Here is a 59,743-nt window from a genome sequence, read left to right on the forward strand (position 1 = left end):
TCCCTTTCATGAATGTAACCTACCGAATTAGACTAATTACCGGATTTGTAATCACATAAGCAACACGACGGGTGCCACATGTGGAGCAGATCTGCTTACCCTTCCGGAGCACGTGAGATCACCCCTAGTTTTTGGTGGGGTTCGTGTTGTTTATTCTTTAGTTTTCTATGTTGTGTCATGTTTACTATTGTTTTTCTGTTTGTCTTTTTCATTTTTAGCCATGGCGTTGTCAGTTTGTTTTAGATTTATGAGTTTGACTATCCCTTTGGTATCTTTCGTCCCTCTTTTAGCAAAGGCATTGTCAGTTTATTTTCGATCTTTGAAATTAAATGTCTCTCTGATATTTTTCGCCTATCTTGAATAAAATTCATTATATTGACAAAAATGTATGAACCTTCAAACAGAAATAATAGGCAAAAAATCACGAAAAAGGGATACAGCAGTGAAATTGTGTTATAATCTTAATCTCAATAAAAACAAAAATATATCAACGAACAAAAACAATTAAGTGACATAAAGGCAAACCTCATACGCAAAAATTTAAACAAGAATACTAGAAATGTTAAAAAGACACCATGAAAATGAACATTTAGCAACACAAAATGCAGGCTATAATCATGTTCAATAGTAATCAAAGTTACCAGGATTATAATTTAGTACGCCAGACGCGCGTTTCGTCTACATAAGACTAATCAGCAAAAATTTGTATAAGACGTCGTCTGACAGTTTTGATGAAAATAGTCATCGATTAGATCTCCTCATTCTAAAAAAGAAAATGTACCGTCATATTGTCTCTTTCTGTAGTGGTTTTCATTGAATTTAACCCATATGTTCTATTTTAGCTATGTCGCCCATGTTCCGAAAAATAAAACATTTTATCTAAAATATTTAGAAGGCAAATTATGTATTGTGGTTTTCTAGTATGTCCAGTCTGGGTGCAAACAAATATTATGCCTAGAAATGTGCAGTGCTCGAGATTTTTTTCACTTATTCATAATTTCCAAGGGATAAAGATGGTAGAAAATCCTTTTATTGTGGCATTCCAGCATGTCCAGAATGGCGTTAAAAATCTTACACTTAGAATGCAATACTAATGATTTATTTGATTAACTATGAATACTATAAATAAAGGCAACAGTAGTATACCGCTGTTCAAAACCATTTTCATTTGTCATCTGTTTGACATGATTATATATAAATATGTGTTGTTATAACCCAAAAGACCCGCATAGAGGATGATAGTTATACAAGTACATACCTGCCAACTTTTGAAAGTGCCCATGGGTTTTTTAGTGCGCGACAACAATTTCAAAGGTTATAACTATTTTCGACCTATTTTACGGGTGCTGTTTTGTGGTCTAGAAAAAGTTTTATATTTCCATGATGAGCTTTCAAGCCTTTTTATTAAGTTAATGTGCATGATTCCAGTAATTATATCAGTAGAAAAGATGAACATGTAGCTATAAGCCCAGGATTTATTTTCATTTGTAAGTATATTACATGATTGTTGACTTTTCCTATTTAAAATTATGCACAAAGAAGGACTTTTATCAGGTTGGGAACAACACCGAGGGTAACACCTCCATGTAGGACATTTAAACCCACTTTTTAAGTACAAATGAGCCCATATTCATACTACATGTATTTGAAGAAATCTTTTCCCAAAGAATTATAGATCTTATAATGATCTATCTGGTATTATATGCTCAACACATGTACAAGAATTTTGAAGTGTTCTTGGACTTGAAATTCTTTATTTTTTTGTAAAATAATTGGACCTCTCATTTAGGGAGGGATAAATCCTACTTTGTAAAGGATCACTCTGATTCAAAAAAAATTCTCTGAAACTGATATTATCAAGATGCTTGATTTCTTGATTGACAACATATTTGTTACGTTCGGAGGACGTGTTTTTCAACAGACTGTCGGCATTCCAGTGGGAACAAATCGTGCCCCTCTACTTGCCGACTTGTTTCTTTATTATTATGAGGCTGACTTTATGACTGTCTGCTATTGAGGGTTATTGTTTTTGCATAATTTTAAATGATTTGCATCATTTAAATTAAAATAAATGTAGTCCACAACGTAAAGGTGTGTCCACAACGTAAAGGTGTAAGTAGAACACCCCTTTAGCCAAAATGGAGTCTTCTATATTATCGCTTCGAGTTGTCTCCCTTTCGGAAGCAACTTTCGTCAAACGACGATACGCCGAGAAAAATTGACTCGTTCTTTTGATAGACGTCGTATTATATTAAAACCGATCGCAATTTAAACAGAGGAATGTGTACGGAAAGGAGTCGAGCCCACTGACCCAAAAGAAATAAAATATTTAAAGAGTTAGGAATGGGGTTCCACTTAGAATTTACGTAGGAAACTTAGAATTTACGTAGGAAAATAGGTGATAAGGTACGAAGTGAAATACCTTCTCTCACTCTCAGTGACTGCTATGGAAAGTAAACTTGGAATTGATAGTACAAAAATAAAACACAATAAGTACATTGTTCCTACACTTGTATCGAGGATTGGCTATTTTTAAAGTTGAATAACTATTCAGATTACGTAAATTACATTTTACGAGCATTTTACACGTGCAGTTGAATTATTTTTGAAAATAATACTAATACATGTATCAATAGGTCATTTCTGGAATCATGTCTTTTACCGGAAAAGATCGTCAATTTCGCACGCCTTTATGAGGTCATTTACCAGATAGAATGCGCGCCTGTATCTCTGCTCTATTAAAAGTTTCCAGCACTTTCATAAAAGTCATTCTGTAGGTATGTAGAGAAATAATTAATGTTCCGTAAGTACATAATCGTTATTGCCGTATGACTGAGGGAGGTTGACCATCCTTTTAGATGTTAATTTCCCAAATATTTTGTGCAGTATAAAATTTAAAAAATTCCCTGTTTGCTGAACATGTTTTGGAAATTTCTATGCATACATTTTTGTCACGTGACAAATTCGTCTGAAAACCGTATCCCGGAACTGGCCTATGAAAACCAATATTTCAATCCCCCAAATATTTGTATAACACCTATTTGTTTTTGTTTGCTATTTAATTAAAATTATTTTTGCCCGCACCCAAAAGTGACAGAATATATATAGTCAAAATGATGACGGTGGTCACTAACCGGTAGAAGTAGAATGGCAATCGTATCCCTCAGAGCAATTTGCTCTTTGATTAAAATGGCTGGATCCGCCCCTGCGATCCTGTTATGAGCCCCCATAGTCCCTCCCCCTTATTATCATATATCTCATATTATTTAATATTTATCATATACTTAGCATTAATATGATAGCTTTTGCATATGTGTAATGGGCGGAATTGCACAAGCCATTTCTTCCCACCCGGGCTGATAACCCATATCAAGTGCCTCTCGTGCAAAAAACCCATATCAGTGCCTCTCGTGCAAGTTACTTCCGGTGTTTCCGGTATCGGTTGTTTACTTTTCCATTGTGACGTCAGATGTTTTTTATGACGACGTCAAAATTTACGGGAACTTTTGTGGGGATAGTTTAATACTTACTAACAAATGCCATTGACAATTATGAATCATTTTATAGTACAACAAACATGGAGTAGTAATGATCGTAAAACTCTTCCAAATTTTCAATGTTTCAAAATGCCTCTATAGGAAATGTTACCATAAATATATAAAGAGTATATATGCTGTTGTTGGACAACTATAGTATATTTGATTCATAATTTTAATTTTCTTTATAAAATGTTTGACTGTTTTAGTTATTGCATTAGTTTATTTGCCTTACATAAAACTATTGTCGGAAGTATATGATAAAGCGATTAATACATGGCCTTTTCCATATCAGCCTATGTATCATCCCTCGACCCATATCAGCACCTCGACTCCGTCTCGGGCTGATATGGGGGTCTCGGGATGATACCCAGGCTGATATGGAAAAGGCCATCTATTAATCTCTATATATCACTTATTTGTACCATATATATACTAATATACCATATTTTTACTATGAATATGCATGTTTACTAGCAACGTGAATCTCGAATATAGAGCATAGGTGCTTGAGGACAGGATTCTGTTATGAGCCCCATAGTCCCTCCCCCTTATTATCATAAATCTCAGATTTTTTAATATATATCACTTATTTGTACCATATATATACTAATATACCATATTTTTACTCTAAATATGCATGTTTACTATTAACGTGAATCTCGACGAAAGAAGACAAAGGATTTTTCAAATCCTTGAGAGGACAGTCAAACTCATAAATCAAAAATAAACTGACAACGCCATGGCTAAAAATTAAAAAAAAAACCAGACAAACAATACTAGTAGTACACATGCCACATAAAGAATAAGTAACACGAACCCAACCAAAAATTTGGGGTGATCTCAGGTGCCCAAGAGGGGTAAGCAGATCCTGCTCCACATGTGCCACCCGTCGTGTTGCTCATGTTATAACACCTCGGTGTGCCTTTCGTCTGGTTAAAACAGTCAGAATTTCAAAACTACGTTACGTGTTTGACAGTGAGTATGACGAGCGTTGGACGATGGAGTATTTTATAGTTGCTAACAGAGGAAAAAGACAAGGACTCTCCTATTTCGTTCTGAAGGATACGATGGGTTTTGTTATTCAGGGGACATTTCAAAGTGGAGAACTCAGTAAAGTGCCCATAACCGATGATACCATTTATCGTATAGAAAAAGTATTGCGTAAGAGAAGAGGAAACGTGTATGTGAAATGGATGGGCTGGCCAGGCAAGTTTAATTCAGGGATACATCAAACTATGCTGAAAAACTAAAAGAGCCCTTGAAAACAAAAAAAAGTGTGTAAGACGAATACTATGGATAATTTCTACGTTCATCTGTACTGCTGGGATTCAATTACAACGCATGTGGATAATCATGCAGGACAGTTTGTGATTGATTTACTAAAAACCTTTTTGTTTGATGGTCATTGGGAATGTGCTATAACGGAAATCAACTTCAAGTCAGATTTTAAACGCCCAACGGGACGTATTTGTATTTGCTGCGATCTCATAGAACAGTCCTACGTGCGAAATGCGACACTAGGTGTTTTACGTTCTGTACCTATTCAAGACGATGAGCAAACGGATTTAGTCTTTTACCCTTTATTCCATATGAAAATCCTTCAACAGAACATGAATCGTATTCAGATTTTCATAAGCGACGGAGAGCTCAATCCCTGTCGGTTTAAATCGAGAAGTTTATGCTACACACTTCATTTCCTAAAGAGATGGGTTCGATAGAAGTCTATGACTATAACAAACGACGATGGATCCCATACGTGCCTGATTATAAAATGGGAACAACATTTTGCAGATGTGACCGAGGGAAGAGATCACCCGAATTCGTGGGTAGAGGCTCTAGGTTGCGTTCATTATCAGATAATATAGACGTTAATCTGGTGAGTCATGTAGCACAGTCCTTGGAGATGGCAAAATCTGAATTGAAAAGAGAGAGACAAAAAGTTATAAGAGAGAGGGTGAAAAAACCTAGAACGGGGTATAATCAACTTAAAACCTAGTGCGATATAGAACTCTCTGGAAAAAATTATGAATCAACTTGAAGAGAACCATGGAGTGAGCTTTCTATTTTTACATCACCACCCAGAAACATCGCTATACAGAGGAGGGAGTCTATTGAATTTGAGTATAGAGCAATCAGCCAACTGTCAAATTGTGCAGATTTGGAATTTTTCATTCCACCACAGTTTGCCGGATATTTGGATTTAAAAAGAAGTACTCTGAATGTTAAAGTGCGACTCCATGATGCCTATGATATCCCAATCCTTAAAGACGAGAACGTCGGGTTGGTGAATCTATGCTTACACTCTTTATTTTCTCAGGTGGATTGCTATCTGCAGCAGACAGCTGTTGGTCAGACGGGAACCAACTATCCATATAAGGCGTACTTAGTATATAGATACGTTACTGTCTACCAGTGCCAATGATAAAGTAGAGTTGGAATCACAACTGTTTATAAAAGATGCCGCTGGTCCCGATGATCCTAACGTTCGTGGGGGTAGGAATACCGGGCTCTATATCAGAGGTCAATACACAAAAGAAGGTTGAATCTTGGAACTAGAGGGACCTATACATTCAGACATTTTTCAACAAAACCGATTAATTATAAATGGCGTAAGCTTGTCTTTGAGGTTGCATCAAAGCAAGAACGCATTCCGTTTGATGTCAGATAAAAGTGATGAAAGTACACATTATGAATGCTAGTTTCAAGTTGTGCGTACAAAAACCTAACGCAGGAGTGTTGATGGCGCATAGTAAACTGTTAAAAGACTCTTCCGCTATTTATCCATACGTAAGCAGTAGTTTCAAGATCGCATCGGTATCCAAGGGAGAATACAGTCATAGTCAAAACAATCTGTTTCTGGGAGAAGTTCCGTCGCAATTAATTGTGGTCCTCGTCAGCAGCACAGCCTATAAAGGAGATTATAAGAGGTCACCGTATCATTTTCCAGCGTTTGATTGCAATTTTATAGCTCTGTACGTAGACGGACAATCGTATCCGGCAAAGCCTCTTCAACCTAATTTCCTCGGACATAACGTGGTGGAAGCATATAGGACATTGAAGGCGATACGAAAGGATGTAAATATTTCTCTAAGTGATTATACAGGTGGATATGCTATTTGTGTATTAAACGTCGACGAAAACGTTGATTTTAATACTAAGCGAAGGAGAGATTGTAGGCTCGAGGTCAGATTTTACACTTATCAAAAAGTGTAACTATACTGATGTATGGAAAGTTTCCGAGGATTTTACAGATCGACGAATCCAGGCGTGTGTTATTACAATGAATAACTTAGAATTTGAAGACATCTTGGGGGAATATCCGGTGAAAGTATTGTGAACTGGTGAATTACCAGCATGTATCGAAAGGAGACCACAGTCCTTTGTGGTTAACTCCGATCCGTGTTCAGACGTGGGTTCTCATTGGCTTGTGATTCATTTTCCCGAGATTGGACCGAGTGAATTTTTTGATTCCCTTGGAGAAAAACCGTAGAAGTATCAACGACAGTTTAAAAACGTATTGATTGCTAATGGACCGCAGTACCTGTATACCCCAGATCAATTACAGCCATCAGACAGCACTGCCTGTGGATACTATTGCATTCATTTTATCCGTTCGCGTTATAGATATGAGTCCTTTGAGGATGTTATGAAAAAAATCAGTTCCGTGAATTTAATGGCAAATGATAGAAAAGTGATGAAATTGATAAGAGAGGGACATTAATTTGAATACAGACAATTTAGAATGGAAAGTGTTGATATCCAACAAAGTGAAAAATGGCATTTTCTTGGAAGTCGATGTCCGAAATCAGAGATTGTATATTTCTGCCAGATGTGTGTCGTATTCGTCGCTAACCTTACGATGCATAACAATAAGAGTGAACTGTGGATCACGTTACTGAGTAGTTTGATTGGATATTCCTTACCCAGTCCAACTTTAAAAGGGTCGAAAATATAAGAGAGGAGTAAAAACAAATCATCATGTTTGCGTTCCTTCTCTGCTCCAGCATGGTGATTAGTGGACAGACCGGAAGTAGGAAAACACGCTTCGTATTTAAATTGCTGCAACACTTAAATGTGATGTATTGAAAAGATCCTCCTGATAAAATACTTTACTGTTACGGTATACATCAAGACGTTTTTGATGACATGGAGAAGACTATTCCAGGGATAACCTTTTTAAAGGGGATTCCTACGCCTGATACAGTTGATGATTTTATGCGGGAAAAGCGTCATCGTCTCATGATTATTGACGATTTAGGCCATGAAGTTGTGAAGAATCAGGAGCTGGAACTCACTTTCACGCAAGGATGCCATCAGAGAAAGTTGTCCTGCATTTTTCTTAATCAAAATCTCTACCTGGGGGCAGTAAAGCTAGAACCGTTGCATTGAATACGACGTACTTGATATTAATGAAAAATCTAAGGGATGTATCTCAAATATCTATGTTGGGCAGACAAATTTGTTCGGGAAGAAGACATCTGTTGATGGAAGCTTATCGAGATGCAAACTCGAAGCTATTTGGTTATTTAGTTCTTGATCTGGCGGCGCACGTGAGTGATACTTACAGATTGAGGACTCGTGTGTTTCCAAATGAAGATCCTATCATTTACGTGCCCAAACATTCATAAGAGACTATAAGAGATGAGCAAGAGAAAGATGAGTCAACTTTTAATAAATCAAAACCACTTTCTGGAATTGATACAAACTAGCTCCAAACTACAGAGAAAGCTTTATTCAAAACTATTGACAAATTACAGTTGAGAGCATTAAGTGAAATAGCCCACAACGTGATCAAAGGAACTTTTATCTTATCTCCGGGGGATAAAAAGAAATTGAAGAAATATAAAAGGATTATAACGATCCTAGGGAGGAAAACTGCGACTAGGAGGGACAAGGTTTAAGCCCAACTACAGCGTCAGCGTACGCGCCTAAATACGGCGTTCGTGTTAGTCATATCCTTAGGTATGCACCCCAATGTCAAGACCAACTATGGCGTCCGCGTTTATGCCCAAGTATAGCGTCAGCGTATGCGCGCAGATCTAAATATAGCGCTCGCGTCCGACGTCCACCTCTATGGGGGTCAGACTGGTTGACATACACTACTAATATTGGTATTTCTGTCTTAAGTGTTTAACCTAAAATTGCGATTTTAACAAAACAGATGGAATAATTGTGGAAATATGTGCTTATTACTATACTCATAAATATTTGAAATATCGTAGGTGCAATAGTTTAAATTTTCATTATGTCCCTTCCAAATTGATTTGAAAATTAGCTTTTTTCAGGAAATCTGGTATTATTTTTCAAGATGGCAACCACATTGACAGCGTGGGCCGACCTGGTAAACATATATTTTGTAAAGTTGTTACAATGAAAATAAAATAACTTTTGGATGCTCGCGTTTTTAGTCATTGTCGTACCTTAAAGTAGCATAGAATCAAACATGGTTCCTTATGATAAAGCTGATACAGGTTGTTGCTTTTTTAGAAAATTTTGATAATAAGGACATAGTTAGATTAAGGAGATATTTAAGTCATAACATCGACGTGATCAAAGAAAAAAAATATGGCACCTGAACACCATGTAAGTTTTGACAATACCTATGTAAGTTTTGACAATACCTATGTAAGTTTTGACAATACCTATGTAAGTTTTGACAATACCTATGTAGATTAATGTTGTCCGATTCTCAATGAAATTCATTACGATATAATTTTATATTTTTAAAAGAAGACCTCGAATGGATATAATTAACCGAGGTGAAATAACTGTATTCGTCAATTTTCTTTAAATCATTCATCGGGTAACCAGTAAATTTTAAATAATCCTAATTAAACCAGTAATATGCAGAGTTATCGAACGTAATGACTGGAATAGTTGCATATATGTCACCAAAATTTTATTTATTTAGTGAAAGAACATCATCTATATGGCGGAAAGTAAAGTTAAAGGATAGCTTTCTTCCTAAGAAGTTCCTGTATGAAGTCTCATAATAATAAAGAAACAAGTCGGCAAGAAGAGGGGCACCATTGGTTCCCATTGGAATGCCAACAGTCTGTTGAAAAACACGTCCACGAACGTAACGAATGACAAAATTAAAGGCTGAAGCAAACGAAAACAACGGTCATATTCATGACTTGGTATAGGCATTTCTGTGACTTTAAAATTAAAATGTGAGCCGATGATCACTATCATTTTAACATGTTGAAACGTTTTCAAACAACTTCCAGCTGTTAGAGGAACTTGATGATATTGAACACCAGTGGCGAAAGATAAAAGAGATAATGAACAGCACATGTGAAGAAAATATTTGTAGAATAAACCACACACCCAAACAGAGTAGATTTCACCAGCCACTCTTATAAAAGTGCTGGGGTGAAAACAGATCAAAGACATATTGAATAGGACCCAAAACAGAAAATCAAAAGCTGATGCTCAACCCCAATACAACAAAACTCACAAGGAAGTTAGACAATGTGTACGAAAAGACAGAAGAGCATATATTGAAAATATTGCCTCATAGGCGGAAGAAGTTTCAAAAATGGAAGATCTGTACGATACCACCAAACAACTTGTTGACAAATTTAGACGAACAGATCAAGAAGTTAAAAACAGAAATTGGAAGGTCCTTACCACTATATAAGAGCAGATAGCTAGATAGGCCTAATATTTTAAAGAACTTCTAATTAGACCACATCTGGCTGATACACCAACTATTAAAAGAACAGATGAAGAGCTCCAAATAAACATTAACCCACCAACGAAAATAGAAACAAAACAAGCAGTAAATCTGGGTTGAAATCAGGCAATGCAGTAGGCACAGACAACTTTCCACCAGAAGCCCTTAATGCTAGCCCAGACCTAACAGCTAACCTTTTACCTTGAATTATTCTGTGATGTACTAGTATAGCAGCAAGAAAATATACGTCAAGAATGAAACGAGGGCCATCTAATCAAACTACCAGAGAAAGGCAGCCTTAAAGAAAGCAAAAGTTAAAGAGTATTCACAACATGCAGCATTACAAGGCAGGCACTTAAGCGGAACCCTCGGGGAAAAAGAAACAGAGGACGACCACGAAACACATGGCGAAGAGAGACACATAATTTGAAGAAAAAAAATGATACAACTGGAATACTTAAGAAAAGCTTGTGATAAATCTAGTTAGATGGAGGGAGTTCGTAAATGGCCTATGGTCCCCGAAGGAGCCAAGGCCGGGCCTTAGTGAGGGCAGTAATCGGGGTACCTTCATGACGTATAACGGTAAAAAATCCTGCCAAATGACGTTAACGGTAATTTTTTAGTGCATGACGATAAAATGTACTCTTTCATTGAGACTATAAAAAAATCAGATGAATTTGATGAATCACGCTATTTTATCCAAATATGACGGTAACGTTTATTATTTGAGACATCTGACGAATCACGATAAGGATATTTTGACGAATAACGGTAAAATTTTGACCAATTTGACGCTAACAGTAGCCGAAAATGACCGTTTGACGCCTGACGGTAAAAGACATTACCACCCTCCTTAATATAAGTAAGTACCTATTATGTCTGTTTGCTTTGTTCTCACATTGTTGCCAATATAATGGAATGTTATGTGAATGTCATAAAAGTGAGAGGTTTATGTCAGCTAGCTATAAAATTAGGTTTAATCCACCATTTTCTATTTATTCGATCAGCGGTGTCAAATAAATCTTTTATAAATGTATTGGAAAATTTTCAATCACTTAAATTGTAGTAAATTCAAAACCGATTTGATTTTCCTACACTTCTATTACATATATGACCCGGCAATGAGAGGATCGATTTCATCATTTCATTAAATAGACCATTTTCTACAAATAGAAATGCTTTTCTTGTTTAGTTTGGTTAATTGCTATTTCAAGAGACAGTATGCCAATATGTACTAATACCCGAACCGAACGACTCATTTGAAGTAGAGTTAGTACAAAACCTACTCAAATTAAGACATGTCTGTGTCTCAACTGACCATCGTCTTAGTCCAGCGGATATCAGAATAATTGATCACTTTATGGTAAAAGCATGAAACTTGGCAAAATGAAAGATTAAAGGGTATAGACAAAATTCAGATATGGAGCCACGAAAAAAAAATCCAATATGGCCGCCAAATTCAAGATGGCCGACATAAGTATAACATCATTCACTTGATGAAGTCTTCCAATTCTAATGAGTTCCAAAGATGTCAGAAACTTAAGGAAATACAATTCAGATATGTTATTTATTATGTTGTTAAACCTTATGGTACAGAAATCATCAAAATGGCGTCCAAATTCAAAATGGCGCGTCAAAATGTCTAAGTTTTACCGTATTCGAATGTATACACCATCATTGTGTGATAGCAGAAAGTTACCAAAGCAGTGAAACTGATCATTTGATATCGACAAAGGCTTACAATGTATCACTTTTACCTGGGTACAAAGATAATATTTTCAAAATGGCGGCAATATTCAAAATGGCGCCGTTTAACATGTAAAAATTTGACGTTTGTTTTTGAACATGGTATAACATGATTAAAAAATAATGGATCCAAATGCAGGGAAATCAAAATAAAGCTCAGTCTCAATCGGTTTCTCTTTCACAGTCCGGTGAGCATTTGCATAATGCTGTGCATTTTAGTGCTGCTTTCAAGCATTTACATGCTCCTCGACATCCTTTCTTACAGCCACAGTGGATGAGCTCTTGGCATGACATTGAAGCTTCAGCAAGCACAGACCAGAATGGTACCCAAGTACCATCAAGTTTTTGCCAACCAAATAAATCTGGTGATGGCATACCTGGATTTGCAACTAAACAATTTCCCCAAATAACACTACCTTGGTAAACTGCATGTTTCGTATGTTGAAGAAGTGCATCTCTTGTTGGAGGAATATTGTCAATTGTTCTTGTCTTTTGTGTGAATAACTGTTTTCTTAACTCATTCACCGTTTGAGCTGTACTAGACCGATCATACAAAAGAACAACATACCGTTCTATTACTTTCAACACTTTTAAAATTTCCACTTCATTTGGATTCTCAATAATCTGCAGAAATGCATCTGACAACTCCTCATATACGGACCATGTGTCCCAAGCTGATTTCTTACCTTTCCCAGAAAAAGCTGAGACTGTGTCACAACCGGTAAAAGCATGGAACAGTGGAAAGACTTTCGATTTCAATGGTCCTAGAGCAAGGCACAATCCATGAACTGAAATATATCGGAAGTTCTTTCCAGTGCCAAAACCTATCCACAGCTGTTCAATTTGCAGTCTGTTGAAACAAGAGACAGACAAGACAACAACATCTGTGTCAACTGTTCTGATCAGTATTCTGTTGTGGCCTTTCAGGGAAGCATCTAAGGCATGCAACAACATTCTAGTATCAGCTTCCTCGTGTGAACATGGGCTTAACAATTCATAGCTGTGTTCTGCAGTATTTCCAAGGGCGTTGATCTTGTCAGTTACTACGATCTCATTGTCGATACCACCACTGGTTATTTTATCAGCGAGAAAATGAAACAACTCAATTTTATTTTCATCTAGGCGCAAGAATTCCTGCCAATTTCCTGGTACATTTGTTTCATCTTGAACTCGTCTTCGAATACCTTTCCCACGTTTTCCTCGAGTAGATGCCTTTAAGCTATTGTCAATGTATGTGTCAAATACTCAAAAGCTATCTGACTGCAAGAAAACAGTGTGTAAAAATAGGCCAGAGTATCAGTCAAATGCAAGATATATATAAAGGTGTTCCTCAGGGATCTATACTAGGCCCTGTATTATTTAATGTTTTTATAAATGATATTTTTCTTTTTGTCAAACACTGTGATTTATACAACTATGCTGATGATAACACCCTCTCAAAAACAGGTACTACTTTGGAATCAGTTATTAAACCCTTAGAGGAAGACAGTAATTCCCTTATCTCATGGTTCTCTTTCAACAAAATGCAGGCAAACCCAGAGAAAAATTCCAGGCAATTTCCATAGGTAAAAAAACACACACTCAAAATATTACTTTCAACCTAAATGGATTCAACATAAAATGTGACGACGAAGTGAAACTTCTCGGTGTAACAATAGACTTTAAACTGGATTTTAACACTCACATCTCAAATATTTGCAAAAAAAGCTGCACGACAACTAAACGTTCTAAAAAGAATTGCCACTCATCTCACCAGACTTTCAAAACTTACAATATACCACTCATTTATCATGTCAAACCTCAGCTACTGTCCTCTTACATGGCACTTCTGCAGTGAACAAAACACAAAGAAAATAGAAAAAATACAAGAAAGAGCACTCAGATTTATTTATGACGACTACACAAATTCTTACAATACACTTCTTGAACAATCTAGGCTACCAGCACTAAAAATCAGAAGATTGAGAACCATGGCATTAGAGACATATAAAATAATAAATAAATCAAGTCCAGAATTCCTACATAATTTAGTAAATATTAAAGAAAATTCATATAACTTCAGGTACAAAGGCATAGCAGATATACCACGACCAAAAACAACAAGGTATGGTAAGAAAAGCTTTAGTTATGAGGCAGCAAAACTCTGGAACTCCTTGCCAAATGAGGCAAGGAGCTTATCAACTTTTGGCCAGTTCAAAAATTTTATCTCCACCTGGTGTTTTTCAGAAAAATGTACATGCAGTTCTTGTAAATAATGTTCTTACTTGCTGCCCCATAACTTGATCTCGAAGCCTGCTGTTTGTTTGGGTTTTTTTTATGTTTTTTTTTTGCAGTTATTTTTATTTTTTATTTAGCCATTTATTTCTTTTGCTTATGCATTACCTTTGCTATAGCTGCATGCAGTCTTTTGTTTGTGCTTAAAGTGTTTAAGTTTGCATGTGCTACTGTTATATAAATACTATGTGCTACTGTATATGTGCTGATATTAGACATTTGTTTTAATCTATCTTGCTTAGCTTTTATTCTGCATGTGCTATCTATGTATTAATATATATATGTGATGTCTGTATGTTTGTGTTGTATGTGTATCTGATGTTATTACATGTATGTTTTGTTTATTAATATCAGTCGGTTAAAGAGCTCTTAAGAGCTCATGTTCATTGTTATTATGTATATATATGCAACCCGACTTTAAATAAAGATTACTTTACTTTACTTTACTTTACTTTATACAATGTCAATTCTTTGTACATCTTTTCCAATATTCTGAATATACGGTATAAACACTTTTAAAGCGTATTCATTAAATGATTTGATATTGACAGGCTTAAGCATATTAACAACTGCAGATCCATCAAGAATAACAGACGACACTACAGGTTTAACATCTGTTGGAGGGGTTAACCTCTCCAGACATTTTGAAAGAAGGTCAGCTTTTGTTCCTAGACGTATAGTACCATTTTGACTAAGCGATGGAGGGAAAGCATGATTCTCATGTCTGAAGAAATCGTCAAGGTTTCCATCTCTTGATTGACAAGCAATATACAATCTTGAAAATAAAGAACAATTACTTTTCAAAGCCATTAGCTTGTGATCTGTCGTAGACGTTTTCTTTGCAGGAGGTGGTGTTTGAAAAAGTGGTAACTTATTCCTCTTGATGGTATCAAAGACAGACGTTGTTCGATCAACAAGGCGTTCTTTCGTATACTTTTCAAACTGTTCTTGTCCCAATGATTCTATTGTGTTAACAGTTTTAACAACTGATATATCAACAATGTTCTTCGAATCTAATACAAGCAAATCCTTACTTGTCTCTAAAAACGGATTTCCAAGATCATCAATTACATCATACAAAGACACAATGTCATTTCGGAAAGATTCTTGAAAGGATAATGTTTGTTCATGATGAAGTTTATTAGATGCGTTAGTGTTCACAAAGCATTCAGTGACATTTTCAAATTCATTTACCAACCTAGCCATTTCAGGCCCTGCAACCATCCATCTACGAAGCGCCCCTGGATTTTCCGTCAACCCAACAGCACCACCATCTGCTTTAACACAAGCATTATTTTGTTCGTGGGCTTGATCAATAGCCATACAGGAAAATTTCTTCTCGGTCTTGTTGACAACAAAATTGCCCTCATGGAATGCTCTGTGGGTTTCTGTGTTCGTTTTTGGTAACTGAACCATATCACGCAGATGAATTGGTAGCCATCGTGAATAGTTGGTGTGATCCAAGGCAAAAAACCAAGGAATGATCTTTGAGAGAGCTTCAATATATAATGAAAAGTTAGCCTCACGTATAGACCTTATAAATATTAATACTGTCAATTCAAATCGGAGAGTTGTATACCAAAATTTAAAATGAGGAGATTCTTTAGATCGTTCCAAACACCAGTCTTCAAATTCTAAGGTAACCTCATCATCCCTCAAAACATCTTTGTATTGACAGTAAGCATTTGACAATAGACGGTAAAGTGTGCATGCTGTAACTTGGTGTGCTCTACGTGTTTTTGTAACATGAGATGACTTTAGGAATAAATCAGCTGTACCTGGTGATGTAACCTGTGCATTTACTAACACACTAGTCCATCCACTATCTTCAAGCCAACTTCCAAGTGCTTTGAACGCAGCCATTTCTATGTGTAGGCCACCGAACATCATAACAAAGTGATCCTCACCATATATCTGAGGCCAGTTCCACTGTATTAGTTTTGCTACAGTGAAAAGGGGTTGGTCAAAAGCAACAACTGGAGTTTGGCCTGGATTTAGCTTTCTAACAGCGCTACGAATAATGTTCAATGAGTGTCGTATCATTGCAACAGATTTTGCTTGCTCATGAAACAGAGGTAAAAGGGCAGACACTGCTGGTAATTTATTCCCATCTGGCAGGACTGCAGCATGATAGGCGGACCATGAAATATTTGTACCCACTGTAGCCCTAACACTTGAATTTTCTGCAACATGTTTCAGCCATTTGAATTCCCCTTTTAATGCAGCTGGGAATGAGAACATATCAATTGAAAGTTCTCCTTCAACTAATGGAATATCTGGTTCGTTGAATCTTAGTACAGCTGGTGGAAGATTTGAATAACTCTCTGGTAAAAGAGAAACTCTCTTTGACTGACATTTCAACATAGTTTCAGATTGGTCCAATGCTTGAACAACGCCTTGAGCATCCTCTGAAATATGTTGGAATAAAGATATACCTGTACCATGGAATGAATCTTTTGACGATATACTGCTTGGATTGTGATCAATGTTGTCTACAGCAGATGAAGTGAATACATTTTGCAATAGATTGGTAGGGCAAACAATACCTTCTTGAACATAACGACGACAAGCATCATTGGCCATTGAAATAGAAATTTCTAACACTCGATCGTAGGAGACAGACAGTCCAAGTTTGAAGAAAGTATCTACTAGATCACGTTTTCTAGTCTTACAGTGGATCATGACTCCCAAATAAGCACAAACTGGAGGTTCATGATCTTTCATGTGACGGTTGCATTGTATCTTTGTACAACTATACATCAGAAGCTGTGCTATTGTTGACTGAGAATAGGAACGGTCCTGAATGTTGGGTCCAAACTGAATCATACTGATTAAAGAAAGCAATGACTGGGGTACAGAAGCTTCCTGACATCCCTTTGGGAAGGTTCCTTTGAATTCTGAATTTGATGCGAAAATATCTTTACGAACAAACGTAGCTGCTTTTGATATGTTGACAAACTCATTATCAAAGTCTTCTAAGCAGACTCTCTTCAATGCAGGACCAATGTCATCTTTGAAAGCAAGAATGTTTTCACGGCCTTGTTTGTAAGCATCTAAGTCTGGGAAATTAGATACAATTCTGTCTTTTAGTCGTGAACTATTAACTCTAGATGAAACATCTGCACCTAGACATGTTATTTTTTCCGTATACAGTTTACATAGATCTGACAATTTGTAAACACTTATGGTCTCATCGCATGACCTTGTTTCATTTATATAAGAGACTAGTTCTGAAAATGCAATGCCATGGATTTGCCTTTCTTTCTTAGATTCGACATTATCATTTTTCATTTCAATTCGAGATGCACGATTATATAGGGAAACTAAACATTTAGAGTGGTACTTTGCCTCCTGTGCAATTAGATCACCAGCACTTAACTTTGCAAGCAACAATGTGTCATTTAATTTTACTGCACATTCTCTCACACGTGTATCTTGTCCAAATGTTGAGGACTCGTGAAGGGCTTCTTGGCCATTTTCATTACAGAAAAAGCACACAGACGGGTTACTGGTGGACTGAACGGAAAAGCTATGTCTAGGTTTTTTTTGAGATGTGGTGGCTTCATCTATACTCTCACGTGATGTTCGTTTGTCTGCTCTATTTAACTTTGTCCTGTTCAGTTTTAAGTTGCAAGATTTATGCCAACATGCCTTGTGGTCAATGAAAGACTGTGCTATTCCAGATCCCTCATCTAAGTTTTCAATGCACACATTAATGCCTTCAGGCATTAATCGCAATGCATGAAACTTCTTAATATTGTCAGCTAAAGATTGATAACCAGCCCCAACATTGAGACGTTTAGAACCAAATGGGCATATCAGTTTTTCATCTATAATTTCTTGGCATAGGATGCAATTTGCCCAATCAATATTATTTGATTTAGTTGGTTTGTCATATTCTACACTTGATACCCTGAATGTCTTTTCAGTAGCCACGTTGTAAGAACTATGATCGTAAATTTGTTTATATATTCCTTGTGGATAACTTCTGTATGCCAGACGCGTGTTTCGTCTACAAATGACGTATCAGTGACGCTTGAATCACAAAAGTCAAAAAGACAAACAAAATGTATGTAATTCAAGATGATAACCTGAAATCTTGAAATTTTCGCAAAACACAACTATTTGTTGATTGTTAATGGCTTCCTAGATATACACGATATAATGTTTGAAAATAAGACTTTTGGCGGCCATTTTGAATTTGTCGGCCATTATCGAATTGTTTTTCATATTCAGAAAAGATAAATTAGCATCAAATGCAATATACAAAGTTTTGTGCTTTTATTTTCAAATGTTCAATTAAACCTTTTTTTTTTATTCTGCCTAATGACTGTTGGCCGCCATTTTGAATTTGTCGGCCATTTTGAGATTATTTTTGATTGTTCAATATTCGTTAAGATTAATAAGCATCATTACTAGCAATATGCAAAGTGGTGTGCTTTTATTTTCAATTGATAAATTATACTTTATTTTTGGACTCTGTCTCATGACTGTGGGCGGCCATTTTGAATTGGCGGCCATTATAGAATTATTTTTTTATTTTTCCATATTCAGAAAATATTAATTACCATCATAACCAGCAATATGCGAAGTTTTGTGCTTTTATTTTCTAATGATAAATAATACTATATTTTTGGACTCAGCTTCATCACTGTTGGCAGCCATTTTGAAATTGGCGGCCATTGTGGATTTTTTTTTGTATGGCTCCATATCCCAAAATGTTTATAAGCATCATAACTATTACAGTGGCGGATCCAGGGGGTGGTCCCACGGCGCACCGGACCACCCCCATAACAAACCTCAAATTTTGTTTTAACGTGTCTATTTTTTCAATAACTAGTCTAACACTGTGCAAAATTTCATGCTTTTACCATTAAGTGATCAATTGTCCCAAAATATTGGACTTATAGCTGCTGGACTATCTTAGAAATGTATATACTAGGATAGTCGTCTAATCTATAGTTTAGACGAATGTGGACTGTCCCCAAATTGTAAACTTTTGACAGAGCGTGGATTCGCATATAGTGGACTCGTTCTATTCAAAGTTCATTCCGACGATTCTTTGAGTTTGTTTGTGTATGAGATTCGTACATCAGTTTACTACTGTTGCACATATTTACAAGACTGAGATTCGATTCTTTTTGTTGAACGATAAAAATACGGACGAACACTTTAATACAGTTATTCTGAAGAATTTTATCATTATTGACTTTGACATATATTGCCATATTTGATGACTGTTTTCCTGATCCCCAGGATAGATTTCAACATCGTGTGTTGCAATTTATCAATTGTTAGATTGTCAAAATTATTTAAATGTATGTTATAATCGGATAACCATATTTCACTACCATATCAATATGTGAAAATAGGTCTAGACTGTCAAAAAGTTTAAGGCCAGTTTTCAATGGTACCTCCTGGAAGTTATTAATTTACTTTTAACAGAAAAAAGGGCTTTTAGAACTTTAGTATAGAGATCAACTGACGCATGTTTTAGATTACAATTAAAATAAATGCAATGCCTAAATATTTGTATCTTTCCACATTTTCAATTTGTGAATCATTTTAATAAAAATTATAATCTGTTTTTGCCTTTGCTAAAAATCATTATAATTTTGGTTTTATTTGAAAGTTGATTTTAATTTTGTAGTTTCCATGTAGTACAGGAGGAGTTCAGTTTGTTAAGACAATGGTTGTAGACCAATTCGTTCCCATTAATGAATATACGAAGTGGCACTATACTAAATGTCTCCCCTTACGAATACTGAACCTCTAAACTACAAGAAGCGGCAGATACAAAATCCTCATTAAGATTCCTAAACACAAACATTTTAGAGATAGAAATTGTTCATCCAGTCTGGGAATACGCATCACAAAACTTATTAGTCGTACGGAAAAGCATGATCAAAGCTCGTATGCTCACTGGTACAAACTCGGTACAGGCCAACAAATACAAATTTAGCCAATACAAGATAAATGCAACATGGCTGCTGTGTCATAGGGAGGGCGAAGATTATAGCACATCTCAACCTTTTGTCCAGCTTTAAGGGAAACTCGTATGAAGCATTTCCTTCCTCTCAAAGTCCTCAGTGGTCACAAGTATCATAGGCTGCAAAAGATGGGAACAACTCTTCAACATCAATCAAAACATTGTAGCACTGAAATGCTTGATTTTTCAGTTTCTGCAATCTGCAAAACCTCAGTAAAACTCAGAAGATGAATATTGAGTCACTGACAAGAGACTTCTGTTATGAAATACATATCTGCCGTATACAGCTTATAAAGAATTTAGAAATCAAGTGAAAATCAAATGGAATTATGCGAATTCTAGAAATGGATGTTATAGACAATGAACTTTTTAGATATGGCACAAATGCCATGACGGTAACATGATGGCTAAAAGGGATTCTTGAATGCGTGTAACCAGTGTAACCAATGTAACCATTATGTCAATGGAGGTTACAAATGTACCAGGATTTGAGAATTTCTGAATATGATGATTTATGATAGTTTGTATATATATATATATATGAGTGTAACCATTGTAACCACTATTTCAATGGGGGTTACAAAACAAGGTTACTGAATTATGTTGCATACTTTGTGCCTTGTATGGAACTTTTAGTGTTTATGTACTTAATTGACCCTAAGTATCTACATCACATATGTTTGATAAGATGGTTTTAGATTTTAAGTCTCCAAACATGTACATTTTCTAATCATGGGCTCTCTGAATATATTGCCATCCCCAATTGTTTGTTATTTTTATTTCTTAACCTTTTCACTATATGTACAGCAGTGGCGAATTCAGAGGGGGCGTAGAGGGCGTACGCCCCCCCTTTTTGCTCGGACTTTTTTTTTTGTAAAATGATTTATCAAACTAGACTTCGTGAACTTTGCCATTTCCCGTGTATTTAGTTTTTATACATGACAATTCTTTACTTATAGTACAGATATTTTTCGCTTGTATTTACTGATTTTCAAAGTCATGTAATTTGCTATGGTGGAGTTGACCAGTGCGTTGAAAAAACGTCACTCGGTCATTTTGAATTTCAAATTACAGTAACACATTGCTTAGGCTGAGGATGTCATGACAATCATGAAACCTTCAAAGCGACTTTGCGACACAGGATTAAGCAAGAACGTTTTGACTTCTATTTTACTATTTCACCAAACAGAAAGCAATTCTCTATAGACTACAACATTCTCATAAAAAAGTTCCACAGCAATATTATTTACCTACGACAACATGTTTAAACCAAAATGCCCCAGCCTATTTTATAAATAACAAAGTTGAATAATAACCCCCAGTCAGTATAAGCTCTATAAAGATTGCAAGTCTCAGGTACGAACCATTTGATTTGAGGAGGCAGTCTGAGATCTTTGAGAGAATAAAAAAATACACTTTGATTCTTGCCTTAAACAAAACTTCTGGCCGTATCTGGATTGAAAAAATACTAGTAGTCTTGTCCACTTTTTTGCTATTAGAAACGAAAATGCCCAACAAAATTATTTAGCATTAAACGAACACGATGAATAAAAACGGACGTATTTTTTTTTTGGCCGGGGTTTGCATGTCTGACCGGAATGTCTGTTTCGCCGAACTTATATATTGAATACTTTTTTCAAGACCAGACTAGAACATGCCTGCTGGTGTGGCCTTAATGTCACCATATGTCGACCGTCATTCATAAATTCGTTGTCATTTCAGACTCTTTCGTAGCCTTTGGTTGAAGTAGTCATCCCTATGAGACTAGACCACTTTTCCCCCATAGACCCAATGTTAAAGCCGCCATTTTGTTTGGAGGAGGGAATTTTCGACAAGGGTCAAGTGGTCATTTTTTTTTATTAGTAATATAATTAAGGAAATGTTGTGTTTCCTTAATTAATAATTAGTTATGACAAGTAATAATATTACTAAGTCTATTAATTAAATTGCTAATTACTATGTAGCGTCGACATTGGTCAAATGGTCATATTGATTGATTATAGTTTTAGACCATGGTTGTTTGGTCAGTTAAATGGCGTATCAGAATTTTAAGTGATGGTTTAATCGACCAAACATACAAATATATGACATTGTCATTACAATGAAACAAAATAATTTAAAAATTGTCGACGATGATTGATTAACATCCCAACTTTGGAAAATGATGCACCACATTGTTGACATTCAAATCTATTAGGCATCATTCTTTCCTTGTTGTTTAAATGTAAATGAATGGATTCTGAAAAAACAAATTATCTTAAATAGTAGTATATTTACCCATAATGCCGTATTATCAAATATAAATAAATAAATTGAAACACTGGATAGATATATCAGTATACAGCTGCCTTCGTGTGAGAACAGATGGACGATAAAACGTGTCCCGTATGTAAACTTCAATTTTCTAGAAAAGACGTTATGATTCGACATCATAGAAACAAACATGGAATCACTGAACCATATCCGCAGAGCAGTCATGAAGACCCGCCGCCGCCGCAGAGGGAAGGAACATCACCGCCGCCGCCGCCGCCGCAGAGGGAAGGAACATCACCGCCGCCGCCGCCGCCGCAGAGGGAAGGAACATCACTTCCGCCGCCGCCGCCGCCGCCGCCGCAAAGGGGGGATCAGCAGCTACCGCGTAATGAGGATATGCCTCCGCCGCCTCGGAAGGAGGAAACAGAACACTTTGTTTTTAAACATCCATTCACGATGACGGTGAGCGGACCAACATCATGTGGCAAAACATTTTTTGTGAAACAACTTCTTCAAAATTTAAGATTGATTCAGCCCACTATTCACAGAATACTATGGCTATACAGACGTTGGCAACCACTCTACGACGAAATACAAAAGACGGTTAGACCATATGTTGAATTTATACAAGGAATACCAGTTGATTTAGAGAAGGATAGTTATATAGACCCAAGTGTAAGAAATATGATAATTTTGGACGATTTAATGTCAACATCAGCAAAAGATCCTAGAATCACAGACTTGTTTACGGAAGGTAGCCATCATAGAAATCTATCAGTTGTAGTATTAAATCAAAATCTTTACTTCAGTAAAGATCCTACACAGAGAAGAAATTGTCACTACTTGGTATTATTTAACAACCCTGTCGATAAACAACAGATAATGACTTTAGGCAGACAAATGTATCCTGGAAAAGGACCATACTTTTTAGAAAAATTTGAAGAATCAACTAGTCAACCATTTGGCTATCTTCTTCTGGATTTAAAACCAACGACACCCGAAACGAACCGACTGCTTGGAAACGTTTTACAGCAACAATCAGCAAAGACCAAAAAAGTCATTCCTACTTCAAATGATATAAGAACAGTCCAACATTCACCCGTTCCTTATTCTTACGAAGACGGTCCTGGTGAACAGACGTATGAAAAAATGCCCTCCTGTGACGATTGTGGAGTAGTGCTTGACAGCATGCACGATTTACAAAGACATATCAAACATTGGTGTCCAGAAAACGAATATTTGAAAAGGAAAAGAGACAACGAAGACCTAGGAAATGAAAGTCCTTCAAAAAAATCAACCTCAGAATGGATTAAATATGATAGTGTTTCAGACGATGGTAGTGAAGATGTTAATATGGACGATAATGAAGGATATAAAAGCCTATTACATGAAGCCATTGATACAGCGAAAGATACTTGGGATACAAAATATGACAAGTACGTGAAAGAAGGTATGAATGAGGAAGATGCAATTCAACGAAGCAATGAAAAAATAAGCCATATTGTTCAACGTCAATTTTTTAAACGCTATACTGAATTGTTGAAACTGATAGTTCCCCTAGATGAAAGCAAAGTGCACTCTGACATTGTACAACAAATTCAGGATATTGCTGAAAACGATACAGATTACGAAACTCAAATTCGGCGTATTCTCATGAAAAAGCGACATCAATTTGATGAATTATTTGATGATGATTACATTGAAATAAATACTGACACTGAGGATAATGACGATGAGGATGATGAAGAGGACACTGACGAAGATATACAAGAGGAAGACTAGTCCTTTATAACGTACTGTATAACACGCGTTTCATTATATCCATTTTGATATTTGTGTTGACAACATGTCTGCATGGGAGAAATATCTAAAGGAAATTTACTTCATTCCGTCAAATCCTGCCAGTTTTTCTGGACCAGACAAACTTTATAATTATGTACAAAAAGAAGGGAAGTACAAAATTAGTAAATATAAGATACGAAAATGGTTACAAAGCCAAGAACCATACAGTTTACAACGACCATTAAGGAGACCACAGAATAGAACGGAAATTGTTGTTGCTGGCATAGATGACCAATGGTCTGCTGACCTTATGGATATGGTGAAGTTTTCAAAATACAACAAAGAATATAAATACGTATTGGTAGTCATCGATGTGTTTTCAAAGTATTTATGGTTACGAAAACTTAAAGATAAAAAAGGCGAGTCCGTGGCAACTGCATTTCAAGACATATTTAAAACAGGAAGAGTTCCAAATAGAATAAGAACGGATATGGGACAGGAGTTCAAGGCAAAGAGAGTTCAGACAGTTTTTAAAAAGGAAGAGATTAATCATTTTTATGCGTTGAATGAGGTCAAAGCATCAGTGTCCGAGCGTGTTATAAAAACAATAAAAGCGAAAATATATCGCTACTTTTCGTACAATCAGTCTTACAGCTACATAGATAAGCTTCAAAGCTTTGCAGATGGATACAACCACACTATTCATAGCACTATCGACATGGCACCCATAGAAGTAAAAAAAGAAAATGCTGAAACGGTCCGCTTATCGAAATATTTTTCAAGACCACATTCTGGAAAGTTAAAGAAAATTTACCACTTCAGGTTTAAACTTGGCGATCGGGTTAGACTTACATATTTGAGAAATATTTTTTCTCGGGAATATGACGAAAAATGGACGGGTGAGGTATTCACGATATCCGGACGATTCTGGAGAAGCATGACACCGTTATATCGCATCAAAGATTACCATGGAGATGAAATTTCTGGATCCTACTACCAATCTGAACTCCAACAAATAAACGTCAAAAACAATTCCTTGTGGAAAATTGAGAAAGTGTTAAAAACAAAAGGAAGAGGACCCTATAAACAATATTATATCAAATGGTTAAATTGGCCAACCAAGTTTAATTCATGGGTGAAAGCCAGTGATGTTAAAGACTTTTAATCTAATTGTTTTCTTTTATAATTGTATTACAAATAAAAAATATCAAATTCACAGTGTATATTATTTTTTTTTTGTGTACCAAACTTTTTTGTTTATTGATAGTATATGTATTTTCTCGAAAATATTAACTAATAATCATAAAAAAGATAAATATACATGAAAATCTAAACATTTCTGATGCCCTTTACGAGAAACGTTCAGAAGATTTCACGCTGACTCCTAAAAGGGCGGAGTCTCCCCTCGATAAACGAGACCATGCATGTGTAGGATCGGATGAATAGTCAGACTCATAACAGTGGACAGGTCATGTCAAGCACCAAACATCCGCTATTGGCTAAATGACCTCAACTAGAGCCTCATTCACATACATGCACGTGGAAATCTACTCTAGATGTTCATGTATATTAACCTTGAAATATAATTATTACTTATTAAAATACGTATGTTCATTAATTAAGTTAAGAATTTAATAACCTTTAAGAAGCACCCTTATATCAACAGAGGTGGCGTGTTGATATCTATTCCAAGGCAATTGCGAGCATAAAGGACCACACTCTCTGCCATTGGAACGGAGTTACTCTTTCTAGTTAAAGAAAATTAGTTTATCTCCATATATCAGAATATTTTACGGTGTTTAAATACTACAACTATTTTCAGTTCGAAATGACGTGGTGGTTCCTTGGAACTTTAACTCAAGAGACATGAACTCACCTGAGTTTTGTCGTATTTATAGTGGTTCGTGGACCGGTTCACCAATAGGGAAAACAACTCTGATGTTCACAAATTAAAAATCCATTTAAATACGGAATTACATAACAAACAATATAAATAATGACATTTTATTACACTTATGTAGAAAACAATCACGAAAAAATCGTTTTAACACAGATCTTAATAAGAAATCAACATTCATATCCTCCTTAATCCCCCTTAAATTGGACTGATCCATTTTCCCCTAAATTTTACCTGTTCAGTTAAATATGTCCGCCATGTTGATAAGTCGTGTTTTTATTGCTGCTACCAGAAAATTACATTTTAACATGATTAAAATTGATGGATGTGCCCAAATTATCGGATAACGTTAAATATTTATTCATGGAATTGATTAGCGTTAATAATTATCATTTATTTCACATGGATTAATTTTAGTGAACAGTTATTATCGTAACGGGGGATCTCTCTGTAAAAACAACAACAAATCGTGTCGGTTTTGGTCAGGTCTACCGATTTCTTTTATACTTCTTTATAAATTACATTATACGGTGTTTTGTGTGTGTGTGTGTGTGTGTGTGTGTGTGAGGGTCTATTGTGTGTGTGTGTGAGGGTCTATTGTGTGTATTTTCTTTGTTTATTAAGTCTTAATTAAAAAAAAAAAAGATACATTGCGAGAATCGGTCTGAAATTTGTTTATCTATGTATTGGTATAAACCGGTATAATCCAGTTATTGATAGCGTCAGTTTAACATGGTCAAAATGTAAACATGACCCAAGTTATCACTTTTTGATTATATTCATTTGAAACAAATGTCTCTAATTTACAATAATCGATATCACCCGACTTTCACAAACAAAACAAAAAAAAACAAAAAATAAATAAACGTTCACTGTCAATGAAAATAACATTTACACAAACATCTATTTATACTCATGTAAACATTGAATGTACGGTTCACTTAGTAGGTCATATAAAAATACGGCAAAGTTGAAGAAAATATTTTGGAATACGCTGTACATGTTTTGAAATACAAAGGATGGCATACTGTTTATTCTTTAACTGGTCATCAACAACAACAAAAAAAGGTTTTGTCTGGATTAATTAATTGGGTCAAACCCTATTTACCCGAGTAGAAATTAATCAATTTAATATGAATTAGACTTTGTCATCATGGAATATTTGATTAAAAATTAATCATTATACTTAATTACATTATTATTTGTCATAATTAATTATTAATTAAGACATAATTAATTATCAATTAAGAAAACACAACATTTCCTTAATTATATTACTAATAAAAAAAAAAATGACCACTTGACCCTTGTCGAAAATTCCCTCCTCCAAACAAAATGGCGGCTTTAACATTGGGTCTATGGGGAAAAAGTGGTCTAGTCTCATAGGGATGACTACTGGTTGATTTGGAACCCTTCACTTCCCTTAGTTTTGTTGGGTGAAGCATATCAACCAAAAATTTGAATAAAAACTGCTTGTTTGCTTTTTTGAACTCGTGTCGGTCGTATTGTAAATTTCATCGAACAACTCTGCGTATATCTTGTTTACAACAAGAAATCTGTGAGGTTATGATAGCTAAAATTTCCATGTCTATTTTATACTGACATCAAATATATCAGTACATAGCTTTGGATCCATGCTATCATTTTATGATAGACAATTAATAGGGAGAATACAGCATCACAAATGTCTAAACCTTACACTCTACAGCAACTATAAAATATACATGCCCCACGCCAGGAACCGTTTAAATAGTGCATATTACACTTATTTTTTGGTTTTGTAACACAAAAAAGGTCCCAAATTTTTTTCGCCTCGCTCCGCTCGGCAACTTTAAATCCTTCGCCCACCCCCCTTTCCAAAATTCTGGATCCGCCCCTGTACAGAGCGCGTCTACTGGACCATTTTATTTTATTTTACTTTCGTTTTTTGATTTAACCCATATTTTAAATGACTTTTAAAAACTTAAAATAAATCTACGATATACCCACTTATGTAAATATTCCCTTTTACCCGGCCAGTAAGGGGTGTTCCTAATATAGGAAGCTTATACATAAGAAAGAAAGAAAGTATTGGAACGTATTGAAATTTTATCATTATTGACATAAAAAATCTTTTATTTTTTTAAGGAACGCATTTTTTGAAAAAAAATATTTTTAACGCAGACCCGTGCACGTAAGAAGGAGGTGCTCCTCAGAAAGGAGTCTTCTACAGAACTTTCATACATGCGCGTGCGTGAAACGGTTAGTAGCCATTTTTTTCCAACTTACACGCTGCAAAAGAAAAATAGTAAAATAGGTAAATATTGCATTGTCTCTGTTCACATTTTGACGTTTTGCATTTTTTTGAAAACTATATCATTTCTGAAATCATTAGATAACATAGAAAAGACAAATATGCACAGCTTTACCGTAATTACAGAGACAGAAGGAAGTAATTTTGGTGGCGACAAAAAAAAAATGCTTGAAAACCTAAAGGGGTTATGGCCAAGTCACTTTAGCTTCAAGTCAATACGCAATTCTAACAATTAATAGGATAATTGGTTCAGTGAAGAAATATATTTCCGATGTTCTAAATGAATAGAACAGAATGTTTTTATTGCTAACAGCTTCCAAAGCTTGCGAGTTCGTGGTCTAGTGGTTTAGACCGATGGCTACAGTGCTGAAGGTCCTGAGTTCGATCCTTACTCGGGATGCTAAAAATGTCAAGTCATAAGAAGGGTGATTATCACCCTCCCTCACACATCTCTGGTACCCAGACTGGAGTTTAAACTAGCATGGGTACTATGAGGGCCTCGGTTGGTCAAAGTTAACATCAGTTCGTTGATGGTTTTCTGTAACAAAAGAAGAAGTTGCTCCCGACTTTGACCTGGAGATCAATCTGCTGATATCTCTTCGGTTTGTCTGTTCCCACTGATATAAAGCCCTGTGATTTTCTCCGAGTACTTCGGCTTCCGCCGCCATAATAACAGACTCTGCCCGGTGCCTATTAAACACTCCTTGTTAATGGAGTGGAGATTGTCCTTGTAAATATTAAACATTGTAAATACGTTAGTTACACATCTCCATTAATTCCAGTAGGGAGTGGACATGGATTCCACTGTACCTTCGCAGCTCTCAACCTTCAATCTTCAATCTTTGTCGTGATGACAGAGTAATCTCTCTTGTAAATTATCCTCTCTTGTAAAATAATTATCACAAATGTAGTTTCTCCTTTTTACTTATATATTGTAGGTGGCGCTTTAAAAATATTATAGAATTATTGTATGAAGTGAAATAAATTTAAAAAAATGGTTTATTAGGTTATTGAAATGGCATGAAAAATTAAAAATATAAAAAATTTAAAGAAATTTGTATCAAATTATCCACTAAAACGGTTTGTTTCCTCTATGTACTCCGCTAATAATTGATTGATATTTTCTGCATTTGGCAAATTGATTGTTAATAAATTGTCTAGATCTGTTGGAATTTGTCCTGTTATGAAGTATATTTGATGAAATAATTTGTCTCTGGCATCTGAATACAGGTCACATTCAAAAAGGTAGTGTTGTACATTTTCTTTTTGTTTGCAGTGATCACAGGTTTCCGAGTTGATGTGCTGGTTTATTATAAATTGGTATGCATTTAATTTAGAATAACCTGTTCGTAAACTGTTGATTATGTTGTACATTTTTTTTGACGGGAAGTCTTTTTTAACTTTATCTTTAACTTCAGGATGAAATCTGAAATAATGACGTCCAGTATTACTATTTTCCCATCTGCGTTGCCATTTTTTTGTAACAGAATTTCTAGCTGCTTTTTTTACATCTTGTTTTGTAAACACTATGTCATCAACTGCTAGTGTTTCTGCTTCTTTAGCAGCTTCTTTTGCCAGGGAGTCTGCCTCGTCATTTCCTTTTATGTTGGCATGTCCTGGTGTCCAGTTTAAGTTTATTAAAAATCCATGTTCGTTTAAATTTTTTATTTTCCCTTTGATTTCGTTAATGGTTTGATGATAGCTGTCACTTTTCCAATTGAGAGTTAAGATACCTAATGCTGTCTGACTGTCCGAAAATAAAGTTAAAGTATTAATTTGCTCTTTTGAAAAAGATTCCATATAATCCAGAACCATTTTTATTGCTATAAGTTCAGCTAACAAGATTGATCCTTTGTTAGAGACAGGTCTTTTTAATTTTTCTTCTTTATCATTAATGTAAATTATAGCTCCTGCACCGCAGGGGCCTGGATTTCCTAAAGTCACCCCTCTCAAGGGGTTCTTTGGATATCGGAGGAATCTACAAGTACATACATACATACATGCATACTAACCGTTAGGTTTTAAAAAACAGTAGCTCTATATTTCCTTATATATAAACCTAACTTTAAACAAATCTTATATGCTTTATTAGTGGCGTATTCAAACTTTTTATAAGGGGGCCTGCTACATGTAACTGACCTTAGGGTGGTCGTGCTTCAGTGATTCCCCATGTCATCAACAAAATTGTCCCCTCTAAGTAACAAAAGGGGGCCAGGATCTGCCAGCAGCACTCGCGCCTGCAAAGTGAAAAATGATTAATATAAGTTGTTATAACTTGTTTCTCAATCCTCAATAAACATGATGAAACTATCTGCTGTCAAAATCACAGTGAACCATACACAGTGGTACCATATGAATAAATGACTTAAAATGAAGACATACTGTGCATGTGTGTCGAACAGTACACACCAAGTTAAAAATAAACAAAAACTAGCATGTATTTACAGGAATGAAATCCAATAAAATGCTGTAATTACAGACGATTTAAACGTGTGTATCTAAAGGTAGAATCTTTGGGCCACAATTAAAAATATTTCAGTTTGCCCAAACCCTACCCATGATGACTGGGTGTGGGTAGGTAGGTAGGCAAATTCTTTTTTTTTTTTTTTTTTTATCGGAATTTGCATGAAAATATTAAAAGATCTTATAACAGTATATCTTTATTTTCCCGTCAAACCTTTGTAGAGACAACCAAAGGCCATGAATTTAAAATAAAATTAACGGTACCAATTTTCTTGCACCAGATGCGTAACCTCTATACAAAAATTAGTCTAAATATGATTTGTATCCTGAGATGTTTATAATCCTGACAATTGCTAACTGTGTGAAAGGGCTGGTGGATTTATGAAGTGATTTCAACAGTTCCATCAACACGATGTTTGTGTAAAAAAAATATCAGCTGATTTAATATATAATGATTAAATTTGTTTGCAGTTTTTAAATCCTATTTCTATTAAAATAGATTAAATGTCCTAAAATATTTATATGAATTATTATCTATCATCCTTAGTGTCTTTTTTATGTTTTGAAAAAAAAATATTTTACATTATCACACAGGTAAACTAATTTGGCTATAAATAGATCAAAGCATGTTCTGTAGAATCTCCAAACTAAAAACGTATTTGTTATAATTTTATTTCTTTAAATAATCAAGTTTAATTTTTGAAAATAATCATTGTTGATAAAATATAATTACAAAAAGTTAACGTTTTCTGAAGACTATTTATTTTTAGGTCATGGTTCTAGAGGCTTCCTCACAAATTTGTATAAAAATCCAATATGGCGTCAATAGCATGTTTTTACTTTTGCACATGTGAAAAAAATATTTCTGACAAAAGTCAGATTTCTCTTGTCAAAAAGGATTTATATTTATATTGCAACAAATTATTCAGAAGGAGTTACATTCAGTTAAGATTATATTTCTGATTCTGTGAGCAATTATAGTTTTATCAAATTCTCCCAAACAGCAACATACTGATCTTGTCTAATGAGACTTGTAAATTTGAACTATTTGAATATAAGGGCATCTAATTTACATGATAAAGGAAGATTATAGTTAAAGACAACAATTTATCAAGAAATAATTCCTTTTTATTCAGTAAAAACAAAATCTTCTTGCAAGATTGTAAATTCGCAACTTCCGGATCCATTTCCTGTCAGAATAACATTGAAAATATTCGATTGCACATGGTTTTGAACAAATCTACCTGAATATTCTAATCAGATATTCGATAACACGATGAAATTAACATTGAGCATATAGGTAAGGGTTTGGTAGTACAGACAACTACAGCGTAAAAAAAACTGTGCCACTTCACATGTTTTACTTCTTTACGTTCTTTAAATCAGAAGATAAAAACAGAGAACATCGAATATCGATTAACTGCGTCTCTTATACGCTTTCTTTTAATCTTATTCACAGTTACTTTCAAACGCAAAGACGACAAACATTAAGTTTTGTACGATGACGGAGCGGACCCCAAAAAAATCCGAAAAAAAAAAAATTCTTCAAAAAAACGTCAAACAAGAATTTGAGTCGTCGGGTTTATTTTGGGTCGGTCGCGTTTGGGCAAACATACAATCTTTTTATTTTGGCCTTGGTTAGCTTCCTTGCTAGTTCAACCATGAGGTGTGTTTGATTTCGTCAATTTTATTATGATACATGTAAATGGTGAAAAGTTATCTGAAAGCTGAAATTCCAATTTTTTTTTTTCTTTGTCCGACATTACAAATACTAAAATATTTTTATTGTCTGTTGAATTTGTTACATCAAGTTCATGAAGTTAATAAATTGTAACTGGATATGATTGTCAAGTGCTGACCGTATTCACTTTTACACAGACAAATATGTTTTCAATACATCCCGACAGGTAAAAAAAGATGGAAAGGTGTTCAAAAGTACATATGACCTGATCATTCAATCTATATGTCAAATTAAACCAAAATCATGAATAAGAGACATAAAAGTTGTTCATCATGGCTGCATTATTTATCTAAAACTAAATACAATGTAAGTAGGGTAATGTTAATGGACCAAGTGGCTGTTCATAAACTCCGCAATATTTTCAATTCCAAACTGCAGTTATTTACTGGTTTTTTTCTGTTGTATTTTTAAGTAAATAAAAGGCCCACAACTGTGCACAATATTAAGTTGTATAATTTTTCTTTTCTATGTGAATATAAAAGATTTTAGTCAGTCAGGGGACTTACTGAAATAAGTGATTTTTAAATCACTTATTTGAGTAGCAAATTCGAGGTTTTGTCACAAATTGGGATTTTGTAGTTTTTTCAAAATTTTAAACACATAGGTTTAAATAATATCTTTTAATTAGTAAAATTAAAAAATATGAACTTTTTGCTTCTTTTAAGTAGCAAGGTTTATGCCTTTGATGCTATCATTTAGCTAAAAATTCTATTTTAGTTGAAAAAATGCTATAATAATGGCTTTACATAATGAACTGATACTTTCTTAAAAGATTTTTCCTGTGAAGTTCAAGGTTTCATCTTTCAGATTATGAAATAAAATTCTACTGTTCGCGATAAAAATTTCACTGTTCGGGGGTGTTGAAATTAGTGGGAGTTATTAACAGAATGATACTTAAAGAAGTGATTTTTGAGAAGGAAATTGAGGTCTGATACTTAAACAAGTGATTTTTATGTCATTATCCTAGATACAGTACAAGGTCATCACCTGAAATGACCTGGTCATCCTAGACAACACAGATGTTGGTTCTGATAAGTTTAGAAACATAATTAGTCCCTGGATCATTAGTATTCTATATTTAAAGCTAGAATAAAATATAATTAAATCACTTCTTCTAGTGATTAATTTGTACTACTTAAATAGGTGATTATTAAAGAAGGCAACTCTAACTTCCAACCTTTATGGAAATAATGTTACTTGAATCAGTGATTTAGAAAATCACTTGTTTAAGTAAGTCCCCTGACTGTTAGTCATATGATTTTAGTTCTAAAAACTATGCATACAATAATACATGTGAAGAAAAGACACCAAGAGCATCTCAATGTTTCATACGTGGGGAATACATCAAATGCCACTAGTTAACTAAACTGTCTATACACAGCGTAAATATTTAAACAAAAAACCACTGTTATTCCGCTTCTAATTTATTGTAATAAAAAGATTTTTTAATTTGTACAATCAAATTTTCTTTGCAAAGTAGTCCAGGTACATGTAAACCTTTGTATGAAACATACATTTCCATTTTAAATTTTATATTATAAATAATAAACAGGTCATTGATATGAAAGTTTTCATTGGGTGATAAAATGGTGCTTTGCTTCCAAAATAAGCTGTTGTTACAGTTCAGGCAGTTTTTTGTTGTATCATTTCTATTTGGTAAATGTGTAACCTTGATATTTATGTAGGCAATTTACTTAATTTCTTGACGTTTGATTTTTTAGACCCTGATGCCAATTGATGAACAAGAGAAGGACAGACCTGGTAAAGTCTTTGTAGGAGGTCTGACACCTGACGTTACTGAAGAAGATCTAGAAAAAAAGTTCACTGCTTATGGTCGTGTAACAGAAGGTACACACATCTTTAATATTTCTTTACTAAAAAGAAATGATTGTCAATATTACGTGGTACAAAATCCATAGATAATGTATTTTAACTTCATGTTTCCTACTCTATATTAAATTAAAAAGAGCACATTATATGCCAGTGAATATTATAGATAATAAACCTAAGTGTAAATAAAATATGATTTAAGCAATTATTGTGAAGTGTGGCCTCAGTAACCAAATAAGACAATGACATGTACATAATAACTTACAAACAATTTAATCTATATGATGTATATTTATTTATTGTAATATGTAAGTTGTTGTCTAATTTCAGATTGAGGCCTAATTTACATGCATGCAACTAATCATTAACCATTTATTATCTGATTCAGTAAGTAGTTTAGTTTGTTTTAATACAATTAAATGGTAATTTTTATCAATGCCAGATGCAATGTTATGACATTTCTTTGAAGGAAGACTCAACAGGATGGAAACAAAGGTTGTTCCATTAAGACTTATTTGCATTCCCTAACTGCAAACCTTCTTTTGGAAATGTTGAGTTTTAGACATATTCTAATTCTACAAATTTAAAAATATTAAAATTAAAACCTAAAATTAACTCCTGCCATCAATTGTAAATATGTTGTCAAATAACAATCTATTTCTATAGCATGACATGTTTTAATGAAACAACCAAAAGATTATTATTGATAATAATTTCTGCGACATAGCTGTAAATAACTTGTGTATAATCATTGTAGTCATACTAATCAGAGAAAAAGATACCAGTCAGTCCAGAGGCTACGGATTTGTAACTTTTGAAAACCCACTTGATGCTGAAGATGCAGTGAAAGATTTAGATAAAAAGGTAAATATTGAATAAGGAGAAGTTAACTATTGCCAATGAGACAACTATTCAACTCGTCTAAATGAACCAGATAAACCCAGATAATTACTGAATTTACAATATATAGCTGTCCCATTTTAACACACATGGTGCCCAGAAAAGTCACTGAAAATAGGAAAATGATATAATTTTTTAGTTCAATTCAAAACAAGCCTTGAATATAGTACATTTGTTATTTATTAATCAACAGGAAGTAAACGGGAAAGTGATTCACGTGGAGCAAGCAGTAAAACCAAAAAGTGAGCGTGAACGAATTAGACGAAGAAGTCCAGACACAAGAATGAGAAACGGAGATGACAGAAGAGGAAGTTCAGATAGGAGAGGTGGTGGAAGTTTCAGAGGTTACAGCAGAGGTGGAGGAATAGGAGATAGACGTAACAGCTTTGAAAAAAGAGGTGGATTTTCAGCCAGACGTGGAGCTGGTGGAAGTAGCCGTCGTGGTGGATTTGGAGATCGGAGAGGATTCTCTGGAATGAGTGATAGACGAGGTGGAGGTGGTGGAGGTTTCAGAGGAAGTAGAGGCAGCAGCAGAGGTGGTGGTAGTTCAATGAGGTCATTATTAATATTTAGATTTAATCTAATATGTTAAAATAGTCAATTCCGTAATCAAAATCAAAGCCATGAGTACACATTTGGTAAACAAGTTGATGTTAAATGTTATTAAACATGGATAATTTGTTACACCATTGACTCAGTAAAAAATATGATTTTAAGAGACAATTATGCAGTCTGGGGCAAAATAAAGGGGTCTGTATAATACATCTCACAGATGGGATCACATCTCGACAACAAAAAAATAACAAAAGATAACTGATGCTAACTTGTTGGACTTGAATATGTGACAGGGTGAATAAGTAGTTGGGTGTCATCTGCCTTAAATTATTTTAAAACGGTGGACTCACAAAATGTACAAAAAAAGATTGCACAATATATGATTGCACAATAAATATATCTGTATAGGAAAATCATTTTACTTGTTCTTAACTATACAGAGAAACCATGGTATACCATTGCTTTTTTCGTCTGTCTGTTCATGGTAAACATGTTGGACAATTGCTTAAAACACTTTAACCAATTTGCTTGACCTCACTAGGTTTTTAGAAATTTCTGAGTAATTGAACTTTATTCTTTGAAAACATGAGAGGTGTATCATGCAATCATGGTGCATATTCATATCAATTGCTTCTAACTTCCTGTTTAGAAAAACCTTATAGCAAGATATTATTTGTGAGCAGTTAGCTTACAGTTTCTACTCTTGACTCAAATACTGAAAGACCATTAAAATTTTTGATTTAGCAAATTATAGCATTGCCTTATTTCTTTTCAGACGAGACAGATCACCAATAAGAAGAGACTTTGATCCACCGCCAAGAAGAAGTAAGTCATCACAAAATATTACACACCAAAATTATAAATCAGTGGCCGATTCAGAACTTTTTATTGCACTGACTGACCTAAAAAAAAAAAGGGGGGGGCTCCAGTAATGCTACAGTGATTCCCTGTATAATCATCCAAATTTTTCCCATTAAAGAAGGGGGCACCTAGATCCCAGTGTTTTCCATTCTGCATTTAAGCCAGTTGTGCCGACCACATTTCGATTTTAGGAAGGTCAGCTTTTTTTTCAACACCCACCTTACCTTAGTGAAAAAAGGAAAACACTGGATCCACAAATGCAAATATGCAAATGCAAAAAAGAAAATTAGTAGAATGTTTATAATCGAAATATTAATTTGAGTTTGTAATTATTCTACCTAGGGCTTTTCTAAAATTAATTGTAAGGAAAGTGGGGGGGGGGGGGGGGGGGGGGGGGAGGACGTTGCTTTTCTTAAAATTTGATGGGTGGTGGTTATTTAAGACAGATTGCTTGAACTTTAAAATGAAATATACAACAATAAACCTACAATAACTTAAACCTGTTAAAACATTATTGATTTAAGTGATATTCATTATATTTAGAAAAGCTTGCTTTTTCTTTAGAATGAGATAATATAATCACAAAGAAAATTGCACTCATACAATGTTGTCAATTTTTCTTGCAAAGATTTTAACGGGGAAAATAAGATCTTTAATCAATCAATCTAAACAGGAAAACTTTTTACAACAAAGAAATAATGACATGAAATATTAAAATGATTCTATTTTTAGGTGAAAGTGACAGATTTGGAGGCCCACCACGTTCTAGAGACTATAACCAATCCCCTCCAAGGGACTACAACAGAGGTCCACCAGTAGACAGGTATGTCCACATTCATAGTCAAAACACAATCTTAGTTCTAATAAACCACATATATTTATTTGGATTTCAGCAAGTCATAAGCAGCAGTTTTTATACGCCCGTTTATGGGACGTATTATGGTAATCCGTTGCCTATCCATCGTCAACATGTCAGACATAAAATTAAAAACGCTTTAACCAATTTGCATAATACTTTGGTGAATTGTTTATATCTATTGACCTACGGTCCCTTTAGTTTTAAATGAATTTTAGATATTATGTTTTTAAGTTGTGGGGTTTTTCATTTAAAAAAGTGTTTTTTTACAGTTTTCAGACAATTTCTCATAAATTCTTTCAGCAGTTCTCATGAAACTTTGGTGAATTGTTTAAATTGTTTGACGAATTTGTGATATCACATTGAGAAAGTATTGAATTTTATTCTATGAAAATGTGATCGGTGTATCATGCGCTCATGGGGCAGCTAGTTATTCACCAATGTCCATATAGATAAATCCATTCAGAACATACAAATCAAGATAAAAAACAAAAACTGAGGGAATCCCATGAAATTCACATCACCATGAAGAGTGCCCATGCAAACCTTCCTTTCTAATGGTTACATCAAGGGTAATTTAAGCGACCCTATAGTTCCCATGGCAGAGTATATGTATCGTGATTTGTAGACCAAGCATGATCTTGCAGCTTGTAATTCGTCCTATCCAGGAAACACAGAGATCAACAAGATAGCAGGTAGGTCAATGTCCATAGTAGACACCACAGAGGATAAATATACACTAAAATGTATAAACTTTAAATCAACAAAATGCAGGATTTAACAAATTATAATTAAATAAGGAAAGATGATTATTTAATATGTATATACATGAATATATGTATATTGTCTGTTTCAGTGTAATGCATGGTTTGCTTTTGTTTTATGTTTTGCAGTCGCATGCCCCCTAGTAGGAGTGCCTCAACGAGAGATTACCCCAGTCGTGATTATCCCCCACAGTCTAGAGCCTATACTCCTCCACCTCCTTCTAGGGACTATGGGTCAAGAGACTATGATCGAGGTCCTCCTTCCAGGGACAGAGGCCCACCATCCAGGTATGATATTCAAGTTTTTTAAATTCACATCATGGGATTAGTTGAAATTTTTTCAATTCACCACACATCCTTATAATTTGAACAGCCATTTTTAGCTCACCTGGCCCGAAGGGCCAAGTGAGCTATTCCCATCACTTTGCGTCCGGCGTCCGTCGTCGTCGTCCGTCGTCCGTCGTCGTTAACTTTTACAAAAATCTTCTCCTCTGAAACTACTGGGCCAAATCAAACCAAACTTGGCCACAATCATCATTGGGGTATCTAGTTTAAAAAATGTGTGGCGTGACCCGGTCAACTAACCAAGATGGCCGCCATGGCTAAAAATAGAACATAGGGGTAAAATGCAGTTTTTGGCTTATAACTCAAAAACCAAAGCATTTAGAGCAAATCTGACATGGGGTAAAAATGTTTATCAGGTCAAGATCTATCTGCCCAGAAATTTTCAGATGAATCGGTCAATCGGTTGTTTGGTTGCTGCCCCTGAATTGGTAATTTTGAGGAAATTTTGCTGTTTTTGGTTATTTTCTTGAATATTATTATAGATAGAGATAAACTGTAAACAGCAATAATGTTCAACAAAGTAAGATCTACAAATAAGTCAACATGACCAAAATGGTCAGTTGACCCGTTTATGAGTTATTGCCCTTTATAGTCAATTTTTAACCATTTTTCGTAAATTAAAGTAATCTTTTACAAAAATCTTCTCCTCTGAAACTACTGGGCCAAATTATTCCAAACTTGGCCACAATCATCTTTGGGGTATCTAGTTTAAAAAATGTGTGGCGTGACCTGGTCAACCAACCAAGATGGCCGCCACCGCTAAAAATAGAACATATGGGTAAAATGCAGTTTTTGGCTTATAACTCAAAAACCAAAGCATTTTGAGGAAATCTGACAGGGATAAAAATGTTTATCAGGTCAAGATCTATCTGCCCTGAAATTTTCAGATGAATCGGTCAATCGGTTGTTGGGTTGCTGCCCCTGAATTGGTAATTTTGAGGAAATTTTGCTGTTTTTGGTTATTATCTTGAATATTATTATAGATAGAGATAAACTGTAAACAGCAATAATGTTCAGCAAAGTAAGATCTACAAATAAGTCAACATGACCAAAATGGTCAGTTGACCCGTTTAGGAGTTATTACCCTTTATAGTCAATTTTTAACCATTTTTCGTAAATTAAAGTAATCTTTTACAAAAATCTTCTCCTCTGAAACTACTGGGCCAAATTAATCCAAACTTGGCCACAATCATCTTTGGGGTATCCAGTTTAAAAAATGTGTGGCGTGACCTGGTCAACCAACCAAGATGGCCGCCACCGCTAAAAATAGAACATATGGGTAAAATGCAGTTTTTGGCTTATAACTCAAAAACCAAAGCATTTTGAGGAAATCTGACAGGGATAAAAATGTTTATCAGGTCAAGATCTATCTGCCCTGAAATTTTCAGATGAATCGGTCAATCGGTTGTTGGGTTGTTGCCCCTGAATTGGTAATTTTGAGGAAATTTTGCTGTTTTTGGTTATTATCTTGAATATTATTATAGATAAAGATAAATTGTAAACAGCAATAATGTTCAGCAAAGTAAGATCTACAAATAAGTCAACATGACCAAAATGGTCAGTTGACCCCTTTAGGAGTTATTGCCCTTTCTAGTCAATCTTTAACCATTTTTCATAAATCTAAGTAATCTTTTACAAAATCTCCACTGAAACTACTAGGCCACAATCATCTTTGGGGTATCTAGTTTGAAAAATGTGTCTGATGACCTGGCCATTCAACCAAGATGGCCGCCACGGCTAAAAATAGAACATAGGGGTAAAATGCAGTTTTTGACTTATAACTATGAAACCAAAGCATCTAGAGCAAATCTGACATGAAGTTAAATTGTTAATCAAGTCAATATCTATCTGCCCTGAAATTTTCAGATGAATTGGACAACTGGTTGTTGGGTTGCTGCCCTCCAATTGGTAATTTTTAAAGAAATTTTGCCGTTTTTGGTTATCTTGAATACTATTATAGATAGCGATAAACTGTAAACAGCAATAATGTTCAGCAAAGTAAGATCTACAAATAAATCAACATGACCTAAATGGTCAATTGACCCCTTAAGGAGTTATTGCCCTTATAGTCAATTTTTAACAATTTTCATTAATTTGGTAAATTTATGTAAATTTTTACCAAATATAGTTCTCTGTTACTAATGGGCAAAGTTCATTATAGATATAATTGTAAGAAGCAAAATCGTTCAGTAAAGTAAGAACTTCAAACACATCACCATCACCAAAATACAATTTTGTCATGAATCCATTTGTGTCCTTTGTTTAATATGCACATAGACCAAGGTGAGCGACACAGGCTCTTTAGAGCCTCTAGTTATATTTCCCTGTCACAAAACCTACGAGAGTAATAAAGCATTTAACAATATTTCTAATTAACTCAACAGCCTGAATCTGATCAGTTGATCAAAAATTGAAATGCATTATGGGGGTAAATTTCACTCGCACAACCTGTTATGAAATGTTGATATTTTCATTGTCAATGTCATTCAAATTCCCATATAATCATTCATTCTTTTTGTCTTTAAAGTATATCTCAAAAGCATGAAAAGTCACTTGTAGTACTCACAATCTGCATGTGTTTTTTATTTGTTGCTTTTATTGGACATTTAATATGTATATATATCGTTAAAGATCTGTTACACTTTTTTGTTCAGCTAATCAACTGTAATGTGTGAGACTTTTTCACTGCTAATTAACTTCCTGTTAACCAAATACTTAAAATAGGGTAATCATTTGAAGATTTATTTGTCATTTTAGTTATTGAATAATTTTTTTTCCTGTAGAAAAGCTCATCTTTTTTTCAAGTAAAAGCTTTATCCCTGTTGTGTCATCTGCCACCCTTTTCCAGACATTACATTAGGCTAAATTTACAATGGTCTTTTCTGAAAAGTTAATGAAGGATGAAGTAAATTGTCTTACTTTGATTTTTTTTAAGACTTGGAATTATTTTGCACATCTGGCCTTGCAGTCATAAAACTTTCGAGTACTTTTGTACTCATGCTCCAAAATCAACCAATCAAAATCTTTTATTTCATGTTTAGAGCATGATTTTTGTGCTCGGAGCACCGAGCACCGAGCAAAGTTTTATGACTTTATGCCCTGGTGTCAATTTTGAGTTTATTTTTATCAATATAGTCATCTGACCAGTTTGATTCCATTACATAAGTGTGTAAAAGTAAAGAAGACTAAAACATTTAAGTGGACAAGCTTTTTTCCAGCACTCTTATACTTTGATTAATTGACAGAGTTAATAAACATTCACGAAATCCTGATTTCTACCAAGATTGTAGCTATTTTTCAAAATACACTTTTAATTACTTTTTTTTAAAATGTATTTATACAGGAGAAATGTTTATGTGAGACTTTGTTCTTTCATTATGTATGTTTTTGAAATAGATAATTTACATTATAGCAGAGACTATGGACCACCTAGCAGAGAATTCAATGGTGCACCAAGCAGAAGCAGCTTTGGAACAAGGGACCCCATAAGTTCAATGTCTAGAGATGACTTCCCCAGCAGTCGGGACACATACAGTAGGGATCCTCCAGCGCGAGACTACCCAGTGTCCAGGTATGTACCTGGTTCTTCTAGGGACTCCTTGGGACTTCGTGACAGTTATGGAGGCAGCGCTATGGTCCGTGATTTATCACCAGCTAGGTAAGTGTGGATTTGGTGTGGCATGGTCAATAATCAGTATAACCATTGTATTGTAATCCCAGTCTGTACCTAGTTATACTCTATCTATAGTAACAAATGCACTTAACTCTTTCCCAGTCATTAATTGTCTTACTAGTAGTATTTGTGGTGGTATCATTAACACTTTTTCATGCATCAGTGGCTTTCTAGTGATTTTCAGTGAATGACATAAAATTACAGCTTTTAAGATAATTTTTGAAAATAAAATCCATTTGTCTGAAGCAAAATTTGTCTATGAAACAGATATTTTTATCTCTGTTGATGTGGTCATTGTCACCTACACCTATGGCAGACCAATGATATTGATATTTTGTATCACCATCCATGTGTCTAACTATTAAGCACAGTGAACCTGTAGAATCTTAGGTTTACCCAAACACTGTGCACCCTTTTTCTGTCCTTGTGATCCTTTACATTTTTATTCTTTCTGGAGGAAAACAAATACCATCCAATATAAAATAACTTTTATTTGAATTACTGAAAAAGAATTATCTATGCTATTTACTGTAAATCAGCAAAAAAAAGCAGTTGCATAAAAAATAATGATTAACCTTCATTGAACTTATTTAAAACAAACAAATTACAAAGTTGAATTCTAAAATCCAAAATGGGCCAAAAGACAATAAACATTCTGTGGTAAGATAGCTAAAATTGTTCGGTAGAAAAAATGCTAGAAGTCCTGTGAATGCTTGATGCGATGCTACTGCCTACATATTTAAAGTAAGTAAAACATGCAGTATTATGTTTATGTTAAAGTTAGTCATTCCAAATAAATACTAATCATTTATTATTATTCTTTTAATTTGATTTTAATGTTTTATTCGAATCTTTTAAAATCATGGGACTAAGTTATAAATATAAGTGTGGTAATATTTCACTACTAACTGATTAAATATTTGTTAAGGTTATAACTTTCACTACATACTGCTTTCCCTATGTCAAATCTTTTTCACTATACAACAATTATCTTGTTTGTAGCACTAATTATCTAACCTTTATAGATATGTTTTCTTTCTTGGTATGTAAAGAGATGTTGGATTTTGGTCAAATACAAACTTTTACATGGTTCCTGGCATTGGTGAAAACATGTAATTGGTTGAAACACATTTTTAATTCAACTCTCTCATAATCTCATTTAGTAGGTGAACAAAAGTTACATAAAATGAAAATACAATGAATACAGTACAGAATTTACTCCCCAACTTCAGCAAAATTATCAGTAATTTAAGATCTGATACAATATGACAATATGAATATTGGTCAAATCATCAATAACCCTATGATAGATCTTATTGCTAAGACATTATATTTTTGTAATCATCTCTGCAGTTTTATATGCTTTTGTGCATGTTAGCACCAACAAAAATCTTACTGTAAAAAAATAATACTAAAATGATGGAAATATTTATTAAAATGATATATAGATTCCTGCTGGCAGAATCCCTTTTCCTACATTGATGATAATATTGAGTTATAGTTTAAACCAGTGTATCCATGTATGACATCTTTGCTGCAATGGTATATAGTTATATAAGTGAAATGGAGAATTGTTTATAGGCCAGGCAATTATAATGTAGATAGGATTGAGGGTCTATTGTTGATTTATTATTGCCACATTGTAGAGACTTTGGTAGCAGTAGAGGCCCACCAGCTAGAACTTATGATGATAGAGGTGCACCCTCGAGAGACAGAGGACCTCCACCAAGGGATTATGACTCATACAGAGGTTTGTTTCATATGTGTTGTCAAAAAAACCATGTTATTTGAAGAAAATTTAAATATAAAATTTAAAAGCACTCTTAATTTTATTGTCTTGCCTTGACGGAGTCAAAAAGCGAGACATAGGTATGCTGTTTCCGGCGTCAACAACGGCGTCAACAATGTATTAGTTTGTGATTAGGTCTAGTTTATGGTGAACCACAAGTGATAAGTCAATCATATTTGGTATGCAGTTGTATAAGCATTGGCACATCTCATTTCCATGGAGATTATTTGGCCCTGCCCCTCAGTCATGGTCTATTGACTTCGAAGCTTTTGCTTATTTTACATGTATTAGTTTGTGATTAGGTCAGTTTATTGGGAACCACAAGTGGTAGGTCAATGATATTTGGTATGCAGTTGTATAAGCATTGGTATATCTGTTACATTTTTCTCCATATATAAGTCACATTTTGTTTCAAACAAAAAATAAACAAATATAGAAATCTTTAAAAAAAAATTAAAAGGAAGTAATCAACATATGCTAATTATATGGCCTAGTCTAAATCATATACCACTAGGTGCCAAAAAAAACCGCATCGCAAATAACCTATTGATTTGAATTTAACATAATTGTTCACTTACCTATATGTTTATTTCGATAAACATGACCAAGCATGTACAATGATGTAAGCTTGGAAAAATAAAATCCATCATATCATATCATATAATAAGTTAGGCTAATTTCAATACACAGGTTACCTGTGAGAAAGTAAACACACATAATATAATCACAAAACGGTACGGCATAGTTCCGTTATTTTTCCCGATTTGTAAACAGACACACACACAAAAAAAAGAATGAATCTATTTGTAATAATGTTTATTTATATGATGTATTATGTTTAATTGTAAAATACTAACATGAATATAATATATTATTATATATTCTCCCTGGATGTATAATAATTGATATACAGGGATACTTAGCCTAATGATGTAAGCTAGGTAAATTGTTAAACAGCATTTAGTGCAATAAAGATGATTTGATTGTTTCAAAAAAAAATTCAAAAAAAATTGGAACACAAAATCCAATTTTGATAAGTCAAGCAGGAAAGACATCTCATCATTTCCACGATTGTGTTTGCTTATGTATTGTAATTCTGATTTCAGATAGTGGAAGATCAAGTGGTCCACCTCCAAGCAGATTTAATGGCCCAGGTAATGTTTGTCAGATTGTCAGAACTCTACTTTCACTTTATTTCATTATTCTTAACTTTGAATCAGATATTTCTCATACAAATGCTTCAAAAATTGTCAGTTTACTTGGAACATGTAAAAAGGAATGTTTCAACAATTCAATAACTCACACAAAAACCTCTTTCTTTAATTAGATTTACTGCTGTCAAATAGTTAAACCCATATCATTTCCAAGACAACACAAATAAATGTCTTCTGTTTCATTTTGATATGACAACAATGTCTAGTGGTTAATTACTCTACCTTGTCTTTGTTTTTACCCTGAATACTCCCTGATACTATCAAACCCCTTTAACTTTAATAATTTAACTTTCTATCATAACAGATAGTGGACGATCAAGTGGTCCTCCCCCTAGTAGAAGTGGCCCACCACCAAGTAGAAATGGACCTCCCCCAGGAAGGTTTAGCAGCCTTGGTATGTATCTGACTCCCTGTCCACTTTCATTTCTCAATTTCCTTTTGAGCTTTTTGTAGATTATTTAATTGTTGCAATTTGAATCTTTTAATCAAACTGTTAGACTATAAATTTTATAAAAATGAAGTGTATTATGTTGACTCTGATCAGGCCTTTTTTGTCGTGAAATCCCAATAAAAGGAGTGTAAAGTATCTGCTCATGCTGCTATTCCATTGATATAATTTATATTTTTTTTATTTGGTCAAGAACTTTTAAACATAGTTGTTATTTGTGTCAGCCATGTTCAAATCCGCTTGGCAGCCAGTTCCTATTTTATTATAATTTGATTTTTATTACTGTGGATTTCTTTTATTTAATGGATACCAATGTTCATGGATTTTGTAGGTATAGGCAAAAGGTAAATGTCCATAAGGATTCTAGGCCGGCTTTGGCAAAACAATGAAGTAAAAATCCAAGAAAATTGGTACCCACAAATATAAAGAATCCATAATGTACCAACTTTCATCAAGATCTGAAAACAACTGTGTGTTGTATAATCTTTGAATGATATGACAAAAATCTCTTGTTCTTTAATTGCTCAAAAGCTTTTTTCTTATTTACTAAAAAGTAGCAAACTGACATACTTTGTTTGGAATATTGATCAGCTGGAATTTAAAGTATAAGAGTTTCAAAAGTTTGAAATTTTAACTTTAGCTTTTGGGGATTTTAAGTAATTTCATGCTGAAACCTAACAGAAGACAAGTATAAGACTTTCTAATTTGTGGTTAAAATAAATAGCAGATGGTTTTTATTAGGTTTTAGGATAACAGTATATTATTAACAATGCCATTATAGTTATATAAGGATATAAACTTGTTTGAATTGACTTTCTAGGGCATTTAACTACAGACTAGTGCTTGTGAAAAGTCTTGTTTTTATTCTGTTTAGGAACATGTACCAGTATAATTAGTGCATATATTAAAAGCCATAATAAAAAAAACATTGCTTTATTCCCCTCCAACTTTTAACAATTACAATTCGTCCTGGGCAGGCACATTTTAATTTTATTCATTGTGTTCTGAATGTTGTTTTTTTAATGGGAAAAGTTTTAAGTTGAATTCAGATGATCAGTTACCTATTTACATGTTGTGCAGGGATGAGCATTTCTTTTATTATGGTTTGATAACTTTTGCATGTTTAAATTTCATTTATGTTTTCTGTAATGGTAAGTAAATTGATAATTTAACAGTGAAGGTAAGAACAATATAGAAAGGGAAAGGTGTGAAATAACAATTAGGATATAGCAATAATGGTAAGCAATTCAAATATGAAATCAAATGGAAATAAACGAGGAAATTTTGAATCAATGGATGAAGAAAGGAATGATGGATAAATACTGAACAAAAATTATTACTGATAAGTGGACAATGGATATGATGGATTAAAAGGATAATCCTATATAACCAACATGAAATACCAAATGAAACCTATATATTACACACACTTCATGGAAAAGGCTGCTTTCTGGTGAAAATCTTACTACTGTGGAATGGAATTTATTTATTTGTCTGGATAACTTGGAAGAATGACCATATATCATCATCACAAAATGAACAAAGGACATAACTGAAGCATTTCGCTTGCATTTATTTGGAAACAAATTATTTTGCCTTTGAACAGAGTTGCATCTGCAATACTTTGGGAAGTATTTTTGCGAGGAAATAATGAAATGATAAGACTGAAAGAACATATAGATGTATGCTATTATTGGAATGGATATAAAATGAATGTTATGCTGACACTAATCATTGGACTGTTGAGGAAAGGATATTGTGGAACTTTTCATTGCAAGGAAAATAGTGGAATTGATAGCCGCCTCATCTATTGGTCGTTTCATTCTTAAACTTAAAAATTATATCAGTTAATCTAATATATTGTATAATTTTTAAAATACATAATACCTAATTGCAAATTTATTTGATTAAATCTTCCCAAAATTGATAAAATAAAAAGATGCCCAAAATCATATAGCATAAAATTAATGGAATGCCATAAGAAAAAATGTGAAATAAAACTGATTATAAATAGCACAACATTGAGAAAATATATTGTTATTAAACTTTCAGGTAAATGTTTTTCATGAATTCTTAAGATTTGCATATTGTGACTATTCAACCAGATTTCTCTATATAAATTTTAATACTATAAATAAGATGCATGCCTTCACCCTGTATGTGAATTCATCTATGAAAAAGTTTAAGTTGAATTAAAATAATTATAAATCTATGGACATCAAAGTAGAAAAAAATTAATGTTAGTTTTCTTTGATTGTTATTCCTTTAAATGTTCCAATTAAGATAAGATGCTTCTAGATATATATTTGAAAAATTCTGAAAAAAATAAATTTTAAACATTTCGTTGTAATGTAGAAATGAAATTGAGGTAACCAGTCTGACAATAATCTGCAAAGGAAATATAATTAGGAAATAAGTATTGCCTTCTAATGTTCTGACTAAAATTAATCAAATCCCCTGTTTATGTATTTGAATTGATATACAGAAACTTTTGTTAAAAGAATTTCATATTGTAATTCAATTTATATATAAAAATTTGAGTAAAGTTTTTTAAATAGAAGTTATTTATGATCTTGCCAAAGCAAGTGTTTTTACATCCAAATGAGAAAATTTGTTAACAGGGTTGTTGAAATGCTTTATTAGAAATAAAAATTAAAAGTATGGAATTAAAAGATGAAGATTTGATGCATAACTAATAAGTACATAATTTCAGGTCAGCGTTTTATCAACAGATTACAAATTTAGGACAATCTCAACAAGTCTACTTTAATATGCTGGTTACAAAGTGCTTCTTTCAGGTTCATCACATGTGCATTACATGTATATCCTGTTTCGATAAGTGAGCGTTGGATAGATCAGGCAAGTCATTATCTTTCAAACTGAAATAACAATTATTTTTTACAATCTGCAAATTTTAGGTTCTTCAAGAGAGACTTCAAATATTTCAAGACCATCAAGAGGTCCTCCTAGGGGACCTCCAAGTCCAAGGGGACCACCACCTAGGGAAGATAGAAGTAGAGACAGAGAAAGCTTTAGCGCTGGAAGTCGAAGACCTGCTCCGTCTGATAGCAGAGGACCGCCAGTTAAAAGAGCTAGGCCTGGAGGCCCACCAAGAGGTGGTGGACCTCCTTTTAGACGATAAGTTTTACAAACTTTTAAAAAGTCAGTCATTATGTAAAAAGCTTCATGTCAACATCGGGATAGAAAACAGTTTGGACCGTAACCATTTTATGCTTTTATGTACAACTTTAACATTTTATATTCAATCTAACTGTTGTCGACCCTGATCATGTTTGTGAATAGACAAAAATAAATAAATTGGGATTTACAGATAATAAATATAGATTTTATTCTACTAGGCCAAGATTTAAACGTTTATGCAAGTAAAACTTCATCTCTGAAATGTGCAGTGTATGTGATACCAAATCACTGTCAATGCATGATATAAATGGCAAGATCCATTAGTCGTTACTAGTAGTGCAATGGTAATAACTTTAATTAAAATAGCTAAGATCAATCTACACAAAATAATATAATAGTTACTAGTAGGGTTGTCAAGATGTGCTGGCCATGACATTCTCTGACAAACTGCATATTGCAACTTACAAAGTGATAAGCATTCCACATGCGATCATGCTGGACATATTGAAGAACTTGCACCGTGATCTCAATTTCTGTTACAACCAAGCACAAAACTTCAGGGCATCTTATTGATGCATGAAAAACATGAAAAAAGTTATCTTATATTATTTGATACAAATGTCGAAGAGAGAATTCGTCAGACTTAAGTCCCAAATCGACAAGAAAGTTATCATTTCCCGTGCATTTAGAGGTTTCTTTATACCTTAAAGATCTGTGCTTTTGTCTTCGGTTTTGTCTAGAGTTCAGGACAGGAGTTGTGCTTTGCACATTATCCAAATTCGTGTTGGTTTTGGTTGGAATAAGGTGAAAAAGATTATGTTCATGTCTATGAATAACATAATATAATGGTAAAATGCCTACTCAGTGTTGGTAAACACATTCAAGAGCAATTATTTTCAAGCTCTGAACAGTGGAAATAAAATAAGATCTTGGTAGAGATGAGCAACAAATTAGAAATCCGTTTAGTGAAGATGAAATTATGAGAATATCTTCAAGCTTAAAGTGATATCAGAATAACATTTGACAAGCCTGTCACTAGAATGTACACATCAGAATATTATCCTGTGTAGTATACAAAAGAACTTAACCAGAATGTTATTCTGATTGATATACACCAAGACCTGTTTCAGAATCTTAATTCAGTTTAATATACACCCAGAAGAACTGTTTCAGAATGGTGTTCCTGCATAATATAAACAAGAACCCGTTTCAGAATCTTAATTAGATTAGTATACACAAGAACACTTTAATGTATATTTGGAAACTCATTTCATCTAATATACACCAAGAATGAATTTAGAATCTTATTCTGTTAACCACATCTGATTCAATACGTTCTTAGAATCTTAATGTAAATAATTAGCATTGGAATGTCGGTTGCTTGTAATTATCCAACAGTAATAGCATTGTAAATCAACATAGTATTATATTGCAAAACAATTAACCGTCTTGTTTCTTTGCACATACCATTCTTTGAATTCATCAGCACAACCAAAGGAACAAACAGAAGAGGAAAGAACTACAATCAACCTATAAAACATCTGCTTTAGACAAGTGAAATTCAACTATTGAAAAGTTTTTATCCTCAAATACAACGATGTTAATAAGTTAATTGCATCAATTCAGCTGTAACAAGAAGCCACTGAAAGGGCAAAATCTCCGAGGGACCAGGCTAATAATTTGGTATTCAGGACACGTTTTTTCAACATCAGACTCAGCCATATTACAAGTAGAGGGAGAATCTTCTATGTGGTGATTTTATACAAGGAAAACATACTTCTATTAATATATAGATTGGAGAAGTAAATTTAATTAGGTGTTTGATTAAAAAATGGGAAGATGTGTACTATCAAGAGAAAAGTATTTTTGAAGACTGGAGGCACATATAAAGTTAAATCTACAAATCCATACATCATATACTTCATTATGTTTTACATCAAAGAAAAAGAGATCTTTCTTTTACTCAAATTGTAATGATCAGATGAGTTACTGTATTGTCGTGGTATTGCTTAGCCATGTATAAATTGAAAATTATGTTGGAGTTATAAACAATTTGATTTTTGAAAAGGTCGATCAACTTTTTAAATAAAGGCAACAGTTGTATACTGCTGTTCAAAAGTCATAAAGTGTGAGAAAACAAATCCTGGTTACAAACTAAAACCTAGGGAAACATCAACTATAAGAGGAATACAACTGAACAACAGATACTCAAGTGCAACAAAATCATATGATAATGCAACAAACATAGAAATGATCTTGTTGAAAATAACTGCCATCTTCTTGACTCGGTACAGGTCATTTTAAGAATAATCGAGTTTTTATTCATAGAAGACAAAAAGTAGCCCTAGATTATTACTTGAACTGAATGTTGTAATTTTATTACGACATGATCCCTTACCAATGAATCTTATGAGATTTTTGAGGACATTGTGTCAAAAAGTGCGCAAGATTTCTTGACAAACGTTTCTCCCCGTCTCTGAAAATTTGTTACCAAGCATTATTTTTTTTTAATCTGACAAAAAAAAGTCACATCTTCATTTAAAACCAAAGATAACAGTTTTCACTTGTGAGTTTTATCTACAATTATGCACATGTCTGTTGATTCAATGAAAGCAATATAGTTTACATGCTGAGAATGAAAGAATTGTATTTGAAAATTCGTGGAGACTGTTTTATGCTGTTGAAAAAGTAAAATATTAATGTTCAGTGGAAAGGGAAAAGTACAACTATTTACACCCACTTATTTTGGAATGGAAATGATATTTAAAAAAAGCTTAGAATACTTTCCTGGGATTGTTGGACATCTTAGTTGAGAACACAACAGAAAAATATGGAATAAATCAAATCTTCTTGATCTGAAGACAATCTGATCACTCAACATGCTTGGTTATTTTTTAGTCCGATACGACATGTAGAAATGAATTCAGAATTTTTACTTCATAACTGGACTACAAGTGTACATCTGATATGAAGGAATGTATCTATAGATAATACATTTGATACCAAGGAAAGATACAGACTGCAAACTAACACCATGTTAAGAACTATAAAGATATTTTCACTTGAACAATTGTCTTGGCAAGAAGTTCTTAGTTCTGATAACCTGAAGCAATGATTAATAATCTCACAAAAAAATAACATGAGTGAAATATGAAACAGCTTTGAAATCTTGAAAGTTAGGTTTGACTTTAAATGATAGATATCAACTGTCCAAGGTACAGTTTTGAGTGGCTCCTTTGATCTTTAAATCATCTATTGATCCATAAAGGAATACTGAAATCCGGATTACAAACTAAATCGAGGGAAACATCAACTAAAGAGGAAAAGAATGAAACAGCAGAAACATTGAAGTGCACCATCAACACATGCAACAAACATAGAAACAAAGTTAAAAAGTGTTGATCACATGTGTACAAACAATGATCATAGCTATACAATACAACACTCAAAGCACAATTGGAACTCTTGACATGGTCTTTAAAATGAGCATCCACAAACTTGTGTATCCAATCACTGAATTGTGTTACTGCTGTATTTTAAGCAAGTTTTAAAAAGTCCTTATTTTTGTCATAAAGTAAAGTAAGACATATTGTATTTTCAAGCAAATAAGCAATAAAAAGAAGGTTCTATTGGGTGCTCCTCAAGGTATGCAAATTCTGCTCTTCATATTGTACCATTTTAGAAATATGTGGCCATCTAAATTGTTAATCATTTGCAAGCAGCAATGGATAGGGAAATAAATACATTTATAACACTGTTATGATTAGGGCAAAATATTCACTGTTTGAAGTAGAGAGAGTTGTTAAAGATTTACACCCATGATTTATATTCATTCAAGACATCAGCAAAAGATTATTTTGAACAAGTGATTAAAGTCAGAAGTATCTGAAAAGTGGACTATTTAGAAAAACGAAAAAGATGCCAAAGGTAGAAAAAAATGAGATTTTGATTGTACAAGATAATGGATATGCTGGAAAAGATTCCCAAAAATAATATTGTGCCTCCAATTCGAGGGTTATGGATATCTGAAGGATCTGAAGTTTTTAAAGTTATTAAATGGTATAAGTTTTGGTTCATATTACCAACTTTTGACTTTGGATTATAGAATTTTTAGACCAGTCACCTACTTTGTGGAAGGACATCCATGTAATTGTTCAAATAAAATCTACTGACAGAAGGAAAATCCTAGTATATAAATGTTGCAATTTGGAGAGATATTTTTAAATAATTTGTTGTGCATTGAAAACATAAATAAAGGCAACAGTAGTTAGTATACCGCTGTTCGAAAGTCGTAAATAGTTCATTCCCCCCACCCAAAAATGTATATTGAAAGCCTGATAAATACTATTAAAAGTTGCTTTATCATGACCAAGTACCAGGATGTCATACCAAAGAGAGGGTAACCTGTCTATAAATTATATAATCCTGAGTTAAAAGTCAGTTATATGAAAAAAGTCTTTTCTGAACATTAAAATACTTTGTGCAGACATTCTACATGTATACTCAATTACTCTTCGATCAGACGGATGCTTTTTTAGAACAGAAAAATCAACACTTAAAAAAAGCACAGGAGCTCCTTAACAGACCTCACATCATGCTTAACTCATTATATGAAACATATGTAGAAGAAATTTGAAAGTTGTGGTTATGTATTGGAATTCAGCTTAAATTGATGAATCCGAAGAATGCGATATGTTTATTTCGTAGATTCAATGTACTGCAACAATCGGGAATATGAATAGAATGGGCATCTTGAAGAGTGTAATGCACTGTATAACAGCGTGAAAATGCTCTGCATAATAAAAAAAAACATCTGAATAAATGTCCAATATGCAAGTGAAGAAAAGATTTTCACAACAAATTGCTTTTTCACAATTCTATATTTCCTTAAAATAACAGTCGAGTGTTGAATCACAAATAATATCTCATACATGATACACAAGAAAGCAATGAATCTACTGCATGTCTCCTAGTATAATGGACAAACCTCAATGTCCTCGACTTCACTTAAACCTGCCACTATACAGTATGTATAATAGGGCAATTATCCGTACATTGTTGATAGCTATATATAGTAAACATGCTATAATAAGATTGTTTAAACAGTAATTTTAAGCTTAAATAGAATTAGCAAAGGAAAAGATGATTGCTGTTCTGACTGAATGAAAACATGAAAGTGAAGAAATGAAGAACAACCAAAGAAAACTTATACACAAATGCAGCAAGCATAGATCTACAGATAAATCTTACATTTTGAAGACAGAAGGTAACATTATTCATTTATATCCAGTAATACCTACAGATTGTGTGAAAAACTACCGTTGTTAAAACTCGTTAAAACTCGGTACTGAAGAACAATTATGTTAGATGTCATCAGAATTTAGAAATCTGGTAGAACAAATGAAATTCTACTTTCACAAAGTATATGAAATTATATTGATAATAATCAAACATATGTGGAAGTGACTAGTTTCGAAGAACCAGGTAAATTGGAGAATCTAGTTATGGTGTAGTAATGATGAGAAAATGTAAAGGGATTGGATAGCACATTTTGTTGTTTTGTTTCCCTTAAGATATTTTCAAAATAGATGGAACACCCTTTGGAATAGGCAACATTATTTTCTCTGTAATTTGTTTAATCTCTGGCATGTTTTAAAAAATGATTAGAAATTTCTAAAGAATCTATTGATAGTATCATTATATTTAACTGTGGATTCATCATTTACATAGGTAACTATTTATTTTGGATTGTGTGACAAAAGGAAAAAATGTTCAATAAATAAAAAAATTCTAATTAGGTTTTATGCATACTTTGGCCAAACCACGAAGTAAGATATCAACAAAAACTAAAGTTTTTAGCAAGCCATGAAAATTGTTGACCACAAAAATAAATGAATCCACAGGAGTAATTTATAATTTATTTATTTGACATATATTTTTTTGTTAATTATTTTGATCAGTTATATTGTAATCTTATGACATAGCATATTATTAAAAGTTTTAAAAAACCCACTGTACCTGCTAAAGCTGATAATGGTGGGTCCAAAAAATTATCTTTGACAAATCTGTATTTTTGCTCTTTTTTGTTACGAATTTAAATCATGATTAATACAGAAGTGAGTTTTTAATTCATTTTTTTGTTGTTGATCATTTCAATTATGAATGAAATTTAATTGCAAAAACATAAATGATTAGAAGTATCTTCTGGATCATGATGCATCAGTTTCAGATTGTTTTTATTTTTTGTATTACTGATCATTTGAAACATATTATTTTTATGTCTTGGTCATGGAACAATTTTTTACTTTTCATTCTTCACACAATTTTAATATTTAGCTGTACTGAATTAGAAAATGTGCCTTCCAGTCCTATCTATATTTCTTTTAATATCTGTCTTAGTTAAACAATAGAATACACTGTACTATATATATATATATATATATATATTCTGTAATAAATTTTTACAAATAAACTTTATTTTGATAGAATATGCACATATTTATCATGTGTTTGATTCATTTAGGTTGACAGATGTTGGTGAAAGTAGCTTATGAACAAAATTTGACTTACTAATACAGATATCTGATTGGTCTGACATAATGCGGATATAGAACAGAGGCTTATGGAAAAGATATTTAATGCTGATATCAGTTTGGTCTGATGGACAAAATTAGCTGTTAAATCTCAGACATTATGCTGATATAGAAGATAGATATAAGCAAGGTATAAATTATGTTATAAAAGTAATTACCACTCATTTTTATACGACCGCAAAAATTTTAATTTTTTGGTCGTATATTGCTATCACGTTGGCGTCGTCGTCGTCGTCCGAATACTTTTAGTTTTCGCACTCTAATTTTAGTAAAAGTGAATTGAAATCAATGAAATTTTAACACAAGGTTTATGACCACAAAAGGAAGGTTTGGATTGATTTTGGGAGTTTTGGTCCCAACATTTTAGGAATTAGGGGCCAAAAAGGGCCCAAATAAGCATTTTCTTGGTTTTCGCACTATAACTTTAGTTTAAGTAAATAGAAATCTATGAAATTTTGACACAAGGTTTATGACCACAAAAGGAAGGTTGGGATTGATTTTGGGAGTTTTGGTTCCAACAGTTTAGGAATTAAGGGCCAAAAAAGGGCCCAAATAAGCATTTTCTTGGTTTTCGCACAATAACTTTAGTATAAGTTAATAGAAATCAATGAAATTTTAACACAAGGTTTATGACCACAAAAGGAAGGTTGGGATAGATTTTTGGAGTTGAGGTCACAACAGTTTATGAATTAGGGGCCAAAAAGGGGCCCAAATAAGCATTATTTTGGGTTTTTGCACCATAACTTTAGTATAAGTAAATAGAAATCTATGAAATTTAAACACAAGGTTTATGACCATTAAAGGAAGGTTGGGTTTGATTTTGGGAGTTGTTTAGGAATAAGGGGCCCAAAGGGTCCAAAATTGAACTTTGTGTGATTTCATCAAAAATTGAATAATTGGGGTTCTTTGATATGCCGAAGCTAACTATGTATGTAGATTCTTAATTTTTGGTCCTGTTTTCAAATTGGTCTACATTAAGGTCCAAAGGGTCCAAAATTAAACTTAGTTTGATTTTTAACAAAAATTGAATCCTTGGGGTTCTTTGATATGCTGAATTTAAAAATGTACTTAGATTTTTAATTATTGGCCTAGTTTTCAAGTTGGTCCAAATGGGGGTCCAAAATTAAACTTTGTTTGATTTCATCAAAAATTGAATAAATGGGTTCTTTGATATGCCAAATCTAACTGTGTATGTAGATTCTTAATTTTTGGTCCAGTTTTCAAATTGGTCTACATTAAGGTCCAAAGGGTCCAAAATTAAACTAAGTTTGATTTTAACAAAAATTAAATTCTTGGGCTTATTTGATATGCTTTATCTAAATATGTACTTTGATTTTTGATTATGGGCCCAGTTTTCAAGTTGGTCCAAATCAGGATTCCATATCAAGTATTGTGCAATAGGAAGAAATTTTCAATTGCACAGTATTCCACAATAGCAAGAAATATCTAATTTCACAATATTGTGCAATAGCAATTAATTTTCAATTGGAGTTATCTTTCTTTGTATAGAATAGTAGTTGATAATATATGTTGGAAATTTGCCAGACATGACTATGATGTCATTTTCTATTTTTATTTTGCCAATAACTTTATGTAAATAACTTCATTGGAAATTTGCCAATATAAAATGTTGCTGATGAAGCTTTTTTTCCTTATCTTATCTAAACTGTTTTTAGATAATGTATGTTGGACATTTGCCAGACATGACTATGATGTCATTTTCTATTTTTAGTTGCCAATAACTTTATGTAAATAACTTCATAGGAAATTTGCCAATATAAAATGTTGCTGATGAAGTTTTTTTTATTGTTTTATACAATAAACAATGTATATTCACTTTTACTACCAACCAATCTTTACCATTCAGTGATAACAAGCACTTTATTTTACATTTTAATATTTTATGATGTATTTAAAAGAGTAGTTATTGTTGCAAACTCCATTAGAAATTTGAATTGATATCAGTTTTGGAAAAAGGGAAACGGGGATGTGAAAAAAAAGGGGGGGGGGTTAAATTTTTCTCATTTCAGATTTCATAAACAAAAAGAAAATTTCTTCATACATTTTTTTGAGAGGATTAATATTCAACAGCATAGTGAATTGCTCAAAGGCAAAAAAAACCTTTTAAGTTCATTAGACCACATTCATTCTGTGTCAGAAACCTATGCTGTGTCAACTATTTAATTTTAGATTTAAAAAGTTTGAAGAAGAAATCTTTAATTGATTTGTAAAATCTTGACATTTGTTTTGTGTAAAAAAAACCATTTAATGTCAAAAATTTGATCACAATCCAAATTCAGAGCTGTATCACACTTGAATGTTTTGTCCATACTTGCCCCAACTGTTCAGGGTTCGACCTCTGCGGTCGTATAAAGCTGCGCCCTGCGGAGCACCTGGTTATTTATTGTTTCCTTACCAGATTTGCTTTCCTTTATGATTGGCAAAACAAAATGTCCTTCTGTTTGAATCCATTAAAAAATAGTTTGAAATGATGATGTCATTAATTTTGAACAAGCATGGTGAGAAGCTTTAGTTTTGAGATATTGAATCTGTTGTTATGTTTCATTGAATGTATGACCATATGCAATGTATATTTTTTTCTTGGTGAATTGTTTACAATGGAAAACAACAAGTTGATACTGATTTCTGTGTGCAATGCTTGTTTTGGATGTAATTTTCAAAAGTGAAGCTTGCTACCAAATGTTTTGATAACCAAAATACATGAAAAACAAAATTGAAAATATCTGTTAATGGTCAATATGGATGGCATGGAAATAATATTCTGAGTAATTTGTTCATAGAAAATTGACAATTCATTTTAGACAATTATAATTTCTATCTTTTCTTGCAGCAACAGACCACCTGATAAGATAAGCTTGTGCATCTTTCTGAGCTTGATACAACTGTTTGATAAAGGTAGGTATGTAACAAATAACATGCTTATTTTGTATAAAGGAAAAATAAGTTTGGCTTTCAAGTTACACGATTTAATAGAATACTCCATAACTATTTACAGTGCTTAAGTAAAACGCTTTCAAGTTACACGATTTAATAGAATACTCCATAACCCTCGAATCCAAAAAAGCAAAAAAGCCAAATTAAGCACAAAGTTGAAGAGCATTGAGGACCAAAATTACTAAAAGTTTTGCCAAATACAGCTAAGGTAATCTATGCCTTAGGTAGAAAAGCCTTTATATTTCAAAAATTCAAAATTTTGTAAACATTTACTTCATGAATATAACAATATCAATGATAATTATTGTCGGCACTAAAATGTGCTGACTACCTGGATAGCTAAATTTCCAATTTTAGATAAAAAGAATAGCCATAAAGTTTATTTTTGCCTTTTAGGAAGTTTTAAGCACTGTTATTGTTAACTCTTTAGTCCATTTTCAGTCAAATGAGCAAATAATTTAAAAAAATTACTAAATCTTTCAAAAAGAAAATTACAGGAAACAACATGTTTTACACAATTTTGATAATTATAAAAGGTCTTTTAAAAAAAAAATCAATTCTATACTTTATATACAACCATCTAAGAGTAAACTTTAATATGTTGATACCTTAACCTGAAAAACTTGCACTTCTTTCTCTGTGTTTACAACCTGAATTTTACATGAAAACTAATAAATTTTACACCTTTTTTTTCAGAATTGAGTAAATACACGTTTGAAATGGTAACAACTGACTGAATGGATGTTCATAAGAAATAATGTGTCATTTAGGACTAGATGTTATACATTGTTTATGATCTCAAACATTTATTTTATCTTTGTCTTCACTTTCATTGTCTATTAAACAAGTAGAAATTTAGTTGTGTATATTATGTTATCTTTTAAAACAAGAGATGTATAAAGAAAAATTTGAAAGATACAGAACTCTGAGGAATATTCAAAACAGAAAAAATTAAACACATCAAACAAAAGGATAACAAATGTCATATTCCCAAATTGTACCAGCATTTTTTAATTCGAAAATGGTTGATTAAACCTGGATTTATAGCTAGCTAAACCGCTGTCTTGTATGACAGTCACACAAAAATTCCAGTATACTGACAACGATGTGTGAACAAAAGATTTTTTGTAAAAATGTCAAAAATTAGGGTACAACAGTCAACA

General features: G+C 33.5%; 2 protein-coding genes across 18 annotated transcripts; one reads left to right on the forward strand and one right to left on the reverse strand.

Moving 5' to 3' along the window:
• Positions 1-2,192: 2,192 nt before the first annotated feature.
• LOC139517908 (RNA binding motif protein, X-linked-like-1) lies at positions 2,193-59,438 on the forward strand. 17 transcript variants are annotated; one of them, XR_011663228.1, is made up of 14 exons: positions 28,264-28,455; positions 34,378-34,504; positions 35,244-35,350; positions 35,580-35,941; positions 36,717-36,766; positions 37,535-37,625; positions 38,552-38,710; positions 42,180-42,425; positions 44,087-44,190; positions 45,336-45,383; positions 45,748-45,837; positions 55,556-55,755; positions 58,477-58,541; positions 59,277-59,438. XR_011663228.1 is itself a non-coding variant. In XM_071309423.1 (13 exons), exons 5-13 carry the CDS (start codon positions 35,670-35,672, stop codon positions 49,031-49,033), a joined length of 1,197 nt encoding a protein of 398 aa, XP_071165524.1. In that variant the 5' UTR covers positions 28,353-28,455; positions 34,378-34,504; positions 34,817-34,873; positions 35,244-35,350; positions 35,580-35,669; the 3' UTR covers positions 49,034-49,230. The 17 variants fall into 17 exon arrangements, 12 of the variants coding, with proteins under 12 accessions (XP_071165515.1, XP_071165512.1, XP_071165513.1 ...); XR_011663227.1 differs by having other exon boundaries at positions 55,611-55,755; XR_011663230.1 differs by having other exon boundaries at positions 42,180-42,338.
• On the reverse strand, positions 29,518-30,450 carry LOC139515526 (uncharacterized). Its single transcript, XM_071305103.1, has one exon. The coding sequence runs from the start codon at positions 30,448-30,450 to the stop codon at positions 29,518-29,520; it is 933 nt and encodes a 310-aa protein (XP_071161204.1).
• Positions 59,439-59,743: the final 305 nt, after the last annotated feature.

The sequence above is a fragment of the Mytilus edulis genome, chromosome 3, assembly GCF_963676685.1.
Source record: "Mytilus edulis chromosome 3, xbMytEdul2.2, whole genome shotgun sequence".
NCBI lineage: Eukaryota > Metazoa > Mollusca > Bivalvia > Mytilida > Mytilidae > Mytilus > Mytilus edulis.

Excerpts from the sequence above, each read along its gene's own strand:
- LOC139515526 (XM_071305103.1), bottom strand. The coding sequence starts at position 30,450 with ATGTATGTATGTACTTGTAGATTCCTCCGATATCCAAAGAACCCCTTG.
- LOC139517908 (XM_071309411.1), top strand. The coding sequence starts at position 34,384 with ATGCCAATTGATGAACAAGAGAAGGACAGACCTGGTAAAGTCTTTGTA. Across the intron at positions 34,505-35,243 it reads TTATGGTCGTGTAACAGAAG|TCATACTAATCAGAGAAAAA; the intron begins GTACACACATCT and ends TAATCATTGTAG. Across the intron at positions 45,838-48,809 it reads AGGAAGGTTTAGCAGCCTTG|GTTCTTCAAGAGAGACTTCA; the intron begins GTATGTATCTGA and ends TGCAAATTTTAG.